Genomic DNA, 72,089 nt, shown 5'->3' with positions numbered 1-72,089 from the left:
ATCTAGTTTAGATTTTTTAAAATAAAATTATGTGTATATTATTATTAATTATTTTTTCATGCCTTTTTATTTTTTTATATTTTAGAAAATAAAATATTCATATAATTGTGTTGAAAATGAGCAGTGGTTTTGTCATGGTTGGTCCGACTACTTTTATATTTTATAAAATAAAATATTCACATAATTGTGTTGAAAATGATCAGCAGTTCTGTCATGCTTGATGCCACTAAGATTTATGAACCATTTTATAACACACAAATACACAGCTAAAACCAAAGCCAAATTATAAATAAATTTCAAATATGATAGGCATATGAATTATTAAGTTTGGTTAAAGCCCCGGACTTGACTCTGACTTTAAGAAATGGACGGCTCTCACAAGCAGACGTATTTATTTAAAGAGGGGCCTACTCAAATTCGACCACAGTTCACAAGCATGCTATTGTCCTACAAAGTCAGGATATAAGAAAACTCAAAAGTGAGATTGGGTTCCAATTTCCAGCGAACGCCCTTTTTGGTTCAGTGAAAAGAGACAGTATCACAATTTCAAAAATGAAATAATAAATTGTGTACTTAAAGTTGTTTTTATTGTTTAAATATAATAATATAATTTTAAGTGAAATGGTAATTATATTATTTAAAATATGTTTTTATTGTTTTTTTTTTAAATATAATAACATAATTTTAAGTGAAATGGTAATTATATTATTTAAAATATGTTTTTATTGTTTTTTTGTTTAAATATAATTTTAAGTGAAATTGTAATTATATTATTTAAAATATATTTTTAATGAATAAATCATTTTATAAAATGTGTATTTTTTAAATTATTATTAAATTAAATAAAAATAATAAATTTTACCGACCTACACAGACTTTTATTGTTCCAGCAGAATAAGAAAGAACCGAGAATTTAAAGGGAAATTTGCTTTGGACATCCATTTAATTGTGGCGTGCTGCATTTCAAATTAGCCGTTGGACAATGAGACATTTGTCATTTTCCTCCCATTTCATTAAAATCATTTCGTTAAATTATTGAGATATTTCATTACATTCATTTCGTTTGTCGTGAATTTATCCGTTTACTTCTTTCCAATTTTACGTGCACTTGAAGTATGCTTGTTTTTGAATTTCATGCGTCAATGAAGAAAGGGAGGTGAAGTTACGCCCGGTATTTTTCTTTGGGTTCAGTGCCGACTTCACGTAAAGAAAATCTCTCCCACATGAAATTCTATCGAGAGTGGTCGTTTGAATATATATTTTAGAATAGGCCCACATTTAATAGCTATAGTTATAGGTAGGGATAGAATTTGATGGTAAATTAATAATTATGGGGTGATTTGTATGTTAAATATAGTCAAAAATATTTTTATTAATTTTTTAAATAAAATATTAGAGTTGTTTTAGAATGGGCCCACATTTAATTGTTATAGGTAGGGATAGAATTTGATGGTAAATTAATCATTATGGGGTGATTTGTATGTTAAATATAGTCCAAAATACTTTTCCATTAATATTTTTGTTAATTTTTTTTAATAAAATATTAGAGTTGTTTTAGAATGGGCCCACATTTAATTGCTATAGGTAGGGATAGAATTTGATGGTAAATTAATCATTATGGGGTGATTTGTATGTTAAATATAGTCAAAAATATTTTTCCATTAATATTTTTGTTAATTTTTTAAAATAAAATATTAGAGTTGTTTTAGAATGGGCCCACATTTAATAACTATAGGTAGGGATAGAATTTGATGGTAAATTAGTCATTATGGGGTGATTTGTATGTTAAATATAGTCAAAAATACTTTCCCATTAATATTTTTGTTAAATTTTTTTAATAAAATATTAGAGTTGTAGAAATAGTGAAATTTAATAAGATATTAGAGTAGCAGAGAAATAGTGAAATTTAATAAGATATTAGAGTAGCAAAGAAATAGTGAATTTTGAAATTCTTATTTTCGTTATAAGATGTCTACTTACCACTCATTCTCTAAAGTGCTAACAACTTATAATTAGCAATTGCCCCTAAACGAGTAATAAGAACATCATAAAGTGCAATTTGTCTAGTTTAGTTAAAATGTATTGGAACACCCACAAGTTTAATGGAATTGTTGGCATGAATTTTGTGCAGTGCAATGATGCTTACTAAACGTTTTTATAGATTAGAACTCGATTGCAAGATACATAGGGAACTCCAATGAGATTTTAAGTTTGACAAACTAATATAGTAATGTGAACAATGTAGTAGAGTAATTTGAGGTTGCAATATCTAATGATAATTTAAACAAATATAACATTGTAACAATGTAATCTAGGTTGAACAATTGCATCAGTGTATAGTGCTTGTATATAGTTTACAATGTGTAGCCGTGGTTGACAATGGTTGAGTATAACTAACGATGTTTTCCAATGGTTGAACATGATTGACCATTTTCACTATGATTAACAACGAGAATGGTTGAGTACAACTAATTATGCTTGCCCATGGTTGACCATGTTTGACTATGATTAATAATGTTTAAACGTTAGAGAAAATTTGAAGTAAAAAATGAACCTCAAAATAAATATGTACAAACAAAATTCACTTTATGAGAACCAACCACATTTTAGGGGACACATCGTTGAGACGACATTACTTGAGTTAAAGGTACTTACTTGTCACATTCTCAACGACAGATAAAAACTCATAGTTAATTATGGTAGTGTTATAAATACTTTTAAACTGATAAAGTAAAATACTCATAATAAAATCCATTTTACATTTTTTGAATAAAGTAGTATTATTGTCATTTTCATATTTTTTTGAAAGAAACAACACATATCCTTACACAATCTTCATGTTTTTTTTAAAAGAAACAATACATATCATTTTCAAATGTTGAGTGGATAAGAACATTGAGCTATGTATAAGAAGAATATGAAAAACTTTAGGTCATTTTTCTATTGTTATAATTTTAAATGAGTACTATGAAAAACAAATGATGTATCATAGATTGAGTTAATTGTTTTTACAAGATTTAAATACGTGAAAGAGAGATTGTAAATGACTACAAAGGGTTTCAAATGGTTTTTTGGAGGCAGTTGACTATTGAGAGGAGGAGGTCGATCATTAGTGGCAATAAGGGGCTTTCAAGGGCTTTTTTCATGCAGTTGAAACTAGTAGTAGGGACATCTTGATTCCAGATTCATATCCGCTTTTGAATTCGGTCATATTCATATCTAGCTTCACTTCGCTCAAACTAGGAGGAGAAACAACTGCGAACGAGCACCTCGAGTTGTTTAGGACCCAGATTTGAGCCTTACGAACTGAATAAGCATCACCCGCTCATTATACCATTGAACTCTCTTCCGAAATATTCTCAGGTAAGTACAAAAATGTTTCCCAACTATTGCTCCAGATATCTAAGTAGCACATTCCAAAGAAATTAGTACATCCTTAAAGTATCTTTTGTCTACCCTAAAAATATCCAATTTAGTGGTGTGTTATACATCCTAAATATGAACAAGCAGATGATCAATCCTCGCAGAGGATACCTACTTTTTATTGTAGTTTTGTTAAATCTTGGATTTCCATTCATTCACAAAGTTAATCCTTTTATGGTGCTATAAGCATAGTTGATCCACAAGGAGAGGCACTAGGTTTTATGGTGTGTTGGTTAAGGATGTCTTTCACTTGCTACTTAATTTTCTAACTTTACAATAGTAATGTTCTATATAGATCAATTTTTAGCCATGAGACTTAGGCATGAGGTCAATCTCATGTTGAATTGTTCTTATTGGGGGAAACCCTTTGGCTCAAGGAAAACACTTTTATACTACACTGACAAATTATTGAACTGTTTCTTTTTCTATAATGTCACTTTCATTAGATAAATTTTGAGCTAAAAAATGGGCCTCAAAACAAAAATGTACAACAAAAATCAACCTTATAAGAACCAATAGGATTCAATATGATGATGTCAACCATAGGGATGATTCACCATTTTTGGAGTAAAAAGATAAAATAAAAATAAAAAACTACTTATTCAACTCGCATTTTCAACTTATCTCCCTATGATTTTACTCAAATTTCAAGAGGGAACACTCATTATATGCGCAATTTAATTTTGCATCCAAGGACTACCAATGTTGCATAGTTTTGATGGACCCTACTACACGAAAAATGTGATATACATGAAAAACGTGATTGCAATCACATTTTTCATGTATTTCACATTTTTCGTGCAGTAGGGTCCATCAAAAGTATGAAACATGGGTACTTCTTGGATTTAGAATTAAATTTTGCATCCAATGAGTTCTATCGCTCAAAATTTGAGTAAAATCATGGGGAGATAACTTGAAAATATGAGTTTAAAAAGTAGTTTTTTTCCCTTTTCCTCCAAAACTTAATGAGGTAATCTAATCTTATTTTATTATTTCCACTATTATTTATAATATCCTTTAGGACACCCATTTTAGACCTCAGAAATTTCTCTAATGATGTGTCTTCATTTCATGCATTGATTATATCTTAAGTTTGATAATCATCAAGACAAACTTTTTGCTAGCTTTGCTTATGCAACTGATTTCAAGGAGATTTTCTTCTAACTTCATCAGGTAAGCTTGCAATCATTTTTAGCCTATAATGCATGCCTTAAGAAAATTTCCTCTCTATTCCACCTATAAGTGCACCCAACAATTTTCTCATAACATCAAGGGGCACATTGATTGACCATTGATTAGTTGTATTAACAATGTTTGTGGTTTCATGTATATTTGTGTGTGTAAAATTCTAAGTGCTTCGACCAAGTCAGGCCCTACTTCATTAAAAAAATCAAGTTAGATGTGGACTTGAACAAGTCACTGTCAAGTAGACACCTCAGCCTGCCAGTGTGGCCTAGGCAAAAAATCAGTTTTTTTTTTATTTTTATTTTTTTATTTTTTTATTTTTTTTTAAATCTAACCTATAGAAACCTTAAAAATACCATCCTAAATACCTTCATTACCTTTCTTACCTCATTTCAATTCTTAAAAATTACAATTGAATTGTTGGGATTCTGGAGATAAAACTTCGCGTTAGTATGGTGTTGGACCTGATTTGGCAACTAATAGAAAAAATCAGAGGGGAATTCGTATATGATTATCTTTATTGGCCTAGAGAAGGGGTATCTTAACACACAATTTCTTCAATTCTACCATAAGTTCAACCTCTTTTGGTGTGTGTTAGCTAGGGTGGATCAACCTCTCAGTAAAATGAGTTGGATTGACTTGAGGAACACTCTCTTCGTTATCTTCTTCAAGCTCTTCAGGTGGAGAAGGTGGGTGTTATCTTCAAGACTAAGCAGGATAGGATGTCTCTCCACTATAGACCTGTTGTGCTTGCATGTTGTTTGTGTTTATATTGGTTTGAGCAGTCATTTGAGGTTTCTTAGGTGTAGGATGAGTGAGTTGTGGTTGAGGTTGGGGTGGAGGCATTAAATCAGGAGGTTGGTTGAGTTGAGGCCTCCACCCTTGTGATGGGTTGCCCCATTGAGAAGATTGGGGTGGATATGGCTGAAAAGGATGGTTGACAGATTGAGGAGGATATGGAGGAGCATAAGGCCAAGAAGGAGGTGTGGGCTAGGATGGATGAGTGGAAGAGTATCAAGGTTGCAAAGGTGCATTCTGATTTGGATTGTAATAAGAGTAGTGTGCACCTTGCATACCTTGTTGATATGGTCGAGGTCCTTGAGGTATTCTTTGATTGATGAAGCAAAGTTTCTCCGACTCACCTTTTTCCCCTTGGTATAAACTTTTAGTCCTGGAAAAGAAGGACATTTTTCTGTTGCATGATTTTCTTCATAGACTAGGTATACTTTTATGACATTCAATGGGAATTCATTCCTATGATGTCTTTTAGTGCATCTAGGGCAGAAAATAGCTAGTGACCTTTCTACTTCCTCTTGATTTCTTTTGATTTGCATGGTATCCATTTGCAACGAAAAGGTATGCAACATTTCACTCTTGAAATCGTCCAACATGTTCCCTATCTCATTTTTTATGGATGTTGCGGAGGGAGAGGAACTAACCAAGCCTTTACTAGCTCTACCCTTCTTCTTGGAAGCCCTAGAGTGATTCTTGAATACAAGTTATTGTTGCTAGATATGTTTCAAGCTCTCTTATAGATTCGTTGGTAAGTTGTATGTTAATGAAAATGCCTGTTACCGTCCCACAAATTCATTTGTCTTGACATTGTTTATGTATACACATGTGAGGATCATTGCGATTATATCTTTAAATGTGCAACATATGAATCATAGTCTTCAGTTCTCCCTTTAAACCTCATTTCCTCTTGTAACCCAAATAACGTAGAAATCCTTACTGCCTCGAGCTCTTTGTGTTCAACATTGAATTATTGAGGTCTTAAGCTCTGTGTGATGATTTTCTCTCCTCTAGTATTCTCTTTCGCCCACTGTAAAATATTATTAAGATGTAAGACCTGGAAGCTCTCGGCCTCCACTCCTTTGATGATTATTTTCGGGATCTGAATTTGTGAAGAAGTATTTGAAAACCATGTCTCATTCATTTGGATTAATGAACCAACCTATTTCCTATATACATATAAACCTATAGAACCATAGGTGATGTCTCCAACATATCCAAATCTTTTGAGACACACCATTTTAGATGTGCCTAGGCACTGGTCTTGAAGCAATCCAAGGCTTTCTCTAGGTGATACAACACCTTTAACTGGATTGGTTAGTCACATACTTGATATTATGAACATCACATCATGCAAGGAATCAAACTCATCAAAATGACACAATAAGCAATCACATCTTTGAACACCGATATACCCTGAAACCCAGTAGGGAGAAAACCAAAAAACGTTTGATTTTATTATTAAATGTTCATGAGGGTATTTGCCCCTCATCAATGGCTATAAAGGAGTCCATTCCTTGACCATTTTCATAAAATATTACAAAGAATATCATCTCAAAAACAACATAACTTGTTATAAGCTATTACAATCATTATGATATCATTTATCCACAAACCCTTGAGCATTGTGTCTTTAGGGCCTGGTTCTTGCCATTAATGGATTATCCTACAACTGGGATTCCTTCAATCTATATAGACCACTAACTTATTGTCTGCCATAATGGTAACTTAATCTATCTTTATATGTTGCAACATTTTTATGCAACTTAGACTATTGTTAGCAACCTTTGATATCATTATTAAATCAAGTATTAATCAAACCAATCTATAAATCTATACTAGTGGTGCTTCCCCATCTATTCATGTACATTCATGAAATGCAAAAAAAATATCACGACATGTTTCCGTTAACAACACTGCATATGAATTAGTTATAAGCGTATAGCTATTAATGCATTTCTATAAACAAATACCACATTAACTAATATTCCCCTTGCATAAGCACACATTCTTGAAAGACAAATCACTACAACTGTCCAAACATTTGTTTAAAGGAAACTAACGCATCAGTTATGATCTTCGTGCATGTGAATTACATCAACTTTATCAAAATAACTAGCCCTTCAAGTATTACTTTTGGTGCATGAAAATACGTAAAGAAAGCTAACACAATGAATGTTGTTCCTATGCATATACTTTCCAAAAGAATGCTTAATAGAATAGTGTTGGGTTGTGTTATATTCTTTCCACGAGTAACCCACGTAGTGAACCGGGGGGTTGGAGCCCCCCCTTCGTTGCGCTGATTGCGCAGCGGCGGGGTCATAGGGGGGTTTGAGGGGGGTGGGTAGCCCCCCTCTGCGGGGTCCGGGGCAACACCCTGAGAATTTTTTTTTTGGACCCTATATCAGGTTGGGCGAACCTACCTATGGTTTTTCGGTCCATGGTTTTGGACGCGATGGTTTTCAGTCCATGGTATTGGATGCTTCGGCATGTATAAATATGTATTGTAACATTGAAAGGAATATAATGAAAAATCAAGTTGGTAGTCCCGGTTTTAGGATCTAGGGGAAAATGTCTGTGTATATGTGTTTTATGTGTTATGCTCTCTCATTGTTTATTTTCTGTGTTTTAGAATTCGTATGCAGGTAATTTCTGTACAGGGTTAAAACCTACAAATAGAGCATGCAAAGACATGTTTCATTTTTGAGGAAATATAGCATAATAGGGCATGCAAAAATATATTTTCTTTTCCAAAAAACTAATGCAATAAAGCATACAAACACATGTCTTCTTTTCCAAAGACTATACCAACATTGCCCATATATATATATATATATATATATATATATATATATATATATTCCAAGAAAACCAACACATTACTATGGTTTTTGTGCATGTAATTCATCTTCTTTCCTAAAGAATCTTTTCCAATATAGGCTAACACAACATGCTAACATTTCCCACATACAAATGCATATTCTTTCCAACGCAAGATAATACAAATCTTGCATTCCTATACATGATCTTATTCCAAAAGAAACTAAAATAATAGTTATGATAGCATAAAAGTAATCAAATATTGTTTTTTCTCAAGAAAGATAGCTCAGTAGTTCTTCTATCCATGTGAAGACCATATCTCTATAACTCAATGACTAATCTTTGTGCATGCAAGAGCTTATCATAATAACCCTTCTTAAATGTACGCAACACATATTCCCTTCTCTAGAATTCTACCATCATTAGTTATTATTTTCATGTAAACAAATACATACTTATTTTTCAAAAAGAAGTTAATATAACTTTGTTTTTCTATCTTTCTACATGCAAGTTTCTAATGCTTCCCTTTTGAAGAAATTACCATAGATAACCATCTTTTAGGCATAAAACCCAAACAAAAATAACAAGGTTAACTTAACCTTTTATGCACCTAAATCAAGAAATTAACACAATTCATCTAGCCATGCAATCTTTGCAAGAGATTATTCTTTTCAAGAAAATTAACATGATAAGTTTCTTTATATACACACAAAAACATATTTTCTATATCAAAATGACTACTCTTTTGTGCATGCAACTTGTACTTTTTTTTAAACATAGTGACCCTTACTTCAATGCACATAATATTTTTAAGAAACAAGAATGCGTTCTTGTTCTTGTATGAACAAGGTTCATATGCATCTCTTAAGAAAAAAGTCTTTATTTTCATCAATTCATGTACAAAAATCCCATGCAAGTCTTTCTGCACTCAAATCCTTGCATTCTTCAAAAAAACAACATGGGTAATATATGCATATAGATTCATGAAACCCTTCCAAGAAAATTAATCTATCTTTTCCAAGAATATGATAATGTATGCAAAGGCATTTCACTTCGAAATCTAATACAATGATGCATGCAATTAATATTTTCTTTTCAAGAATTAACATAGAAATTTATTTCAAGAATTCTAGTATAATGGATATTATCATTGAGCACATATTGCTATTAAGAGTATATAGGAATCATGCTAATATCTCCAAGAAAATTAATAATCTAATTTTCTCTCATAATTTCTGGCAATCTTTTCTTTAATGATATAACTTATTTTCTTTCTCTTTTCACTAGAAAAGTTTACATACATTTTTTTCATGAAAAATATCATGATTTATTTTAATATTTTTGTGTGCAGGTTTCACTTGTGTTTTCTTTCCCAAAAAACAACATCCCTAATTTATCTTTTACCATGCAATTTTTCTTTCAGTATAGTAATATGATTTCTTTATCTTTTACCATGCAATTTTCATTCAAAAAGAAATATGGTTTCTTTTTATTTTACCATGGAAAGTTAACATGCATTCCTTATGAAAAGTAGCGTGTTTTTTTAAATCTTTTTATTTGCATGATTCATGTGCATTCTCTTTTCAAGAGAAACAATGTCGCTGCAATATATATATTTTTAATAAAAAAACATGGTTTCTTTATTTTTGATATGTAAAGTTGTCATGCATGTTTTTAGAAATTATTGCATAGAAACCATGCAGACCCTTCCAATGAAATAATTAATTCCTCTACACAAAAATCTCTGCAACATTCAAGAGTCTAGAGAAATAATTCAAATGAATAAAATAACCTATAATTCCTTGCACAAAACACATGCAATTTCTTTCCAAAGAAAGTCATGGTTACTTGTTTTTTGTGCACAATAACTATGAAGTCCCATGTGCATACCTCATATTCAGGAATAAATTTTGTTGGAGACACAACATTCCTCACCAAAGTTGTGATGATCAATGCCTTGAGACTTCACATGATGAAAACTCTAGTAGATGAGGATGAAAGTTGTTTTTCCAATTTAAGAATGAATTTAAAGAACCTTTCAAACTTTCTTTATCCCAATGAGTTATAGTTTTCTTTATTTGATTCAAATTAGTTGCCAACTAAATCATAACGGTTCTTGTTTTCAACCATTTTGTTAAACATGGTAAAAATGATCTTTTCCATTGTGAATGTCAACGTAAATGTAGTTTATAGGGATATTACATACTCCACCCTTGAAGTAAACATCGTCCTCGGTGTTTATCATTAAATTTTACTCATGATATAATGATATAAATGACCAAAAGAGAAAAAAATTCCTTTAAAATGAAGGATCTTATTTCTTGGCAATATCAATAAGCCAAAAAAACTAATGTTTATCAATAGTCATAAGCATTTACAACTGCAAAAATAAGCAAGTTCTACTTTCCATCACATATTCATTATTCAAATTCGTAAAATACAAAAAAAAAATCGCTATATAATCAACTTACCATTACTTACCAATTACTCTTGAAAGTCATGGTCACTTTTATGCAAGTTTTCTAAGAATGTTTTGATAACCCATCCACACTCCATGGCAAGCAACTTGTAATATATGACTAACAAATCCAAGATAATCATATTAGTCACAACATTTTAAATCAAATGAAATACTTTTAACTATCAATCAATTATGTAATGTCAGGTGATATTTCAATCGCAGTACTTCTACAAGTACTTATAGAGCACCAATGCTCTAATCATCAAAATGATAAATCACTGCACCATGTGCACACTGTCTTAGCTCCCACTAAATACATCCACACAATACTTCTAAAATTACTCAGAGAGAACCTAACTCTCTAATAATCGAAATGATCAATAAATGCACCAACTTCATACTATCCTAGCCCCTGCTAAGACATTGAAAAGATTTGTAATACAATAAAAGAACTTATACCTCCAGTAATTTCTTTCCAAGCACTAGGCTCCTTTTCTGTCAAGATGTACATAAAATATTTACACAATCATATAGAAAATTCATTTTAATACAACACATAACTGATTAGTTAACTTGTTCCTCTATGAGAACAACAATGGGAAAAAGAATGCTCCTCCCAACCAATGGGAACTAGTTTCCACAACCAGATCGAGCCATTTTAGCATCTAGACGTTTCTATGACTAAGACCATACTAGGTCCATTATGGAATTCCATTGGCCAATTAGCTCAGGAATTACAATGACCACACAGGGTCCAATATAAGATTCCTCTTGGCAGTGTCCTGCCTATTCCACCAACAACGTCTCGTCTATGAGGAATTTTGGCCCTCCTCCAACAGGCCCCAAAAATCAACAGATTTGCCTCAGGATTTTTCTGCTCTCACCATTTTTGCCAACTCTTGTCCCACACAGAGATCATTTATCTATAGGGAGAGGAAATCTAGCCAGGAACGTGCCATCAACCCCTTTGGGTAGGCAACCACCATCAACCTAAAGCCTCTTGGTCTTTCACAACTGTCCACAATTGTCTGACATGTGAGATTATCTCTTAACACTTTATCCGACAATAATTTACATATTGAACCATATGAAAATTATCAATAAAGAAAAATAATTTTTTTTGTACATCATACATTCATAGTTGACCCTCAGCATGTGTCTACAATATCTAGATTGACAGGAAACATAACTGATATACAGGTGGTGTACATTATGATTTTTCAAATAGCATAATAATGCATATCATAACATTATAATTTCTCATTTATGGTTGCAATTTGCATTGCAACATTTACCTTCACAGGTTCTCATATTTCCATTAAGCTACCCCTGCTTAATCCCATCAACAACATTACTCATAAATTGCATTGTTTAAACAAGTATTCACTTTCCCAATCATTTTAGTTTCATGCATACAATACTGTTATGCATAAATGTATATAAAAATATTCATTAATGTGTAAATTTAATAGTTAGGGTAACAATCTAAACATTTCCAATTTCCCACAGTGTACTGTTACCAATAGACCAACACATGAAGTAACCACCATAATCACTTTTTTACAACTTGCAACAAGATTTATTCAAATCCAATTCATGCATATAAGTTTTAATAGTTAGTCATGCAACACTAAATAATCAATGCTACCAACCATCTTAATGCAACGATGCCAAGACTAAATCAACAACTAGCTATTATAGTCAAGTCTCACTACTCGACTCATTGTTTATTTTTAACATATAAAGAGGTTCTTCGAAAGTCCTTTTAAAACAATCTATTGTCCTCTTCAAGGAAATTCCCCATATTTTACATTCATGCATTAAAAGTAGTGCATTGTAACTTTAGTCATGTTCATTAAATGTATCATTAATATTTTCATATTTGCAAAGGTTAGTAGTCAATTTTCACTTTCACTAGTGAGTACTCAGGATTGTTCATAGGTGAAATAGAGGTTTTATTGTCTTTTATGAACATCAAGATTCAAATGGCATGAGCATATTTTTGCAACAATCTTTATTACTTACTACTCTTCAATGAGGTTATAAACATGCATCATGCATCTAAGGTCAAAAGGAGTCTACTGCATATATCAATATGTAATTTTTTAGAATAATACCTCAGTTGTCGCCCACTAGTATCATACCTTGAATTCTTTTCTGCTTATCAATTCCCAAAAGGCGTCAGCGCTGTAACCTTCAACTTTGATACCACTTGTAACATCCCCGGTAACCTTGCATGAAAATGTATGGAGTTGGATTTTTTTTACACAATTTACCCACAAATAACTATCCAAATTACTATTCTAGATTCTTCATTAACCATTAGATATAATCTTCATCATTACATAGAGTAACTCTAGTAATGGAATAGTAAATTACATAACCATTAACAACCACTGTTGTAGCATATTAACATAAAATTTTGATGTAACCTTGTAAGGAATGATGTGATTAGTTAGTCACATACTTGATATTATGAACATCACATCGTGCAAGGAATCAACGCCATCAAAATGACATAATAAGCAATCATGTTAAGTCCCTATACTACTAGTGTAACCCCTTACTGTGATTAGTGAAACCCCCTTATTGTATTATTATGCCCATATAGTCCCCATGTTGTTATTATTATGCCCCATAGAAGCCCACTATTTTTATTGTTGTGCCCTACAATATTATTGTTATGTAGGCTCTGATTGTATTGGGACCCCTTAGACTCCTAAATATAGAAAGGAGGTCTTTAAATGTGTATCATCAAAGAATTGTTTATTTGTTTAATGTAAAGGAGGCTTCCCCCTCAAAGAGGCTGATTTTGAAGTCATTAATCTATCTTTTCTATCTTTTTGTGAGTTGGTTTCGTAACGTTTTGTATCAGAGCTTTGGATTCTAGGGTTTAGCTACCCCAAACAGGCCATCGTGGAATTTTTTCTATACTTTTTTTCTATGAAGTTTCAAAAGCTAAAACAAAAACCCATTTGAGAAGAAAACGTTCTGAACCTTGGGTCCAGATTTCAGATCTTTTCTCGCTATATTTGTAGAGATATGATTTGAGAAAGTTAGGGTTTTTACAAGATCCAAAATTCCATCTCAAATAGGTTATCATGGAATTTTTGCTATAATTGGTTTTCTATGAAGGTTTAGACACTAAAATTAAAACCCATTTGAGATGCAATAAGCTCAGGCCTGAATTTCAGATCTTGTGTCACTCTATTTTCGGCGATATGGTCCAAGGAATTTAGGGTTTTTGCCGACTCCCAAATTACATCCCAAATAGATGACCTTGGGAAAATCATCATAAATTTCTCTCTGAGGATCAGATTAAAATTTTGTAAAACGTTACAGAAAGGATAGATTGTAGCTTTTTATGTATCGATTTTCGGTCCTAAGATTGAAACAGTGACACGTGGAACTTCATACAAATTTGCTCTATTGAACCAGTCTGTAATCAGGTCATCGTGGGAGATTTGACATAACTCTCCCTTGGAGAATCCAATATTGATAAGACTTGCGGGGTTGGAAGAGGACTCTGAGGGCTACTGTGACATACAATTTTAAATTTTGGAGATCCGAAATTACAGAGATACAACAGATTCAATATCGAGCTCCTACAAAGTGAAAAAAAGTGTGTAGTTTTTTTAAAATTTTGCATAAGTTTGGTTTTAAAAATTAGTTTGAAGGAATTCAAAGGGCATAGTGAAGAATAATTATCATTAATTGATGTCCCGAAGAAATAAATGGAAACACCTAGTAAGTAACCTGAAAGCTCTAACATGACTCATGAAGAAGAGGAAGAAATGCAACATGATATATCAAAATTATGAGACCAAGTGCAACAAAATTCACTCTCACAAAAAGTAACAGAAGCTAAGATGGATGGTTTAAAGAAAGGTGTGGAAGCTAAGATGGATGGAGTGGAAGCTAATATGGATGGTTTAAAGCAAGGCCTGGAAGTGAAGATGGATGGTATATAAGAAAAAATTAAAGGCAACATGGAAGATTTGAAGGCAAATTTGACAAAGTTGCTACAAGAAATACTTACTAATGGTGAAATGATAGTAAAGGAAACTCATGATGAGAACAAAATAAATTTTAATCATGATTTCATAGACTCTAACATTGGGTTGAAGACCCACCATGTTCCAAAGATCAATATGAGGAAGTTTAATGGCAAGGATCCCGTAACATGGATATTATAGATGGAGCAATATTTCAATCTCCATAATGTGCAAAACACGCAAAAGGTACGCATTGCAACTTTATATTTGGAACCAAATCAGTTTGTATGGTATCGATGGATTTTATCTCGTAAACAAATTGTCACTTGGGAATTTTTACGGAACAAATGATACCACATTATGATCCTATAAAAAGAAACACTTTTTTTAGCCAATTGATAAATCTCAAACAAAAGGGTTTAATGATGGAGCACATTGAGGACTTCCAAAAATTGAATATAAAGGTAAAAGATATTCCAGAGGAGCATAGGATTGATGTGTTCATAGGGACTTTAAAGGATAACATCCAACATGAGGTTCGCTTATGGGAACCTGATTCATTGGAGAAGGTATTCAGGTTGGAAAGAAAAATGGAAATCAAAATTATGGCAACAAAGAAGCCTACCACTCACAACTATAAATATGGAAGTGTTGTTTCCCCTAGCCTTCCACAACCTACAAGGTTGACACCACAACAATTGGAAGAAAAAAGAGAAAAAATGCTTTGTTACAGTTGTCATATTAAATACACTAAAGGTCATAAGTGTGTTGAGAAGAAATTATTTTACATAGATTGTGAAGAGGAGGAAGAAAAGGAACAAGAAACGTCAAAAGAAGAGGATATACGCTAGGAACAAACCCTAGAGAAAGAAGAAATGAATCCAACCATATATTGTAATGCATTGGCCGGAATTACCACTCCTTAAACTATCAAGATAGAAGGACATATCAAGAAGAAAGAGGTAATAGTGTTGATTGATTCGGGAAGTACGCATAATTTTATTCATTGTAAGATATCCAAGGAATTGAATTGCTTCCTATATCCAGCACCAGAGTGTCAAGTGATAGTTTCAAGTGGAGGAACCATAAATTGCTCTGGAAAGTGCTATAATATCAAGCTATCCATGGGAGAATATGTATTGAATAGCCCAATGCTTTCCATTCCTATGGGTGGTGTTGATGTTGTACTAAGAGTCCAATGGATAAAATCCTTGGGGATAACAACTTTTACTTTTCAAGAACTTTTCATCAATTTTTTTTTGGAAGGAAAGGATTTTGAATTAAGGGGTATCATAGTGAAACGGAGAAAGATAATCATCTCTAGTAGAATGACAAAGATTCTAAGGAAATAACAACGAGACGTAATTACACAATTATGTTCGCTAGAGGTTCCCACATCGAAATCATCTATTTCTCTAGATCTCCAAAAAGTCTTGGACAATCATTCCAAGGTATTTGAGACTCCCAAAGACTTCCCACTTATTCGTGATCATGATCATTCTATTCATTTGATTCCAGGAAGTGTTCCTCCAAACATCAGGCCTTACAAATATCCTTATGCCCAAAAGAGTGAAATTGAATGTATGGTTGCAAAAATGCTAGAGATTGGTATAATTCAACCTAGTCAAAGTTATTTATCTACTCCAATAGTGTTGGTGCACAAGAAGGATGGATCATGGTGCATGTGTGCAGATTATAAGGAGCTCAACAAGCTCAATATTATAGATAAATTTCCCATTCCTATCATTGTTGAATTATTGGATGAATTGTATGGATCAATTTACTTCACCAAGTTGGATCTTCAGTTAGGATATCATCAAATCAGAATGAAGATTGAAGACATTCCGAAAACAACATCTAGAACACATGAGGGTCATTATGAATTTCTAGTCATGCCTTTTGGCCTTACTAATGCACCTTATACATTTCAAGGTTTGATGAATTCCATTTTCAAACACTTAGAAAATTTGCATTAGTATTTTTTGATGATATACTAATTTACAACAAGTCTTGGAAGGAACATGTTCAACATGTTGACAGGGTGCTCAAACTATTGGAAGAGAAGCAATTATATGCAAAAAGCTCCAAATGTTTCTTTTGAGTACAAGAGGTGGAATATTTTGGTACTTAGTTAGCTCATAGCTCATCTTATCATCCTCAATCTGATGGAAAAACAAATATAGTGAACAAATGTTTAGAGGGATATCTTCATTGCTTTGTATCTGATAAACAAACACAATGGCTCAAGTGGTTTCCTCTAGTTGAATGGTGGTATAACACTTCCTTCCATACTGTAGCAAAAATGACCCCATTTATGGAACTTTATGGATATCATCCACTGTCCATCACATCATCTTTAAAAGAAAATTCTAAGGTTCAAGTAGTAGAAGATCACATCGACCATCGACAACAAATTCTCAAACTCTTAAAGGATAACCTAACTTTGGCGCAAAATAAAATGAAATAACATTTATATCAACATCACAACGAAAGAAGCTTTGATGTAGGTGACTTGGTATTTCTACGACTACAACCATACAAACAAATATCCCTCAAGCTAGCTAAGAAGGATAATAAATTATCACCAAAGTATTATGGTCCGTACAAGGTGTTACAAAAGATTGGTACTATGTCATACAAATTGGAGCTTCCTGCATCTTCCCGAGTGCACCCAGTTTTCCATGTTTCATGCTTAAAGAAGGTCATAGGTGACAAGCTCCAAATTCAAACAATATTGCCAGAACTTGAAGAGGAAGGAAAAATCATATTGGAACTAGAAGTAGTCATAAAAACAAGAAATCGACATATACGAAATCGATCAATTTTAGAGTGTCTCATCAAGTGGAAGAACTTACCTGCTGAAGATTCCACATGGGAGGATGAGAATTTTATACGAAAGCATCCAGAACTACTCAAGCATTGAGGACAACACTTTTTTAAGGAGAGGGGCATGTTAGGTTCATATATTACTAGTGTAACCCCTTATTGTTATTGTTAGGATATTCCGACACATAGGAAATAGTTAAGTATAACTTGGTCTAGTATAGAGTTAGGTAAAGTGTGTTTTTTTACTATGTACATTTTGTAACTTACAATCCGACGGTCACGATATGTAGTGATCCGACGGTTCATTCTCTCCTCGGTATTACCGACACTTGATCCGTGGCTTAACACCCGATTGGTCCATGATCTCTATTTAAAGAGCATGGAGGGTCATTTGTAGGTTAACCGTTCATGAGAGAAGCTTATGTAAATTTTCATTCTTTTATTAATAAATTTCCTGAAGTGGCCGCGTTGGCTCAGGCCGTGGACTGTTTCCCTCTTTGAGGGTTTTAACCACGTCAAAAGTACTGGTGTATTGATCTGCGATATGTTTGTGAGCGGTGTCCTTTGGTGTTCTGTCTGAGGAACTTACCCTGTAAATTCCTACATGGTATCAGAGCTATTTGAGGGCCGCATCCATTGTTGATCCAAATCTGAAGCCGGTAGAACTGCATTCGACTACCGTTTCCTAGATCTAGTGTTTCTGACTGCTTTCGGGCCAAGAGGACTGCTCTGTTGTGTTGGGAGCATCTGTTCCAGTGAGGAACCCCTTTCGTTTCACGCGAAAAGGTTTCAGGTAGCCCTAGATACGTCATTTTTAAGATCTGGAGGTATATAATGTTTATTTGCAGTTTACAGTTATTTTCTCTCTGTTTATTTCGGTTTCGGTTTACCTAGCCTTTTTTTTATTACCGGATCTATACCTTTCATTTCTGCGTATGCTCTTTGCCTTGCGACTCTGTGCGATCTGGGCAAATCAGAAACAGAAAGGAAGGATTTTTCTCATGCGTATGCTCTTTTCCGCTGCGCCTTAATGTGATCTCGAAAAATCAGAAACATTGAGGAAAATATTTAGTTTTCAGCTAAAGCTAACTTCGAGCCGCAAGGTTCGTTTTTTTTTGTATGTCCGTGTTGGGTTTTGTTTTTTTGTTTTGTAGGGAAAAAGAGCTTTCTCAAAGCAAGCACGCAACCCAAAGCTTCAACCCCCCCTCTCTCTCTAATTTATGAGAGTAGAGGTCTTGAGTTCAAGTCTCTTTTTTGTGGGGGCGAAATTTTTCATTTCCGCACATTCCCACACTTCGTCGGCGATTTCATCAAATTTTCTTCAAAAAGCCATAACTTCTTCATCCGAAAGCCGTTTTCAAAACCATTTTTTTTAAAGAGCCTAATTTTTCGATATCTTTCCATTGAAACACTTAGTTTCAGCATCTATAGCTTTAGTTTATGTTAAAATGGAAAGTCCATGCCAAGTTATTCTTGACAGCACCAACTACTTCCAATGGTGGTCCTACATTGTGGATTTACTTAGAAGTAAAGGTCTCTATAGAATAGCCACAGGCCAAGAAACCAAATCGAAAGATGAAGATAAGGCAGCTAAATGGGAAAATAGGCAAGATCAAGCACGTGGGTTGATAGGGATGTCTATTTCTCCAGATCTTAGATTCCATATTGCAGAACTTGATGCTCCTGATGAAGCAATGAAACAGATTACTAAAGTCTTTGGAATTAAAAATGAAATTAGAGCCCATCAACTTGAAAATGAGTTGCTTACATTGGACCCCAATAATTTTTCTTGCATTGAAGATTTTTTGTCCAAGTTCAAGACCCTTAGACTTCTCTTGGAAGGTGTTAAGGTTAAGAAAGAAGATAGTAACCTTATATATTCCATTCTTACTAAGTTGGGACCAGCCTACTCTGTGTTTGTTTCCACCTTCCATTCTACAAGAGAAGCCTTCATTTCTCAAGGACAAGACTACAAGTCCCCTTCCTTTGATTCTTTTTGTGATTCTTTAATAAGAGAACAAGAAAAACTCTTACACCTTGGTCTTCTTAATCTTGGAAACTCTTCTAAGAAAGCGTTAGCCGCCCAGCAGCAACCAAATCCAAAGAATCCTAAGAAGTTGTATCCTAAAAAGAATGGTCCTAAACCAAACAAGGGTCCTAAGCAATTTTAGCCTCAAAATGAAAAATCATTTCAACAAAATGATAAGACAAATAAAAACAAAGGGAAGAAGACTGATAGACATTGCAACTTTTGTAATCGAGATGGCCACTTAGAATCCAAATGCTTTAAGAAGATGGAAGCCTTGGAAGCAGCAATGAAGAAGCATAACATCCACTTGGAGCACTCTTCAACTTCAACTTCATCTTCAGGAATGGCACTTTCTGCATGTGGTTGTCAAGCATCTCAGTCTGGCTATGCACTAAATGTATCTTCTTCTTCTCATTCTCATGAGTGGCTCATTGATTCTGGAGCTTCTTATCACATGGCCAAAAACAAAGCCATGTTTTCTTCTTTAAATGATTGTAAAACCAAAAATATATATGTTGGTGATGATAGATCTCTTAGTGTTGTAGGGACTAGAACTGTTCATATAGACAATGGTCAGTTTAATGATGTATTATGTGTTCCAACCTTATCCTGCAACCTTCTATCTGTATATCAGATAACCCATTTAGGTGAAGGTAAAATCATTGAATTTTCACCTCACGATGTTGTAATTAAGGACCTAAGAGATCCTAGACAGATTTTAGCTACTGGCATTGCTGATGATTCTACAAGGTTGTATAAGTTTCACAACTTTGGGTCATCAAATCTCCCCTCAGTATTTGTTGCTCATAATGATGAAGTGAGAAAACTTTGGCATGAGCGATGGTGTTTGTTTTGGATCATATTTGTAAATCCTTCAATCCTATCCCATGTTGTTCTTAAGGGGGGATGTTAGGATATTCCGACACATAGGAAATAGTTAAGTATAACTTGGTCTAGTATAGAGTTAGGTAAAGTGTGTTTCTTTACTATTTACATTTTGTAACTTACAATCTGATGGTCAAAATGTGTAGTGATCCGACGGTTGATTCTCTCCTCGGTATTACTGACACTTGATCCGTGGCTTAACACCCGATTGGTCCATGATCTCTATTTAAAGAGCATGGAGGGTCATTTGTAGGTTAACCGTTCATGAGAGAAGCTTATGTAGATTTTCATTCTTTTATTAATAAATTGCCTGAAGTGGCCGCGTTGGCTCAGGCCGTGGACTGTTTCCCTCTTTGAGGGTTTTAACCACGTCAAAAGCACTGGTGTATTGATCTGCGATCTGTTTGTGAGCGGTGTCCTTTGGTGTTCTGTCTGAGGAACTTACCCTGTAAATTCCTACAGTTATTAGTGCAACCCCCTTATTGTATTATTATGCCCATATAGTCCCCATGTTATTATTATGCCCCATAGAAGCCCACTATTGTTATTGTTGTGCCCCTACAATATTATTGTTATGTAGGCTCTGATTGTATTGGGACCCCTTAGACTCCTATATATAGAAAGGAGGTCTTGTCATTTTTATCATCCAAGAATTGTTTATTTGTGTAAGGTAAAGGAGGTTGATCCATCGAAGAGGCTAATTTTGAAGTCGTTAATCTATCTTTTCTATCTTTTTGTGAGCTGGTTTCATAAAAAATCACATCATTGAACATTTATATACCTTGGAAACCCCGTAGGGTGAAAACCAACAAACGTTTAATTTTATTATTAAACACTCGTGAGGGTATTCACCCATCACTCAATGGCAATAAGGGAGTCCATCCCTTGACCATTGTCATAAAATATTACAAAGGATATCATCTAAAAAATAACATAACTTGTTATAAGCTATTACAATCATCATGACATGATTTACCCACAAACCCTTCAGCATTGTGTCTTTAGGGCTTGGTTCTTGCCATCAATGGATTATCCTGCATCCAAATCTCCTTTAACTTTCATAGACCACTAACTTATTTCCTACCATAATGGTAACTTAATCTATCTTTGTATGTCATAGCCTTTTTCTGCAACTGGTACTATCAACAACCTTTGATATCATAATTGAATCAAGTATTAATCAAACGAATTAATAAATCTATACTAGTGGTGCTTCACCATCTATTCATGTACATTCATGAAATGCAAACAAAATATCATGACATGTTTCCTTTAACAACACTGCATATGCATTAGTTATAAGCGTATAATCATCAATTCATTTCTATAAAAAAATACCACATTAACTAATATTCCCCTTGCATAAGCACACATTCTTGAAAGACAAATTGCTAGAATTGTCTAGAGATTCCTTTAAAGGAAACTAACGCATTAGTTATGATCTTCGTGCAATGCATTTATATAAACAAATACCACATTAACTAATATTCCCCTCGAATAAGCACACATTATTGAAAGGCAAATCACTACAATTTTCCAGGAATCCTTTAAAGGAAGTTAACGCATCAGTTATGATGTTCATTCATGTGAATTACATAAACTTTATCAAAAGAACTAGCCCTTCAAGTATTACTTTTGGCGCATGCAAATACGTAAAGAACGCTAACACAATGAATGTTGTTCTTATGCATGGAAATGCATATGCTTTCCAAAAGAATGCTTAACACAACAGAGCATGCAAACACATGTTTCCTTTTCAAGGTAATCTAGTATAATACGATATGCATAAATATGTTTTCTTTTCCATAAAACTAATGTAATAAAGCATACAAATACACGTCTTCTTTTCCAAATATTATACCAACATTACCCATATATATATTCCAAGGAAACCAACACATTACTATGGTTTTTGTACATTATAACAGTGTAACAATGCAATTTTTCTTAATTTTATTTAAATCCTCATAATTGACATTTTTTTGACATGTTTTATATATATGTGTGTGTGTGTTTTTCTTTTTTTTTTTACTTATTGTTATTTTATTTTTTAATGTGATATATGTATATATATATATATATATATATATATATATATATATATATATATAAAACTTAGAAAAAGATTTTACTATAAGTATTGAGTTTTTATATAGTTTTTAAGTAAATTTAAACATGAAGTTTTGATATATAATGAATTTCTTTTAGTGTAAAATGTATATTATATTCTTTAGAGAAAATAATGTTTATAATTTTACTATAATCAGTCTAGATCCATTTTAACTCTAGATCCATCAAGCGATGACAGGGACCAAATCTCTTTTCACTCTAAAAGAGATGAGAGGGATCAAATCTCTTTTCACTCTAAAAGAGATTGCCCTTATAGGCACTTGGTAGATCCAAAGTTAAGATGGATGGATCTAGGATGATTATATATATACACATCACTAGAAAAACCATAGGTAAATTAAACTATGGTCAAAACGTGGAATTGATTATTTTATCACAAATTTATTTAATTATTACTTATTTTATTTTATTTTTGTTTCTAATTTTATGTAATTTGACCAAGTCAAAATGTTTATAGGACATTAAAATATCTCTTACATAGACCCAAAATAAAATTACAATATAAAAAATTGAATTGAATTGAATTATATATATATATATATATTTTTAAGAATATATTATTAAGTTATCATATTTTTAAAATATAATTTACTAATTTTAAATATTATTTCTAATATTAAATGATAAGGATTTATTATGTTATTTTTTAACAAACAAATTTAACATCTTATTACTATTATATATATATTATATATATATATATATATATATATATATATATATATATATATATATATATATATATATAACCATTATGAATTGGTAATTCTTTGGAGTAATCTTGGTGAAGTCTAAGATCAACTCTAGTAATATTAGTATAATTTGTTTTTATTATATAGGGGTCATAAGTGCATAGAGGTGGGGAGTGGGGCTTTTTTGCCCAAGGCTACAAATGTATTTTTGCTTTTCTTTGAGTTTGGGGCGCCCTTCCAAAAACCAATTATATTTTGGGACACAATAATCACATGAGGATCAAATGGAAAACAAGGAAATTAGTATGGAGAGGGGATCATTGTTTACCAATGATAAGGTAAGCTATCACCCTATCCCATGAATAAGCCTCTCTCTAGAAAAAGGTGTTTTGTAGGAAAATTAGAAAAAATCAATGACGATAAGGAGGTTAGTTGTTGTTTTTGGAGGTTTCCACGTGCTTCCCAGTGTAGTGAGGAAAAGGATATTGAGATGAGCTATGCATATTACATTGAAGTTCATGCTTGCATATGGAAATTTGAAGTTTTGCAAAGGATGGGATGAAAAGAATATTGGTGTAGAAATGAATCCATGCAGGTGGTAGTGCAAGGTTCCTCTTTGCAACCTAAACATGATGATCTTAGCTAACCTTTGGCAAAATCTAGATGATTTAGAGTCGTGGGAAGCCAAGCTCTGGGCACATGAGGTGACAATTAATTATAATGATATGGTGGGAATGAAATTATTTAGGAGAGAAAGGGAGAAATGGGTGGTCACATCCTCAGTTCCCCTTGTGGGAATGTACAAGTTTGATTCTTCTCTGTCACTCCTTCCTTAGCATGCATTGGTTAATGGCTTTATTATGGTTCTTGGTGATATGAAAATCAATATGAATTGTCATTTCCTCAGTTGGATGATGGGAGTTATTGTCTTGAGGTTGCAAAACTGGTCAACCTCGTACTAGCTTGGGTAGCAAAGGCTTTGGTGTTTCTCCATATTCTTTTTGTTCTTCCTATTCCCAAATCATGAGTTTTTAATTTTGAATTGCTGCTATGTAAGTACTTTTCTAAATTATGGCTCATACCTCTCTTGTTATACATCTTTGCTAGAGAAGCCACACTCTATGAATGTTTATTTAGGTCTCTTTTCCCCTGTCAACAATGAAGGATATCTCATATGGAAAAGCATTTTATCTTCAACTTAGTTTGTTTGTATGTGAAGTATTTAGAACCACTGAGTTTTCATTTGTTCTCTGGGTATTGGGTTCTCACTTTATAATTTTGGAAAGTCTCAATAGTTTACCATGATCACGTCAAGGTTGGTAGTTGGCCTCAAAGGATAGGAAAGTTGGCTTCGCTCTTCCAAGTTTATGCTAAGAGGCTATATCTAGGATTAGTTTTGGATTTCCTTCCCCTCCTTTTTGTCTTAGAAGTTGGAATATGTCTCAGAAGGATTCAAGGAAAGTCCTCCATCCATAGTGGGGTGAGGACATTGATCAATTTTGCAATAAGTGTTATTTCATATACAAATTCATCATAGACAGACAATCCACTTTGACTGTGGCTATGGAACTTCTTGTGGAGCATAGAGTTAAAATGGAAAGTATGGAAGATGAACTTGATCTCCTCCATCAGTAGCTCAATGATCTCTAATTTTTTGTTATCTAGCTTCATCTCAGCTAGTCGTCTTCAAGAGATTCAATAAATCCTGTCAATGATGACCTTCCAGACTTAATTGTATTTATGTATACTCTCAAGGACACTAATCTGGGCAAAGAGGAATACCTATCTCACACAAATAGTGCTTACATATTACAAATGTTTTAAGATTGTAGATGTTTCCTAAAGGATCTATGTAACTAGGAAAATTACTTTTGCAAATGTTGTTGTAAGAAAACTATGGTAAGCAAATAAACCTTACTTCTTTATGGTTCTTAGTAGCAATGGCTATCAATTCTGTACTCTTTGATATATAGCTATGTTCTTAAGCATAGACTTTTAATATATATATATATATATATATGTGTGTGTGTGTGTGTGTGTGTGTGTGTGTGGGTTAACAATGTTGATAATAGGGATTTTAAATTATCTCATTTCCAATTGATTTTGTTTCATGTATTTTGATTATTTTTTTCTAAAAGTTCGAAAATCTAAAATCACTTTAAATTGATTAAAATTTTAATACTAAAATTTCATAAACATAATTTTCCTCAAATAAATGAAATTCTTTATTTTAAGGTGAAATTTTATTAATTCAAAAACAATAGTATATAGTCTAAATTACAATTGGTCCATCTCTCACACGGGAAACCTGACCATAGCCAAAAAAATATTCTCCTCAAAGAGGGTATAGATAATTGAAAGCTCATTGATATAAAATTGACCCAGTTGTAACTAAAACATTGGCCTGTTTGACTACGTACATAAGATACATCATAACAAAATACAACTAACATAAACAAGAGAAACATCAAGCCATAGATTTTGAGTCTGATCTTACTGCCATAATGGGGTCAGATGGGCCTTCTAGAGGAAATCTGACATCTAGGGAAATGCCTAAGTGGCGCTCAAATTGTTCCATCCTCTAGTCCAGGGAGCATAGATGTGTGTGTAGGTGGTCCAGTAAATGTATGATATCTAGCTGAGACTCCCTGTGATACTCATTCATTCTCCCAAGAAAAAAAATCATCTGCCAGTACAAGTCCGCGATATGCATGTATTGGTTAGCTCTACCTCTCATGTATCCTATATCGAGAATCCATTTTGTCTAGTCTAACATTGCCTTAGAATAAAAAAGGGAGTCTTTGTGGGATGAGGCCTCTGCTTCCACCTCGACAATTTCCACTTGTACCTACTCTAGAATGAGCTCATGATAACATGAGGAAAAACCTATTATGCGTCGGTGCATCCTGGAATTACCATGCATGACTCACTCCTGGTAATAAATGGTCCCTCATCTAAACTGGTCATGTTGATGTTGCATGATTGTCCCACATGCAACTGATGTAGATTAGACACCGCCTTGCCCCTAGAAGAATAGGAAACTCCTTACATGTACTGTCTTCTCTCCATTCAACCAACCTCGAACCACTTTTGGTCACCACAACCAATCCCAACCAGTAGGCACAAGGGGGTGGCCACTTAGAGAAAAAAGGTCAACTTGTATTGGGATGGAAATGAGGTGTCCATTGGTTAATCCCCACCTCTTCCATGACAATACATCAATCCCCCACCACCTCATTTTGTTGACATGCTTCCTACACACATCCACCTCCTCACTGAGGCACCAGACATGGGAAAACCAGAACAAAGATGGAAATGGATTTGTCCCTTCTAGGTGGAGACTTAGACCCTCTCGGGCCCAATAGAAGGTGCAACGTTGAGCGAGCCATTCCCAATTTGCCTCCAAAATATCTAGCTCAACACAAAAATGATTCTACTTTGCAGTGGAAACAACTACCACCTAAATTTTCCAAATTAAGAAACAAAGGATACTACCATTCCAAAGACGCAACTACAAAATAACAACTCTAAAGCAAAAATTTATGAGAAAAGCCAAAATTTGTTGTGTGCTTATATAAAGTTGGAGCGATTGAATTTCGTGCTAGATCAAACTTTAGAGACTTGTCTAACGACCAGTTGTATAGTGGAAAGTTACCAAGATTTCCAATGCTCGCTACCACTTGTGTCACTCCCTAGAGAGACAAGCTAACCTCAGAGGTATTTGTCTTTGGTAATGTGTTTGATCCCGACTCACTTCGACTCTCTTTGTTCTGCGTGGTTTGCCAATTCCCCCCTCCATAAAAAATATAATCTTGTAGCTTTTATGCTACACTCGCTTGACTACGAGACCACCTCATTACACCATATTTTAGAAGCCATGAATTTGATATTTCTTCTCACGACCAACCTCTTGATGATGGAAACTAGGCATCTATTCTCTTAGAAATCACTCCAAGTACATTCCATGTGTTCTCCCTCATATTTGAAGCACACAAAATAATGTCCATCATGCACTTAGGTTTCTTGGCAAGCTTGTTTACCTCCTCCCAAGGATAATTCACTTGTGCCATGATTTATGGATTGACATCTTGAGCGTGTGCTATTAAGACTCCCTAGAGGTGGGATGCCATGCTCCCCAACCAATGCGCTAGGTGGGGTAGTTGCATCTTGCCACCCCTCCAACAACCCCCTACCCTTCTTCCAAACACGTCACCCTATTCGAGACAAATGAAATTCTAACTTTTAAATATAACTTTCAACTAAATTTAAAAATCAATTGAATGTAAAAATTGATAACTTGAGTATTATTTATTAACACTTTAGATAATAATATCATTTCTTTTAAGGTTTATTATCTTTCTCTTTTAAAGTTTCAGTTCCAGGTGTAGATGAAGCAGTCGTTGAAGAAGCACAAGTAGATCCCGTAGATCCTGTCCATGAAGCAACAGTTTAAGCACCACTGCGAGGTGGATGGCTTATATGGCTCACAAGTAAGACAGGTAAGAATTACATTTTCCAACAGCTAAATAAATTATTTGATATTATTTCTTTGCAAAATTAACATTATAAAAATTGTTAAATGTTTGATATAATTTCTTTGCAAGATAACATCATAAAAATTGTTGAACGAATAATAATTTCTAATTGAAAATTGGATCAACACAAGCAAATAAACTGACTCTCTACTTATTGATTACATTGAAATACATTCATAATCATTATTATTGGATCAATACAAGTAACTAAATTAGCTCTTTTCTTATTAAAAAAAATATGATATTATTTCTTTGCAAAATAAGATTATAAAAATTGTTGAATGAATAATAATTTCTAATTAAAAATTGAAATAATGCAAATAAATAAACAGACTGTCTACTTATTGATTGCATTGAAATACATTCATTGTTTACTTATTGATTGCATAGAAATACATTCATAATCATTATTATTGAATCAATACAAGTAACTAAATTAGCTCTTTTCTTATTAAAGAAAATTACATTGCCAATAAGTGTTAAAGATAAACAATGATTACATTGATAATCATTGTTAAGGATAAACACTCTACAAATGTGTAGTTTAAATGGTCCAACCTCCCCTTTTGAATTATTTTATATTCATTAAAAATAAGAGTTAGTTACAAAGATAGAAATGGAATGGATTTAATTCTATGTTATTATTTAAAGTAAATCAAATTTTACTGGACTTGTAGTTTATTAGGGTTATATATGTGAACATAAGTTAAGAGTACTTATATTTGAAGAAGTTATACATTGTAACTTGAAATTCATCATAATATAGCATTTTGCAATTTAGCAAATGATTATTATATTTGAAAATATTATTGTAAGAGTTGCACATTATTATATTATTCATGGGATGTATGTTGCTTTTTATTTGAGGTGTGGTATTATTCATTCATCCTCTTTTGAAAAGCAATAGATCCTTTGTTTTAGGAAATAATAGAGGAAACTAAACGTTTATTCTAGGCTATACTATTTAGTTTATTGTGGATAATATTTAGCTTGAACAACTTGACCCAAAGAAATGCTTTATTGATTAATAGATTTGAGTCATTGCATTGGTGTTTAGTGTTGGAGATCTAAATTAGTTAAGTTTGAAACCTTGGGCTCTTCATCAAACAATGGTAGTTAGCAAATTGCATTGGTGTTAAATATTCTAAACCTAAATAAGCTAATATTGAAACCTTGGGCTCTTCATCAAACAATGGTGAGTAACAATGTTTGAATAGATTACCATTGAAGAAAAAGTACATACCTAGGTAAACAGGTAGATCAAATTCGAAAACATTTTTACCTATTGCTTTAATGATGAAGGACTGACTTAGCCATCAACTAACCCCAAGCTCTCAAAATTAATGACCCCATTGTTTTTTTATAATATTTTTTAATAAGTTTTTCACCTCTTACCTTCCCTTAATTTAAATTATTTAATTTTACTAAGCTTTAATGTTTTAAGAGATACAAAATTACGAATGCTTTATGGATTACATGAAGGCTTGAATGAGGATATTAATAAATTGGCTTTTCACCTATGCTCTTGAATGTATTTTTTTTAGTATTTTACATAAAACAAAAGTGAGTTGTTTGGTTTCATTTTAATGAAAACATTTCTTATATTTGAATGAGAATTATGATCTAATAATTTCTTCATGAATCGGTTTCAATCTTACTTTAATTGTATATTCTTGCATCTCGCTTAAAATGATGATTTTTTATATTTATATGCTCAATTTTGTTCTTGGCTATGATTTTATGGCTTGATTTTGGGAAGAATTTGAAGTGGTTTAAAGTGTTTCAATGTCATGTAATGCGTATGTTTCCATTCTTTGTAATCATAGAATTGTCAAGGTGGAAGCATATTGTCATCTTTTAATTAAAGGTCATTCAACACAATAGATAAAATAATATGCAAAAAAGTCGGCAAGGTTGATCATGCATGATATAGGGCTAATGTGCATATGACAAGAAAGAGGATATATATATAGCATGGAAGCATATGGAATTGGTGTTATGTTGCCTCTAATGATGTAGATCATACATAGGTAGCTCATGAAAATGCACCAATTGATTAAGAGATTTATCACCTAAATATCTATGGTGATTGATGTGTCACAATTTTACCATATTTTTGCACCATCTTTCCCTTATTTATAAACATGTTTTTCTCACCAATAACCTTGTATCATTGCTTTTTAAGGTTCAAAAGTTGGATCTAAGATCAAGGTGTTTTCTCTATTGCATTCTTTAGTATCTCAATTCATTTTTTAATTAAATTTTATGAAAGTTCATATTTTTATTTATATTTGAATAAAGGATTAGCTTACATATTGTTACAAATCCATTTTCTATATAACTATTTACTATAGATATATTTGATTTCTAGAAACGATTTTCTACAAATCTACTTGTACGCAACCTATGGGTTGCAACCAATCTATGGGCTACATATCTGCATGTTATAGATCTATGGGTTGTAGATCCACTTTAATTAATATTCTAAATTTATTTTATTTTATATTATAATAATTAATTACGTCGTGGATGTAGGACCATCATTGACAACCATGTTAGATGTAGAATCTTGAAACTATTTATAAGTTTACTTATGTGTTGTTGTAACCACTTGAGAATATTTCAACATCAAGTGAATTTATATATAAGTAGCTCATGAAAATGCACCAATTGATTAATAGATTTAACACCTAAATATCTATGGTGATTGACGCGTCATAATTTTACCATTTTTTCCACCACCTTTCCCTTATTTATAAACATGTTTTTCTTACCAATAAACTTGTAGTATTTCTTTTTAAGGTTATAACGTTGGATCTAAGATCAAGGTCTTTTCTCTATTGTATTCTTTAATATCTCAATTCATTTTTAATTAAATATTATGAATGTGTGGATTTGTGTTTATATTTGAATAAAAGATTAACGTACATATTGGTACAAATCCATTTTCTATAGAACTATTTACTATAGATAAATTTGATTTCTACAAACAATTTTCTACAAATCTACTTGCAAGCAATCTATGGGTTGCAACCAATCTACAAGCTACATATTTGCATGCTACAAATCCATGGGTTGTAGATCCACTTTAATTAATAATATGATTTTATATTATAATAATTAATTATGTCGTGGACCTATGACCATCATCGACAACCATGTTAGATGTAGAATCTTGAAACTATTGATGAGTTATGTGTTGTTGTAACCACTTGAGAATATTTCAACGCCATGTGAATTTATATATACATAGCTCATAAAAATGCACCAATTTATTAATAGATTTAGCACATGAATATCTATGGTGATTGATGCGACACAATTTTACCATATTTTTCCACCATCTTTCCCTTATTTATAAACATGTTTTTCTTACCAATAACTTTGTATTATTTCCTTTTAAGGTTCAAACGTTGGATCTAAGATCAAGGTGTTTTCTCTATTGCATTCTTTAGTATCTCAATTCATTCTTTGACAAAATATTATGAATGTGTCGATTTGTATTTATATTTGAATAAAGGATTAGCTTACATATTGTTTCAAATCCATTTTCTATAGAACTATCTACTCTAGATATATGTGATTGCTACAAACAATTTTCTACAAATCTACTTGCATGCAATCTATGGGTTTCAACCAATCTATGGGCTACATATCCACATGCTATAGATCCATGGGTTGTAGATCAAATTTAATTAATAATATGAATTTATTTTATTTTATATTCTAATAATTAATTATGTCGTGGATTTAGGACCATCATCGACAAGCATGTGTTAGATGTAGAATCTTGAAACTATTTATGAGTTTACTTATGTGTTTTTGTAACCACTTTAGGACCATCATCGACAACCATGTTAAATGTAGAATCTTGAAACTATTTATGAGTTTACTTATGTGTTGTTGTAACCACTTGAGAATATTTCAACATCAAGTGAATTTATATAGAGGTGTTTTTTTATTTCTATTTCATGCAGGTTCATGTACAAAAGAGAGTAAAATATCTATTCTATGTAGAGAATGCTTAGTAGAAAATAATCCAAATTATCATGAAATGGCACAAAATTTCATGATATCTTCTTCTGATGTAAATAATATTTTAATAGTTTTGGGTATAATGTATGGTTTGATTCAATTTATGCTATTATAGTTTACAATTAATGCCATATTCTAGGACATGGAATTCACTCCAAGGAACATATTATTTTTTCAATTATGCATTTATCCATGTTTGTTTGAATTCCACAACTTAATCATTTTATTTTATTACCAATAATAATTAGTCTTTATAATATTTTGATCTATGAAAGTGTGTTTCAGTTCAAGCATGTTTGATTCTACAGGTATGAATTTCCAATTCGTTAAGAGCACGATAAACAATTAATAGTACATGAGAAACTTAGAGTATGCACATATAATGCATAACATCTTGCAAGAATTTGGATTTAGGGTTGAAAACTTATTGGATAATCTATTTGGTTATCATTATTGTTAAATAATGAGCTAATTAAACATACCATCATTTGGTGGTGGTGCCAAAGGCACAAATAAGTACTACTTGCAGTAGGATTTAGACAAGAGGTGGTATGGGGATGAGCAAAGAGGAGATGTTGATTACCCTCTCTATGGGATCTCATACATAGTGGTGTTCATTTACATAGATGCATGAGTTAATTTAGAAATACATAATATTTTGATGGTGTAGTAAGAGGCACCTAGAGTACTAACCTCCATTCAGGAAAATTGGTAAAAGAAAGAAAACACAGGGGAATTAGGATTCCACTCTAATAGGATACACAAGGAAGTCATTTTATTCAAATTCAAGAAGGTATATTATGTGTTGTGTTGATGAACCATGAAAACTGTAAGATTTCCTAAAGATTTACAAATGACAATTCGTAAGTTTGAGCATGAACATAAAAATGAGCTTACAATGATTTATTAATATCTTACAATTGGTGATTTGGGTCAATGATATTTTTGGTACAATACAATACTACCTACATTGGATAAAAACACCCATAAAAAATCTAAAATAACAAAATTATACTTTAATAAATACATTTCTCTTATTAGACATGCAACTAGTTGCTACAAATCACCTATAAATTTTGTTTTGAAGTTGTATTTCCTAGATATTTTATGTAGGTCATTTTACAAAATATAGGAATTAGGTATTTTATATTTTTAATCTAGCAAAGAATTACACTAGGAATTATAGACCCACAATAAAATATCATATACCTAGACCAAATTTTAAAAGGTCAATCCATGGAGTATCTTTTGATAACCCCTTCTATGAAAATGGCACATCACCAAGATATTTGAACAAAATATTATGTAATGTGAGTACCTCAATGAATCATGTGTGAATTTCAAATTCCTAAGAGCTTGGTATGGAAGAATTCAGTTTGACATAATTCAATATAAGCTATAATGAAGTCAAGATAAATGCTACAGACAATTGTATAGAAGGGAGAGAGTCGTTGATCCATCATCCTTACTCCTAAAAAATGTTCATAATCTTTATGGACCAAAACTCATAGTGCTTACCAACATGTAGTACTAGTCCTTGAGTGTGTGTGAAATTACGTTTATAAGCCATAAAAAATATCTTGTAATGCCAAAATAAAATATCTCTTATTTCTTTAATATGGTGTAATAACACTCTTCTTTTTCTCCGCCTCTCTTTTTTTTTTCATAAAATAACGTTATTTTTGTTAACAAGAGAGATTATTTTTAACACTATTCGGAGGTTTGAGAGATAGCAATGAGAAAAATATTTGGGTAGTTTTTGTTTTTTTTTTCATCTTTTCCATGTATTTTTGCCAATGGTTTTCTGGGCCATTAAATGTAATTCTAATTAAGGAATGAGTTTAGGTCAACAAATTAGGGTCTTGGATTGTATCATAAATAATGAAGTTGATTAATGATAAAAGTTAGATGTGTCACCAATTCAAAACCTTGTAATTGTCCATTCCTTTAGTCACACAAAAAAAATTAAATATTGTTTTAAACATTTTATTAATTTCTTAATTAAAAATTTCCAAAATCAATATTTAAATATTATATATAATTATAAATATTTACATTTTTCATATACAAAAATCTTATAATATGTTTAGATCTTTATCGTAAAAATTTAAAAATTATAAAATCAAAATAACTTTCATTATTTGAAATTATAAAATAAAAATAACTGAAAAAAATCACATTGATAAATTTAAATCGGCCTTCGTCACCCCTCAGGTCACAAATGTATCATTGTAATGTACGCAGAAACCCCGTGTGGAAAGAAAACTCTGAGAATGGATTCCAATTTCCAACGAACGTGCTTTTTCTTTGGGCCCAACAAAAGAGATAATATCAACTTTCACGAATAAAATGATAATGACGGTGTTCTTTGGGCCGCAGTATGAATGTATTCAGTTTAATTTAATTATAGATTTTGGACAGAATACACCAAATCAATTTTTTAACAGAATTCGTGTCTCTTCGATTATGAAATATTCCAAATCAACCATTAAAAGAATTTTGTAGGGAAAATTCTTTGATAGGTCATCCTGAACCACGAGTCACTTGTAATTTTTCTTCCTTCACATTTTAACATTCCGACGATGTTTTGTTTGTTTTTGATGTTCATGTGTGAACGGAGAATAAACCATATTTTAATAGTATACACTTTAATATTCCTTTGATGTTTTGTTTGCTTTGGATGTTCATGTGTTAATGGAGAATCAACGGTGACGTATGCCCTACATTTTAGTTGCATTCAAAAATTAAAACCAAAAGTGAGAAAACCTTTACCACATGCACTATATAGATTGTGTTCGTTTTATATGACTTCCTTGAAAGGGCTAATAATTTCCAATGAAAAATTGGATAATCACAAGTAAATCAACTCGAAAAGGAAAAGCCAGTCCCACATGCTAAGTGGGTGGTTTGATATTATTTCTTTGCAAGATAACATCATAAAGATTGTTGAATGACTAATAATTTATAATTGAAAATTGTATCAACGCAAGTAAATAAACCGACTTTCTACTTATGGATTGCATTGAAATACATTCATAATCGTTATGATTGGATCAATCAATACAAATAACTAAAGCAGCTCTTTTCTTATTAAAGAAAATTACATTGCCCATCAATGTTAAAGATAAACCATGATTACATTGATAATAATTGTTAAAGATAAACGCTCTAAAAATGTGTAGTTTAAATTGTTCAACCTCCCCTTTCATATTATTTTTTATTCATTAAAAATAAGAGTAGTTATAAAGTTAGAAATGGAATAGATTTAATTTTATGTATTATTTGAAGTAAATCAAATTTTACTGGACTTGTAGTTTATTAGGGTTATATATGTGAATATAAATTAAGGGTATTTATAGTTGAATAAGTTATAGATTGTAACTTGAAATTCATTATAATATAGTATCTTGTAATTTAGAAAATGATTATTATATTTGAAAATATTATTGTAAAATTTGCACATTATTATATTATTCATAAGATGTAGGTTGCTTTTTTTTAGGTGTGGTATTATTCATTCATCTCTTTTTGAAAAGTAATGGATCCCTTGTTTTAGGAAATAATAGAGGAAACTAAACAGTTTATTCTAGGCTCTACCATTTAGTTTATTGTGGATAATATTTAGCTCAAACAACTTGACACAAAGAAACGCTTTATTGGCTAATAGATTTGAGTCATTGCATTGGTGCTTAGTGTTCGATATCTAAATTAGTTAAGTTTGAAGCCTTGGGATCTTCATCAAACAATCGTAGTTAGAAAATTACATTGGTATTAAATGTTCTAAATCTAAATAAGCTAAGATTAAACCTTGGGCTCTTCATCAAACAATGGTAAGTAACAACGTTTAAATAGATTAACATTGAAAAAAATGTACATACCCAAATAAGCGGGTAGATCAAATTCGAAAGCATTTTTACCTATTGCTTTAATGATGAGGAATTGACTTAGCCATCAACTAACCCTAAGATCTCAAAATTAATGACCCCATTTTTTATAATATTTTTTAATAAGTTTTTCACCTCTTACCTTCCCTTAATTTAAATTATTTAATTTTACTAAACTTTAATGTTTTAAGAGATACAAAATTAAGAATGCTTTATGGATTACATGAAGGCTTGAATGAGGACATTAATAAATTAGCTTTTTACCTATGCTCTTGAATGTAGTTTTCTTAATATTTTACATAAAACAAAGTGAGTTGTTTGGTTTCATTTTAATGAAAACATGTTTTATATTTGAATGAAAATTATGATCTACTAATTTTTTCATGAATCGATTTCAATCTTACTTTAATTGTATATTCTTGCATCTCGCTTAAAATGATGATTTTTTATATTTATATGCTTAATTTTGTTTTTGCCTATGATTTTATGGATTTTTTTTGGGAAGAATTTGAAGTGTTTTAAAGTGTTTCTATGTCATGTAATGCATATGTTTCCATTCTTTGTAATCATAGAATTGTCAAGGTGGAAGCATATTGTCATCTTTTAATTAAAGGTCATTCAACACAATAGATAAAATAGTATGCAAAAAAGTCGGCAAGGTTGATCATTCATGATATAGGGGTAATGTGGATATGACAGGAAGGATGATATATATATAGCATGGAAGCATATGGAATTGGTGTTATGTAACCTCTAATGATGTAGATCATACATAGGTAGCTCATGAAAATGCACCAATTGATTAAGAGATTTAGCACCTAAATATCTATGGTGCTTGATGTGTCACAATTTTACCATATTTTTCCACCATATTTCCCTTATTTATAAACATGTTTTTCTCACCAATAACCTTGTATCATTTCTTTTTAAGGTTCAAAAGTTGGATCTAAGATCAAGGTGTTTTCTCTATTGCATTCTTTAGTATCTCAATTCATTTTTTAATTAAATTTTATGAAAGTGCATATTTGTATTTATATTTGAATAAAAGATTAGCTTACATATTGTTACAAATCCATTTTCTATAGAACTATTTACTAAATATATATTTGATTTCTAGAAACGGTTTTCTACAAATCTACTTGTACGCAATCTATGGGCTACATATCTGCATGTTATAGATCTAGGGGTTGTAGATCCACTTTAATTAATATTCTGAATTTATTTTTATTTTATATTATAATAATTAATTATGTCGTGGATCTAGGACCATCATAGACAACCATGTTAGATGTAGAATCTTGAAACTATTATAAGTTTACTTATGTGTTGTTGTAACCACTTGAGAATATTTCAACATCAAGTGAATTTATATATAATTAGCTCATGAAAATGCACCAATTGATTAATAGATTTAATACCTGAATATCTATGGTGATTGATGTGTCATAATTTTACTATTTTTTCCACCATCTTTCCCTTATTTATAAACATGTTTTGCTTACCAATAAACTTGTAGCATTTCTTTTTAAGGTTCAAAAGTTGGATCTAAGATCAAGGTCCTTTCTCTTTTGCATTCTTTAATATCTCAATTCATTTTCTAATTAAATATTATGAATGTGCGAATTTGTGTTTATATTTGAATAAAGGATTAACTTACATATTATTACAAATTCATTTTCTATAGAACTATTTACTATAGATAAATTTGATTGCTACAAACAATTTTCTACAAATATACTTGCAAGAAATCTATGGGTTGCAACCAATCTACACGCTACATATATGCATGCTACAGATCCATGGGTTGTAGATCCACTTTAATTAATAATATGATTTTATATTTATTTTATATTCTAATAATTAATTATGTCGTGGATCTATGACCATCATCGACAACCATGTTAGATGTAGAATCTTGAAACTATTTATGAGTTTACTTATGTGTTGTTGTAACCACTTGAGAATATTTCAACGCCATGTGAATTTATATATAGAAAGCTCATAAAAATTGACTAATTTATTAACAGATTTAGCACCTGAATATCTATGGTAATTGATGCGTCACAATCTTACCATATTTTTCCACCATCTTTCCCTTATTTATAAACATGTTTTTCTTACCAATAACCTTATATTATTTCCCTTTAAGGTTCAAAAGTTGGATCTAAGATCAAGGTGTTTTCTTTATTGCATTCCTTAGTATCTCAATTCATTTTTTGATAAAATATTATGAATGAGTCAATTTGTATTTATATTTGAATAAAGAATTAGCTTACATATTGTTACAAAACCATTTTCTATAGAACTATTTACTATAGAAAAATGTGATTGCTACAAACAATTTTCTACAAATCTACTTGCATGCAATCTATGGGTTTCAACCAATCTATGGGCTACATATCGACATGCTATAGATCCATGGGTTATAGATCCAATTTAATTAATAATCTGAATTTATTTTATTTTATATTCTAATAATTAATTATGTCGTGGATTTAGGACCATCATCGACAACCATGTTAGATGTAGAATCTTGAAACTATTTATGAGTTTACTCATGTGTTGTCGTAACCACTTTAGGACCATCATCGACAACCATGCTAGACGTAGAATCTTGAAACCATTTATGAGTTTACTTATGTGTTGTTGTAACCACTTGAGAATATTTCAACATCAAGTGAATTTACATAGAGGTGTTTTTTTATTTCGATTTCATGCAAGTTCATGTACAAAAGAGAGTAAAATATCTATTCTATGTAGAGAATGCTTAGCGGAAAATAATCCAAATTATCATGATATGGCACAAAATTTCATGAGATCTTATTCTAATGTAAATAATAATTTAACAGTTTTAAGTATAATGTATGGTTTGATTCAGTTTATGCTATTATAGTTTATAATTAATTCCATATTCTAGGACTTGGATTCACTCCAAGGAACATATTATTATTTTTTCAATTATGCGTTTATCCATGTTTGTTTGAATTCCACAACTTAATCATTTTATTTTATTACCAATAATAATTAGTTTTATATGATCTATGAAAGTGTGTTTTAGTTCAAGCATGTTTGATTCTACAGGTATGAATTTCCAATTCATTAAGAGCATGATAAAAAATTAATAGTACATGAGGAACCTAGAGTATGCACATATAATGCATAACATCTTGCAAGCATTTGGATTCAGGGTTGAAAACTTAGTGGATAATCTATTTGGTTATTATTATTGTTAAATAATGAGCTAATTAAACATACCATCATTTGGTGTTGGTGCCAAAGGCAAAAATAAGTACTACTTGCAGTAGGATTTAGACAAGAGGTGGTATGGGGATGAACAAAGAGGAGATGTTGATTACCCTCTCTATGGGATCTCATACATAGTGGTATTCATTTACATAGATGCATGAGTTAATTTAGAAATACATAATATTTTGATGGTGTAGTAAGAGGCACCCAGAGTACTAACCGCCTTTCGGGAAGATTGGTAAAAGAAAGAAAGCACAGGTGAATGAGGATTCCACTTTAATAGGATACACAAGAAAGTCATTTTATTCAATTCCAAGAAGGTATGTTATGTGTTGTGTTGATGAACCATGAAAATTGGAAGATTTCCTAAAGCTTTACACGTGACAATTCCTAGGTTTGAGCATGCACATAAAAATGAGCTTACAATGATTTATTAACATCTTACAATTGATTTGGGTCAATGATATTTTTGGTACAATACAATACTACCTACATTGTATAAGAACACCCATAAAAAATCTAAAATAACAAAATTATACTTTAATAAATACATTTATCTTATTAGACATGCAACTAGTTGCTACAAATCACCTATAATTTTTTTTTTTTTTTTTAAAGTTGTATTTCCTAGAGATTTTATGTAGGTCATTTTACAAAATATAGGAATTAGGTATTTTATATTTTTAATCTAGCAAAGAATTACACTAGGAATTGTAGACCCACAATAAAATATCACATACCTAGACCAAATTTTAGGAGGAATATTTTTTTTCTCAAGTTCAGGTATCAAGTCAAATTGACGAATTTAATAAAAACATAGCTAGGACAGTTGTATTTTGAGAGACTAAATAAATGAATTTTAAAGATGGATTATAAGGCATATATTCCTTGTTTTAATAAAAATTTCATTTTTTTTCTCAAGAAAGAGAAAAAGAAAAAAGCATATATTGCTTTTAATCTAGTTTTTGTCCATCTTGAATCACCATCTTATTATCATATGAAAAACTTGTGTCCAAACTAGTGAATTTCTATCCTAAAATTTGCACTATTAACACTCTACCTACTAGACTATTTATTAGCCTATTTGACATATCATTTTTATGTTTTTAAAGACTATTTTTAATGGGGATATGTACATGAATCAAATTTCCAAATTTCATAATCATGTTAATAAGATATCACTTGAGAAAAATGTGCCAAAATGAGTTACTATTGGTGACTCCAAGATGGAAATACAAAATAGCTCTTTTATGAAAGTGTTCCTTAGTCAATTTGACATATTAGTTTAAAATATTTTAAATTATGTATATATTAGAGATATACCTATGAATCTACATTAATATATATTTTGAAGAACTTCAATCAAGTATCAAATGAAAATGTTATTATTAAAACTTTGTCTGGTCACCACTCCTCAACATGTAAAAAGAAAAATGAAAATTATTTGATGTATCATTTTAAAATCTATTTTATAAGAACTATATAATTTTTTTTTGATACCTATTAGAAGAAGAAACTCCATACATCTCTCTTCTTCCATGATCTCATCATTGGTTGCAAAAAAATTATAGTATTTTATAGGTGCCAAAATGATCTAAAAGGTCAATCCATGGAGTATCTTTTGATAACCCCTTCTATGAAAATGGCACATCACCAAGATATTTGAACAAAATACTATGTAATGTGAGTCCCTCAATGAATCATGTGTGAATTTCAAATTCTTAAGAGCTTGGTATGGAAGATTTTAGGTTGACATAATTCAATATAAGCTATAATGAAGTCAAGAGAAATGCTACATACAATTGTATAGAAGGGAGAGAGTCATTTATCAATCATCCTTACTCCTAAAAAATGCTCATAATCTTTATGGACCAAAAATCGTAGTGCTTGTCAACATGTAGTACTAGTCCTTGTGTGTGTGTCAAATTACTTGTATAAGCCATAAAAAATATCTGGTAATGCCAAAATAAAATTTCTCTTATTTCTTTAATATGGTGTAATAACACTCTTCTTTCTCTCTCTCTCTTTTTAATAAAATAAAGTTATTTTTGTTAACAGGAGAGATTATTTTTAACACTATTTGGGGGTTTGAGAGATAACCAATGAGAAAAATATTTGGGTAATTTTTGTTTTTTTTTTTCATCTTTTCAATGTATTTTTGCTAATGGTTTTCTCGGCCATTAAATGTAACTCTAATTGAGGAATGAGTTTAGGTGAACAAATTAGGGTCGTGGATTGTATTGTAAATGATGAAGTTGATTAATGATACAAGTTAGATATGTCACCAATGAGACATAGAACACTTAGTGAACGGGTACACTCTTAAGGCAGTCTTTATATAATGGTCACCAATTCAAAACTTTGTAATTGTCCATTCCTTTAGTCACACACAAAAAAGAAATTCAATATATTGTTTTAAACATTTTATTAACTTCTTAATTAAAGCTTTCCAAAATCAATATTTAAATATTATATATAATTATAAATATTTACATTTTTCATATACAAAAATCTTATAATATATCTAAATCCATACCGTAAAGATTTAAAAATTATAAAATAAAAATGACTTCATTATTTGAAAACATTTTCAAAAAAAGCACATTGATAAATTTAAGTCACTTTAACACTTCATTATTATAAATATATAATTATAAAATAACACGACACTTTAACACTTTTTATCTTAAATTTTTCTAAGATGAAGCTACGTTAACTTATTGAAACATGGTATCTAGCCACTTCTATATACTTTGGGAGCATGGTTCTAAATCAAGCGAAGCCATCCATACTTATATATATCAATTACTTACACTAATAAAATTCCATGTTATCTTTTAATTTTATTAATTTATTTCGTAAAAATTTAACAGGGCAACATAATGTAATAATGTATTAAATTTAACATGACCTTTTTCAATTTTCCTTTTTCAACCGTCTCTTTTGTATAGCTCGTTTATGACGTGAGGTGGTAAATTGGTTGCGATAGTTATTTTTATTTGGAATTTCTTAAAAAAAAATTGTAGTAGGAATATTTAAATGTGTTTTTAATGATAGAAATAGATTTAGTATTTATCAAAATTCTCTATAATATTTAAAATTTAGAAATTTAATTTTTATAATTTAGATTTACAAAAATTCTTATTAAATTTTATTAAAAAACTCATCAAAAGTTTCCATAATTTTCTTTACAAAAATTCTTACCAAATTTTATCAAAATCTCACTAAAATTTCCATAATTTTCTTAACAAATTTGAATGAATGCTAATGAGACTACCACTTTTGGTTGCACATATTTTTCAACGTGGGAACGTACAGACTTGAAAGAAATTAAGGCATTTATTGCTACATAAATATGATAAGTATGGAACGATAAAATATCTCTATTATAACATCACAATCTCACGCAGTTCAACGTATACAATCTCACACAGCACATAAACATATTGAACCTCCCAACTCATAAAATATAACATCACATTGCACCCGTCATAGGTATGATATAGCATGTGACATCATTATTAATAGTCAATTACTTAATCTTATTCTTCTACGTTGCTACTTCCCACCATTATTATGATATAATATATGTATAATATCTTCTGAATACTTGTGCTCTGTTGTAGATAACCTAACTAAATGTTTGCTGACATCATACTTGGCCTTCCGTCCTGCAAGCATTTTCTTCTGACACATCCTTCAAAGCGGCACTAGCTGCTCTTTCTTTGGCCTCACAAAGAGCTTCAATTAGGTTTTCGAGCGCAGTGGTGGGATGGTCAGCCATCTTCATTAGATGTTCAGCTACATCTGCAGGTGTCATCTGAGCCGCCTCCATCACATCTTGGATGTCAGGAAAGAGCTCATGGTTTGCAATGGAGAGATAATTGCTGGTGAGAATCTTGAATGCTGCAAAAGTGTAGAATGAGAGCAGAATATTTTTGTCCATTCGACCAGACCGGAGAAGCGCCGGGTCGAGCCTGTCGATGTGGTTTGTGGTGAAGATGAACAATCTCTCGCTTCCGCAACATGACCACCAACCGTCTGTGAAGTTCAAAACTCCGGAAAGGGTCAATTTGTTGTTGTCGTTCGCTTCGCTCTCCTTGGGCTTCCCGGAATCAAACGACTTCTCTTTCTGTTGTTGCTTCTTCTTCTTGCGGTTTGAGAGATCGAGAGCACAGTCGATATCTTCTATTACGATGATGGATTTATTTGTGGTGGAGATGAGAAGTTTTTTGAGTTCTGTGTTGTTCTTCACTTGGGTCAGCTCCAGGTCGTAGATGTCGTACTCGAGAAAGTTAGCCATGGCGGCAATCAAACTGGATTTTCCCATTCCAGGGGGGCCATAGAGCAAATAACCCCGCTTCCACGCCCGCCCAACTTGTCTGTAATACTTCTCTCCCCTCATGAATCTCTTGAGTCTTCCATGATCTCCTACTTCACCTTTGGTTCCAGAGCCAAAGTTACGAAAGTCGAAGGATGATCGAACACAACGGGCGTCCACACCCTGTTCCGGAATTCATAGTCCTTGGAATCAGATTTATTCGTGTGAATATTCTGGTACCGGCTTCTAATCTCCAGTGTTTTCGCTTCTTCCATGACGTAAGGAAGATACTCATCGAATATATTTTTCTTGTGTTTCTTGTTGAATGTTAACTCGTAATCACATTTCTCCTCGGTGTTTGTGTCCCACGAGAATAAGACCGTCTGTTTCGAATCTCTACTGTGGAACACCCACCACACATTGATACCCTCATATGCATCTGCAATCTGCTCGTTTCTGTCCATGTTGAACGTAAATTCCTTGTTTTTCTTTGGCTTCTTCAGCTTTAATCTCTTTGCGGCCAAAGATGACCTTACGCTCAAGTAAGTCTGCACTGCCTCATAAACTTCGCTTACTTTCATCCCATCGTTCTCCTCTATCATAACTGAGATGTAAGGAGACATTATCCCTATGACCCTGTGTGTCCACTTTGAAAACAAATCATAAAATTCTGGGGGAACATATTCCCTGGCCATGGTCCATATGAATATCAAGGAAGCCATGATCGACCCCAAATTCGACCAGAGCTCCATTTTCAAGAAACCAGGAAAACCCGCAAAGAAATATTAAACTAAGAATACCTCGAGCCTCTTACTTAGATGAGCTCGGCCTGGCTATTTTATGGGCCTCCATTGGAATATGAAGGAGTGAAGAATTTACTTGGAAATGTCTTGTTGGATAGGAATTTCATTTTCATGTATTCTTTACTACTTACCAGGAAGGACCCTTGATGGGACGCCATGTTGTCGCTGGGCCCTACTGAACTCTATGGCCTATTTCACAACACAGATATTGTTGGGAATTTTCTGTTTAATTCCAAAACAAAAATAACTTGAATAGAACAGAGAAAATGCTTTGTTTTAACACAACGGAAACTAAATTTTTTTTCTGGGAAGAACAGAATGTTTCACACACACATAAAAGGATTTCTATTCATTAATAATACTATGGTTACAAGATTCTTCCTCTAACAGAGGGATTACAACCAGAAACTGCTTCTGATGCAGTTCCAAAACCTTCACTGTCTCTCCAAAAAAAAAAATACTCTGTCTCAGCATGAAAAATTAACACTGCTCTATGTGTAATTTTTCTTTTTCACTCCACACATACGCGCTGTAGCGTATTACATTTTATTACAAAACAAAACTCTGTTGTATATATTTACACTGTTGTGTAAAAATTCTTCACTTGTGCGCTGCTGCGTGCTTCCCTTACATTACATTTTCAACTAACTAAAAAAAATAACCTATATGTTTTTACTTGTGCCGTAAAAGAACTACTCCCGTGAATAATAAAAAACAATAAAATTAAAATCTTACCAACGTTTACCAACTTGAGTAAATTCCATTAATTACATTACTGAAAAACTGTCTGTCAATGTACATCAACTATTGACTTCCATCGAATGGCTTCAAACCTTGTTTTTAATCGAACAGTTGACAAACGATATCGCACGGCTCTACTTACCGATATTTATGCTTCGGGGAAAAAACTATTTTGGAAATCTGTTGTGGACACGCGTTAGATGGTGAATGTGATCGCTGCTGTTTGAGGAAAAACCACCACTCGGTGAAAGGCGGTGCGGGGAACCCATGGCGGTTTTTTGAAATGATAACGCGGCAGGGGAAATTAACATTTCAACACTCCCCTTTAATTTCAATTGTTGGGTTATCAGTCATACCCAGACATTTCCTCAAAAATTCAAAACTTTTCTGCCCCAATGGTTTGGTCAGAATGTCTGCAACCTGCTCCTAAGTTCTGCAATGTTGTAAAACAATTTCACCATTGTTTACCAATTCCCTAATGTAATGAAACTTTGTGTCAATATGTTTCGTTCTCTTATGAAACACAACATTATTGGATAATGCAATAGCTGAACTATTGTCACAAAAAATCACAGTTCCTTTTGCTTGTTCTTGGCCTAAGCTCCTTAACATCCTTCTCATCCAAATTGCTTGACACGCTATTGTTGTAGCTGCTATATATTCTGCCTCTGCTGTAGACAATGCTACAATAGGCTGTTTTTTAGAAGCCCATGAAATGGCTCCTGAACCCATGTGAGAAATATAACCGGATGTGCTTTTCCAATCATCTACACTTCCAGCCCAATCACTATCAGTGTATCCAATTAAATCTGAACATTTTGAAGTAGTATATAAAATGCCAAACCTTTTAGTAACTTTAACACCTTAGAATCCTTTTTGTTGCCTGCCTATGTGCTTCTTTTGGCCTCTCCATGAATCTGGAAATTAAACTAACATCATGCATTATATCTGGCCTAGTTGCAGCCAAATACATGAGGCTGCCAACTATGCTCTTGTACAAACTAGGATCAAAATCCTTGTTGTTGTCCTCTTTGTTGAGTTTTAATCCCATCACTGTGGGAGTGATTGCTACCTTGCTCTCCTGCATATTAAATCTTTCCAACACTTCATTAACATATTTCGCTTGTGAGATAAAAATCCCATTTCAATTTTGTTCTACTTATATTCCTAAGAAGTATCTTAGCAAACCCATGTTAGTCATTTCAAATTCTTCTTTCATGACTATTTTGAAATTTTCAATAAGATAATCATCATTACCTGTGAAAATAACTTCAACAACATATAACACAACAATTAGTAATTTGCCATCATTTTCTTTGATGTAAAGAGTGGGTTCTCCCTCACATTTTTCAAATCCGTTTTCCAGTAGATAGGAATCTATCCTACTGTACCACGCTCTTGGTGCTTGCTTCAACCCATAAAGAGCTTTCTTCAATCTGCACACTTTGTGCTCTTGGCCTTTCTTTTCATAGCCTAGAGGTTGTTCAATGTAAACCTCTTCCTTTAACACTCCATTTAGGAATGGTGACTTCACATCCATTTGGTAAACTTTCCACTTGTTTTGTGCTGCTATGGATAGCATTGCTCTCACCGTTTCCATTCTAGAAACCGGTGCAAAAGTTTCCTCATAGTCTCTCCCATACTGCTGCTTATATCCTTTGACAACAAGTCTTGCCTTGTGTTTTTCTATTTTGCCTTCAGCATTACTCTTGGTCTTGTAGATCCATTTAACTCCAATGACTTCTTTTCCTTTTGGTAGTTCAACTAAATCCCATGTATTGTTTCTTTCTATGGCATTGATTTCCTCATCCATAGCTTCTATCTATTTCCTATCCTTAATTGCTTCTTCGAAGTGAACAGGGTCATCAACATGACAATATAAAGCGAACAAAGAGTTCATACCTTCAATTGCTGCCTCTTGTTCATAAATGTCACTTAAATTTCTGAACTTCTTACCTCTTTCATTTGGTGTACAAGTGCTTGAAGAAGCACTTGAATTTCCTCCTTGTAGTGTGCTTGGAGAAGCACTTTCATTTCTCCTCAAGGGTTTCCCTTGCTGCCCTTGTGTTGGTGCTGCTGTTTGGGGATGTATTTCAGCCATCTCCTCATCATATTCATCATGAGACAAGAAGTCTTTAACATTCACTGTTTTCTCTATGCTTCCATCCCAAGCTTCCTCCTCAATGAACTGAACATCTCTACTCACAATAAGCTTCTTGGTGGATGGGTTATACAACCTGTAAGCTTTGGATTCCTCACTGTATCCAATGAAAATACATTTCTCCCCTTTGCTGTCCAACTTCTTCCTTAGTTGATTTGGAATGTGTGCATAAGCCACACATCCAAAAACTTTCATGTGGGTGACTCCTTGCTTTGTCCCACTCCATGCTTCTTCCGGCACTCTGTTCATGACTACTTTTGTAGGGCATCTATTCAAAATGTACGCTGCACAGTGTACAGCTTCAGCCCAATAATCATTTGGCAAATGCTTTGCCTTTAACATACTCCTCGCCATATCCATGATTGTCCTATTCTTCCTTTCGGCAACTCCATTTTGCTGTGGAGTGTACCTAGTGGTAAACTGCTTATGAATTCCATTTTCTCTACAAAAATGTAGAAATTCCTTGGAGATGTACTCACCTCCTCTATCAGTTCTTAGAACTTTGATATGCAGCCCACTTTGGTTTTCTACAAGTGCCTTGAAATTGCAAAATTTTTCAAACACTTCAATTTTGTTCTTCAGGGAATAAACCTAATTTTTTCTAGTAAAATCATCAATAAATGTTAGTATATAGTGGCTTCCTGCAAGTGATGGAGTTTTCATCGGTCCACATAAATCTGAGTGGATAATCTCTAAGGGTGATTTTTCCCTTATGCTTTTCCCAGATGGAAAACTTTCTCTATGTTGTTTCCCCAAGATACAACCTTCGCAAAGGTTGTCCGGTTTCTCTATCAATGGTAATCCTCTTACCATTAATTTTATATTCAACAAGTTAAGACCTCCAAAGTTGAGATGTCCAAATCTCAAGTGCCACAACCAATTTTCATCTTTTGGTTCGCTTTTGAATGCCTCTTGAGTCACGGCTGCTATTTCTTCTCCATTTTTCAAATCTGCTTTCATTCTGAGAGGGAACATACTGTTCCTTGTCATCTTCACTTCAACAATACATCGTTTGCTGGGTGCTCTATCCATGATGGTGCATAAATCATCCACAAAGAAAACATTGTACCCCTTTTGAACAAGCTGTCCAATACTTAAGAGGTTACATTTCATTCCAGGAACATAATAAACATCTGCTATGGTTTTCTTTTCACCTTTCTTTGTTAAGACTTTTACTTCTCCTTTTCCCATAACAGAAACTTTATTATCAGTTCCTAGTGTGACTTGTGACTTCACACTCTGATCTAACATAGAAAACATGGCTATGTTTCCTGTCATATGGTTACTGCAACCGGAGTCTAGAAACCATATATCTTCACTCTTTTCTTCAGCCATATTACAAGCTAAAAACAAATTATTTTGGCTGATATTTTCTCTAGTGAAATTTGCACTAGTTCTATTATTCATATCATGCTGCTTCTTCCTACATTCATTTGCATAATGCCCATATTTTTTACAATAGTGACATTGGACATTGGATTTATCATACCTTTGTCCTTGAGCATGATGTTGTCCACTTTGTTGGCTGCTGCCTTGGCCTTGGTTCTGATTTGGATTGCTGCCTCTTCCTTGAGCATTTGCTGGACTGTTTCTTCCACCTCTATTTTGGCTTCTGCCTCTTCCTCTCTTGTTTCCTCTGCCTTGACCTCTTCCTCTTCCAAAGAACATCTGGGCCTTAAAGGCATGTTCTAGAGATGAGTTTTCATTTTGACTCAATCTCTGCTCATGTGTTATCAGTGATGCATGTAGTTCATCAACTGAGAAGTTTGTGAGATCCTTTGTCTCTTCTATGGTGGTGACAATCACATTGAACCTTGAGGGTAGGATCCTCAATAGTTTCTCCACAATCCTCCTTTCTTCAAGAATCTCTCCATGAGACCTTATCTGTGTGACCAGACCAATCACATGTGTGAAGAATGAGTCAATATTATCTAACTCCTTCATGCAAAGATTCTCAAAATCTCTCCTCAGCAACTTTAGTTTTGTTGTCTTCACTTTCTCCATGCCTTGATAGGCTGTCTTGAGAGTTTGCCATGCTTCTTTGGATCTCTTGGCTGCTGCTATCCTTGGAAACACACTCTCATGCACTGCTTGATACAAAAAGTAGAGGGCTTTAGAATCCTTCTTCTTATTGCTCTTGAACAGATCTTTCTCTGCCTGAGTTAGATTATTGAACTCATTTTCATCTGCTGGTTCTTCAAAACCATCCTCAACAAATTCCCATAAGTCTTGGGAAGCAAGCAAAGCTCTCATAGTTATTGCCCAATAGTCATAGTTCTTTCCATTAAATTGTGGGAGCTGGGTATTACAGATACCCATGCTAGTGCTGGCTCCATCCATTCTTGCACTCTTAACTATGCTTCAAAATACTTGACTATGTATTCAAAATAACTGACTGTCTTCTGCAGTAACACAAAAAACTAACTTGAGAAATACCTTGGATTTTTTCTTGACTGAGTCTTCACTCTGTTGGAGAAGCTGCCGCAGCAAGAAATCCTTCCTTCAGCTTCTTTGACACCTTCAAAGAGCCTGGACAAGCTCTGATACCATGTTGAGATTTTTCTGTTTAATTCAAAAACAAAAATAATTTGAACAGAACAGAGAAAATGCGTTGTTTTAACACAACGGAAACTAAAATTGTTTTCTGGGAAGAACATAATGTTTCATACACACATAAAAGGATTTCTATTCATTAATAATACTGTGGTTACAATATTCTTCCTCTAACAGAGGGATTACAACCAGAAACTGCTTCTGATGCAGTTCCAAAACCTTCACTGTCTCTAAAAAAAAAAATACTTTGTCTCAGCATGAAAAATTAACACTGCTGTGTGTGTAATTTTTCTTTCTCACTCCACACATACACGCTGCAGCGTATTACATTTTATTAGAAAACAAAACTCTGCTGTATATATTTACACCACTGTGTAAAAATTCTTCACCTGTGCGCTGCTGCGTGCTTCCCTTACATTACTTTTTCAACTAACTAAAAAACATAACCTATATGTTTTTACTTGTGTCGTAAAAGAACTACTCCCGTGAATAATAAAAAACAATAAAATTAAAATCTTACCAACGTTTACCAACTTGAGTAAATTCCATTAATTACATTACTGAAAAACTGTCCGTCAATGTACATCAATCGTTGACTTCCATCGAACGACTTCAGACCTTGATTTTAATCGAACGGTTGACAAACGATATCGCACGGATCTACTTACCGATCTTTATGCTCCGGGGAAAAAGCTGTTTTGGAAATCTGTTGTGGACACGCGTCAGATGGTGAATGTGATCGCTTCCGTTTGAGAAAAAACCACCGCTCGGTGAAAGGCGGTGTGGGGAACCCATGGCGGTTTTCTGAAATGATAACGCGGCAGGGGAAATTAACATTTCAACAGATACAACGCTAATGCCAAAATCAAGTTATAAATAAATTCCAAAGCATGAAAACCTTTATCAACTCTTACATTTCATTGCTTGCAATTGCTATGTTAACTTACTCTCTCCTATACTTTTAAACGGACATGGATTTTTTAAAACAGAAGGACAATGTGAAGAGGTTTTCTGTTACACCAAAACTCACAGGTTTTGGTAAACGTTCCAAACCAGTAACTAGGATCTTCAGGGTGGAAATTACGGATTCCATGACGGTGCAGTGATTCTTTCAACACCCTCCTTAAATGCAACTCAAGAGACAGGCTCTAATACCATGAAGAGGTTTTCCGTTACGCTAAAACTTGCAGGTTTTGATAAATGTTCTAAACCAGTAACTAAGATCCCAGAGTCGAAATTAAAAATTCCATAAAAATGTGGTGATTCTTCCCACACAATTCAATTCAAAGTCTTCCTTGGACAAGGCACACTTCGTCTTTGATGTTACTATCAGCATGATGTTGACGCAGAAACGTCGAGCGGAAAGAGTTTCTTTAATCAGAAGACCAAACTTTGGAGGAGGCACACTTCGCCATCATTCATGTCACAGCCAGCGTGGAAAGACAACTATGTGAATGGATTCCAATTTTCAATGAAAGTGTGTTTTTTTTGTGCCGAAGAAAAGATATATAATATCAATTTTCATGAATACGATAAATCTTCCCTATTTAGAAAAACTGTGATGGTACTTCCAGGAATTTCCGCCGGCTATTGAATTTCATTTCACTGCAGTATCAATTAAATTAAATTTAATTAAATTATGAATTTAGGAAATGTTTTGGAATTAAATAAACCTAGTCATTTTCAAATCTTATTCTATTTTTTTCCACTCACAATCATAGTTAGAGCAGTTTTTTAGCATACATAGTCTTGCATGGAATTGAATCACATGACTTATAAAAACTAATCCTCCTAAAATTAAACCACATAACTTATCTAAACTAAACCTCCCCACCCAATCAATTAAACCACATCCTCCGAACTAAATTTTGAATCTTATTCTATCTATCTCATTACCTCAAATATCACCCAAATCAACCATCAAAATAAAAATAAATAACTGTATGAACAGGTTGGGATTGGCAAATCCTTTTGGAAGTCATTTAAATTTTTAATTATATTCAACTTATGCGACCAAATATTTTTGACAACGACTCACTTGTAATTTTCCTTCCTTTACGCTTTATTACACCGATCATGTATTTGTTTGTTTTTGATGTTCATTGGGAATAAATCGTGACACTCATCAGTCAAAACATGATCTATGTTTTACTTGTATTTAAAAAGCAAATTCAAAGAGAGAAAACCTCTACCACATGCATTATATGACTTCCTAGAAATGGTGGTAGTTTTATATGACTTCCTAGAAATGGTGGTAGTTTTATATGATTTCCTACGAAGGAAACAGAATAAAAACGGTTAATGAAAAATTGGATAAACACAAGTAAATAAATTAGAAGAGAAAATACCACATCCTACATGCACTCTATAGATACATAGAGTGGTCGTTTGATATGACCTTCGAGGAAGGGAACACCATAAGATTGTTGAATGGCTAATAATTTCTAACGGAAAATTGGATCAACACAAATAAATAAACTACCTCTTTACTTATTGAGTGCAATTAAATTGCATTGATAATCGTCGTGAAGGATAAAAGCTCTACACATGTGTAGCACCTCCCCTTTTTATGTGTTTTTTATTCATAGAACTTAAGAATTAGTTATAAAATTAGGAATTGAATAGATTTAATTTTATGTTACTTTATTCAATAAACTAAATTTCATTAGAATCATAGTTCACTAAGTTTACATTAGTGATTATAAGTTAGCATTATTTTTTTTTTTTTAACAATAAGAAAAAACACTGAATTTATATATAAAGTATACACTAATATATTTGTTTAAGAGAATTATAGTCATTACAATTAAGCATATAATCATATAGATCGATCTTCTGGTATGAGACATCTAATATATCACTATATAATATCAAACACATATACAGTAATGAAAAAAGGTAAACTGCATCCTATAAAAAAGTCTCATACTTCACAGTATAACAGTTGTCAGTGCTCCCATATAGTAATTCATCAATGCCAAAAAAACAAAAGACCATGCCAATACGCCATCAAGCAAAATAAAAGAGGCATATCATAGATATGTTATCCTGAGAGTGGTAAAATCCCTGGATCCAAAAAATTGTCACCCAGTTTTATCTCTATATGCATCCCATCCAGTGCATCCAGTGATCCCATCTTATACAACTTGTCTGCATTTTGGTTGTATTCCCTCCCAATGTGCTGGATCATGTAGTCACTAAGGGAGCCCCATATATTCCCAATCCGTTTGAGCCATCGATTTAGATGCAGTTGATTAATACTGATATTAACCTGAATATGATCAATGATAGCCATTGAGTCCCCAAATATATGGATAGAAGGGATGTCCAAATATGAAGTGAAAAAGAGGAGACCCCACAATGCAATAATTTCAGCTTTCATATTTGTACCTCGGCCAGCACCCCAGTGTACCTAGAATTCCCGTTCCTTTGATATTCTGATCCAAAAACCACATCCACAAATTTCCCTTTGTGCCGCTCCATCGAAAAATTCCGCTAGATACATATCCCCAAGTCTAGGCTTCTTAGAAATAGTATGCATGGGGACCTTGCTATTGTCCATTGAGAAATGATACCAACCAATGATGTGATCCGTAACTTGAGTTGCATGTTCCCTGAAATTTTCAAAGATAATCCTGTTGTGCCATCGTCATATTTCCCAAAAGAAAGTTAATGGAATAGTCTGCCATAATGTATTTTGTTTGCTCCACCAGCTTAAGCATTCTCGGATGTTTGAGAAATTTTTGAGTGGGAAATCAATATCATGTGCAATATAGCACCAGATCTTCATAGAAATCAAGCATGTGAGAAATATGTGTTCATTATTTTCCACCGCTTCCCTGCACAAGACACATACTCCTGGCCCTTTCCAGTTCCTCTTTTGTAGATTTTCCCATGTCAAGTTCTTGTTTTTCCAAACAAGCCATACAAATAATATGATCTTAATAAGGATTTTTGCTTTCCAGAATTTATAAAAGTCACATACCTCATTGTTGTGTGCCCCTTGCAAACAAAAGGTATTATATATGTCTGCCACAACCACACTACCAGCATTAATCTTTCCCCTCCAAGTGATCCGATCTCCACTAGCCTCCCATCTGATGCAAACCCGTTTCAATTCGGTTCTAATCCGTTCCCATTCCCCTACAAGCGGACCTTTCAAACCCATCTCATCCGACCTTTTCTAGATAGGATAGTGTCCATTCCATGTAGAGATGGCCCAGTTCCAATAGAAAATACCCCTATTGTGTATGCAATGTATGAGCTCATCTGTGAGAGTAAATTTGCTTCTAATACCCAAAATGTTGTTGTGGCCAATTAGAATCCAATGTCTAGAACCAAAATCCCAACATAAATTTTGTAGGAAATTGTGTCTGATCTTATTGAAATTGCACCATATGGCAGACCCCGAGGTAGTCCCTATGAGGTCGCGACGCATACAAACAGCGTAGTCCATGTCCTTTAAATATTTGTGTCTAATAATCTTGCCTCATATGTAGCCTCCATAGATACCCCTCCACGGTGCTTTTTGTAAAATCGCCCATCCAAATAGCCTCAAATCCAGTATGCCCCACCCTCCCATTCTTTTTGCAGTAATGATAGTGGTTATTTAGCCAGATGATATTTATGTTTGGATATACCACCCGACCAGATATATTGTGCCATGATGCTATTAAGTTTCTTGATTATGGAACTCGGGATACAATATAAATGAGACCAATACACACCCAACTGTGTAATTAAAGATTGTGAGAGAATAATACGTCGCCCTAGTGAAAAACATCTGTTCTCCCACCCTGAAATCTTTTTATAATACCGATCCACTAACCACATCCATTCATTAAGCCTATATTTGTTGGGTTTTATATGATATCCCAGGTATGCCAATATCTCAGCACCAATACCAAATAAGTTCTTGATGTAAGAAATATCCTCTAGCATGCAACTACCATATAAAATGATAGACTTCTGTAGGTTCATAAGGAGCCCCGTAGCATTTCTGAATCTGACAAAAATATGGGATAGAGCCATCCAAGTGATCCTATTTATCATGCCCATAATCAAAACATCATCCACAAGTTAGAGCAGTTATATTTGAAAAAGTTGTGTTTTGTAATTTGGAACTCAAGATAATATATCACATTGTAACTTAGAAAAGGATCATTGTATTTGGAAAGATTATTGGAAGAGTTGCAGGTATTACTCATGAGATGGACATAGGTTGTTTTTTTTAGATGTGAGGTGTGGAATTATTCATTCATTCACTTTTAAAATGTAATGGCCCCCCTTGCTTTAGGGAACAATAGAGGAATCTAAACTTTTTAATTTAGTGTGTGCCAATTAGTTTAACATGGTTATTATTTAGCTCGAACTCGATACAAAAAAAAAAAATATTGGCGAGTACATTTCATTCATTGTTTAATAATTTTATCAAATTACAATGGTGATAAAACTTTATTTGTGAGTACATTTGAGTTATTGATTAATGATTTCATCAAATTGCAATAGTGCTAAATGTTCCAGACCTAAATCAACTAGCATTTAAACCTTGTTTCTTCATTAAACAATGATGGATAGCAATACTTAAGTAGATCAACATTGAAGAGAAAGTACATACCCAAATATAATAGTAAATCAAATTGAAATTTCACCTATTGTTTTAATAACAAAGGACTTACTTTACCGTAAACTAAACCCAAGTCCTGACAATTGGTGACCGCAAATTTATTTTTTCATAAGCTTTGTTAATAACTTGTTCACCTCTTACCTTCCCTTGTTTTAAATTCTTTAATTTTAGCTCTTATGTTTCAAGAGGATATGGAATTATGAATGATTTTACGGTTTACATAAAGACTTGAATGGGGATATTAATAGATTGGATTTTCTCTTGCGCTTTTGAACATAGTTTCCTTAGTACTTAGTAAAGTGAGTTATTTGATTTCATTTTAATGAAATTTTTCTTGTAATTGAATGACAATTATGATCTAACCATTTTGCATGAATTAATTTCAATTTCACGTTAATTAAATATTCTTTCACCTTGTTTAGAATGATGATGGTTGATATTTTCATGCTCAAATTTGTTATAGGATATGATTTTAATGCTTGTATGTCGGAAACGTTTTATGTGGCTTCAAATATTTTACACCCGCGATTATAAATATCGGCGGGTTCACACTCCCGGTCCATCGGCGTTCCACTGCGCTCTCCATTCACCGATATCCGCTTGGCCCAATCTCCACTGTCGATTCCAATTTCTGATCCAACTGCTATCGACGTGTCGCTTAATCGCCCATCGGCGTATCGCAAGTCTATCCCCGCCATCCCTTGACCTATCTCTAATGCGATTTGCGATTAGATCTTGGTCGTTGATCTGGCGCACGATTCGACTGTTGTCGCTGGCCTGATCAACAAACTTGCACGACAAACCTCAACCGTTGATCTACTCGTACTAGATCCGATGACTGATAGGGATTTCGGGTGGACAAGTAGCACGAGGATTAACTGCCCGAAAAGTGGTTTCCTCTCTCCTCCTCGCTGCTACGTGTTGCTTGATGAGTGGCATCAGGTGCTCACCCTTCAATACCGTTTAAGGGTTTGAGGTCCCCCGAAATACCACTTTTACTGTTGCGAAACCATTTTCCCCACGAATTAACTCCATGCTCTTTCACCATTACTATCCGTCGATCTGATGGTTCCTGTTCCTTTCTATCTACGTTGTTGATCTTCTTCATATCGATGGATTTACGCTTAAACCCCAGTTTCTCTGCCATATTCTATCTTTACACAGAACACTAGTTGTCTCTCTGCTTATTTCTCATGCTTTGAAAGTACTCCCTGTCTTTGGTAGCCTGTCTGTGACAGTCTTCATGCAATCTCCCTGGGGGAGTCGACATCCAGTCATATCTTCTATTACTTTTTGAACAGAGTACTCCTTCATTCGCCAAACGATCTGCTAACTTGTTGGCTGTTTTGCGCACATGAACAAAATTGAGGGTTCTCAGGGCTCTCAGGTGGGATTGTATACGTTGATAGACCTGCAATAACCTCTAGTGTTTCGACACTCTTTCTGGTGCTGTGCCATTGCATATTTTCTTGACCAAATTAATTATCAATTCAGAGTTAGCTTCAATGATAGTATTATGTAAATTTGATTCAATCAAGATTTCTAGGCATTTCTCTAGGGCCATGAGTTCCGCCATATTATTAGTGGCCTTCCCCAAATGACTATGAAAGATGACTTTTATGTATCCCTGCTCATCTCTTATGACTCTGCCATAACCAGCCACCCCAGGGTTTCCTTTAGAGGCTCCATCTATATTGAATTTCAAAAAACCATGAGGAGGATGTTTCCAGAAGTCCTTATCTGCTGTTATATGACTTACAACCTTGCTTATGCCCCAGGGGAAAGGCACTTGTAGACCCAAATGTAACAATATTTATGCATCCTAGTCTTGAGGTGGGTTCTTGGGGGGTTTCTTTAGAAGGGTTCCTATAGTCTCTTTGAGCTATCTAATGATCTGAGCTATGATGCTCTGGGATGAGCCAATTCTGTTCTTGAAAATCCTATTGTTGCGTTCTTTCCATACATCCTATATTAGAAAGCCTGGAACCAGAGTCCAAGCTTTGTTGATTATTTCATTTTCAGAGAAGTTTTTCCTCCAATTCTTCAAAGTGCAAGTAATGCTGAAATTGTCCCCTATCTGTTTGTCTGAAGATTGAAGCCACCCAATTTCACAAGGTGGAGGTGAATGGGCAGAGTTTGAGTAGATGTTCCATTGTTTCTTCTTGTAATTCGCATAACTGGCATCTAGATGGACCAACTACACCTCTTTTCTGAAGGTTTTCCCAAGTTAGAATTTTTTTATGTTGCACCAACCACATGAACAGTTTGATTTTCATCTAGTGCTGGTTCTACCATAGGTCCTTCCATACCATATCATGGTTTGGAAATTCAAGCCCTAGGGCCATTTCCTTGACTCCTTTGAGGTTGAAGTTACCTTCGTTGTTTCTTCCCCATCTCAATTGGTCTGACGAAGTTGATATCAAAATCTTTCTCTATTCCAAGATCATTGCAAGAGCTTCTGCCTCGGCCTTCAAAGGGGTTTCTTCACTATATACCAGGTCCTTCCATATTCTCCATTTTCCCTTGTTCCTAGCCTAATCCTAGAAGTCATTTACCCTGAGTAAACCTTTGTTGTCAGTTTCATTCTTGAGATTGGCTAGTTCTTCTCTTAATAGGTTAGGTTCCTGTTGCTAGTTGTCCTCCCAAAACCAAACTAGGTTTCCATATCTGATCTCCCAGAAATTGTGTTTCTGAACAATGGCTCTATTCTCCCATGCTTTGTTCCAAATGTGGGAGCCTTTGATGAGCCCAGACATTCAAATGTGATCCCTTTCTTGCCAATTATTTGCATACTTCTGTTTCCAGACCTTGGCCCAAGGGGTTACTGATTCCTTTAGCCATCTCCACCATAGTTTTGCCCCCAAAACTTTGCTTAGGGTTTCAGGGTCATGAAGTCCCAAACCTCCATGTGTCTTAGGTTTATAGATCTTATCCCATGCTACCAAAGCCCATTTCTTTTTCTCTTCCCCTTTGCCCCAAAGAAAGTCTCTTTGGATATTTATGATGTGTTGCACAACTCCTTTAGGAGCATGAAGGGCTGAAAACATGAAGATGGGAACAATTTGTAGGACATCTTTTTTTAGCACCAGCCGCCTTGCTAAATTCAAAGACCTGCTTGTCCATTTCTATACTTTTCCTTGGAGTTTATTAGTGATTGGATCCCAAACTGCCTTGTTTAGAGGTTTGTCCATTAGAGGTTGTTACAGGGAAAAGTGTCTATATAGAACTGCTCTATCCCACTAAGGTGTGACAGCTGCCTTAGAAACAAACAGAGAAAAACTACTTTTGTATTTCCTTTACGAATTATAGATAGAGAGGAATAGAAAGACCAACCTCTGTCTTGCGCTAATCCTTCGATTCGATCCCTCTCTTCTTTGATAGTCCCCAACTACCTGCTCCCTTGCACGCCCAGCTTCACAAAGTACCTGTAAGATCACAGAAGCACAGCACTATACAAAGACATGGATCTATATTCATAAACAATCTAGGATTAGATGTAAATTGACCATACAAATGTAACAAGCATCAATGATACAAAAGCATGGAGGAAAACTCAAATAGCTTTTATTGATAAACAAGAAAAGATCCAGGAGGAGTTACAACCAGTTGTTCTGACCCAGCATCAACCTCCTAGCAAAGAAGCCCCTCTTCACCTCCAACAAAGCTTAGATCACCCAACAATCTGATGTTTGTCTCTAGAAACCAACAACAATTCCTTACAATATGCAAAATTCCAGCCTCTGGATCTCTGGGATGAGGGATCCATATATAGATATCTGTAAGGGGGATGAGTCAGCTTGTGGTTTTATTAGTGTCTTCTCTCTGACAGTTCTTGCTTCCACTTGGAGACTGAGGGCCTCTTACTCATCCTTGGTCGAATTCAGTGAGGCAAGTGTCACATGAGAAGATTCTGGAAGCTTCCATTGCCTCTCCACCTCGTGGAATGACACTGCCATTTGTCATTTCTCGCCCATCACACCCCATAGAAGGGACTCTTGAAATGAAACGCACCCTCACAGTGTATTTGGGTGAGATGCAACACACCTAGCCAGTGGAGCAGCTGCAATGATCCTGTTTTGACCAATTTTGAGTAGTTTCTCATGGAGAACTTCTGGGAGAAGCTGTAATCTGTTGACCTTGTTCCTCTAGGGGTTAGAACAACACTTTTAGGGACTTAGGAGCCCTTGGTTTATGGACATTTCATGCTTGGGGTTGTAGGGCACAAAAATGTCTATAACAGTTGCCCCCTAAAGTATGAGGCCGTTAACCTTTTGGTGTCGGGTGAAATGCTTTATTATGAGGATCCGAAGTTCTTTCAATGCTGGGAGGAGACCTGTAATAAGATACAATAAAATACATTATCTTCATAATATTTTCATGATCTAGCTGAGGCGGGCATTCCCATGCTCAGCTTTATAAATTCATTTTCATGTACATAGGACAGACAACCGTCTGGGTGTAGACTGATGACTCTGGTAGAGCCATCATCCTTTTGATAGGATGATTATCAGTGCTGCAATGATGTACATTTAATGTCTTTATTTCCCTGAATATATATCGCAGCCCGGATGGATGAAACTAGATCCGGGGTCTTCAATCTCGTCCGATCTTCACTCGAAGTACAAGTCGATCCATGTGAGAAATGTTCTGAAGTCGAACATGGAAAGACATCGCTTGATTACCAGTCAATGATGTAAACTGTTAACAAGCGCGAGGGGAATCACCGATAATGATAATGACCCTCAAGGTACTGTAGTACAATTCACGTGGTGTGAATAAAGGACTTGGTGTCGAACACCACACAAAATCTTTCGGTCGAAGGCCATTGATGTATACCTGTCGCCGGAAGTGAGAAACCTGCCATTGAGGCATGCAAGTTTCAAAGTACTGAATGGGGTGTTCCTAGATCAACTTCTTGGATAATGATCTGATGTCGACAAGAAGTGATCTGTCACAGGAGGGCCTTAATGAATCCCACATCAATGACACGGAAAGGAGCAAATGATTTTAATGGAGGTGAAAACGATCTGGTGATATAAGGTTTAGGGTGGCGGTCATGAAAGAATGGAGTATAATGTATGGTAGTGAGTGAGACACAGGTGAATTCTCTGAATGACTTCTCTTGAACATATCGGCGACACTGATGTGATGGATTTGTAGCATTAACCCCAAATGTGGATGGTATGGCGTGACCATGGTGATGTGACCGGTGAATGAAACAACCCAACCCGACTCGGACACAGAGTGGAAATGTCATGTTCTAGAGCGACTTGCTACCAACAAAGTTTCTTTGAGTTTTCTTCCCAATTTTTCCCCAGTCATTGCTGACCAGTACCTCTTTATTTTTTTCAAGCTTGAGGAGGATAACATATGCTTGTTCTATAATTTTCCCTTCGGGCAAACCCATCGCTATGTTTTAACGAGCCTAGCGATAGTGAAACTCGTTCTCGTCTAAAGACAAGTTTGTCGCTATTAATTTTTTAACGAGTTTAACGACAAAGATAACTCGGTCCTTTTCAATTTTAGAGAGTTTGAAAAGGAACGTAAAGGTAACTCCAAAATTCCTTTTTCGTCATCTAATCCCTTAAGTCCGAAAAAGTATAAAACAATACAGAAGGGATGGATTTTCGATACTTTTAACGAGCCGAACAAAACAAGCACTCGATCTTTTTGTGTAATAATCCCTCAGGTCCAAAAAGATTAAAATCTAGAGGAGGGATAGCACTTCCTGTCCCTTTAACAAGCTGGAGAGGCCAATGGCTCGGCAATATTTTCATATTTTACGAGTCAGTTGAAAAGAGCTTAAAGGAGACTCGTATTTTGAGGAACGAGTGATAAAACGGGTAGCAGCTGATTCCAGGTAAGGTTTGGAATTTTCCAATCACGGCAGTGTCACAAGGATGGCTAGTGAAATCACTCTTCACAGCTGTTCCTCAAAATGGGTAAACAATCAAATGGAGGTGAATGATCGGCCAATGCAAAAGTGGAGGTGACGGTGCAAACACGACCAAGGCTTTAATGGCTGAAGTACTACATTCACGATGGTTATTTACCGGGGGAATAGTTCATTTTTTAACGAGCTTAAACGCGGGTGGAAACATTTGCTCATGTATTATGTTTATTTTTTAACGAGCTTGAACTATGTGCTAAAATTGCTCGATTAGATGGTCCTATTTTGATTTTACCATAAATAGCTTTGTTCTTTCAAAGATCGTACTGTATTTTCAACTGCTTCATCAAACTAGTCAGAAATGAACAATATATGCTTGAAAACGAGTTAGAACACTAATATTTTACTTTGAACTACGTAAAAAGTAATGAAAAAGTGTTTTTACCTCTCATTTTACCATTTCATTTGAACTTTGGTTTGTTGGAGCTTTGGAGGTGCTTTTCCCCCTTGATTTTCATCAGCTGATTTTGGGAGATTCTGTGGACGATTCTCGGCGCCGTTTGGACTAGGTAGGAGCTAAACCTGAGCTCTTTCATTTCATGGTTTCCATTTTGCATTTTGAGCTTGATTCCTAGCTTTTCTAAGTCCCTGGGGTTTGAAGAACTCGTTCTGCCTTCAACGCACCCTCTGTGTATCGAAAGCTACGTTGAATGTTGGCCTGTCTAAAGGCTATCTGACATTCAATGCACCTAGAACACTGCTGCAGGTGCGTTGGGCACAAAAAGGGAATTTGATGCACAATTTTTGATGGAAATTTTGCCTGTTTCTTACCAAAATCAGGATCTAACTTTTCTCTTGTTTGTTTTTCAGAGATCTTTGGAGTAAGATGACCATTACATGGCGAGAACGTGAGCATGAAGAAGAGGACATGCTTGCCCTACATGATCCGGTTACAGTGAACGCACTGCGGAACTGTGGTTTGCTGAAGTTCTTCCGCATTTCTAGCATGAGACAACAGATCAACTTACTGCAGTATTTGCTTGATGCTTGGGATCCTACCAATCAGGTTTTCCAGATCAGGGACAAATCTATCCCCTTGACTGTAGTAGACATCTATTTCTTGACTGGCTTCTCGAGGCGGGGTGCCCCCATCTCTTTGTCAGGTTCGGCCCGAGGAGGCGACTCTGTGAGAGATTATGTTCGCCGGTACTGCAGAGAAGGATCTCAGCTGAGTAAAGACAACAAGATCATCATTCATGATGTCACTGAAAAGTCCCTCAGGGCTATTCTGTTTACTTTTGGTAGGATGGCCAGTGGTGCGGCTCTTCATGTAGCCAACCGATCTTACATGCAGCATGCCTTGGAATGCCTCCAATCGAAGGTGTTCAACTGGTGCGACGCAGTACTTCTTGTGATGAAAGAATAGTTGACCAAGATAAAGAGTGGGAGGTTGAAGAACTTTGGGTATGGTTCTATTTTGACCGCCTTTGCCTTGGAGAAGATACCACTGATGCAGCCGCAGTATATTGCACTCGATTTACCTTCTCCTACTGAACCACGTATGCAGAGATGGGTTGACCATATGTCTAGGCATGCTGGCCAGTCTCAGATTTCTTTTTCTGATACCTTCTTCAGGTGGTTTGATCGTCAGGAGATGGTTTATTCAGAGTATCCATACGCTGGCATGGACTTCCGGGGTGATCCAGATTTAGTACTGCCGGATGGCGAGCAGTGGGGCGCCATTGGTAAAATCTTTGACCATATCCCTGTTTATCGTTTTTTGTTTATAATGTCCTTGTGCTTTATTCTATCAAGACTTTAATCAAACTCATGTGTACATGCAGATGTTGGTCCTGTTCGTCCAGTAGTTCGCCTGAGAGTACCAGCTGCTGCTCCAGCAGGAGAGGCCGTCGGAAGGGCTATTCTTCGTGACCTCGATGTGGCCGAGACTCTCACAACATTACAGGAGCAGGTTGAGGGCCTCACTCTTGGTATTCTAGATGTGAGGACTGACGAGCTACCTTTGCGGTTACAGCGGCATACTACTGGTGTGCCAAGACGATGGACTCGTCTCTTACGCATGATCGCACAGGCTGTGACTTGCTATCACGAGCATCATTAGACTAGGGTGCCCCCTAGCATTTTGAGTTTTTGGGTCATTTGACCGATTTTGTCTTGGTTATAGAACATTATGTGTAAACCATAAACAATTATAAATATTTTTGATTTTCGGAGTTTTATTTTGGTTAAGTTACATGATCCACATGCAAACATTGATGGTGTGTTTCTTTTTATAAATGTTGCAAATGTCTATCTAACACATAATTTGCTAATGAGTTAGTTAATGTGTTTAAGTTTCTGGAAATATGTTGATATCGAATAAAATCAAATTGTCTTTCCAAAATCTTAACCCTTAGGAACATGCGATAAATAGCTGGGTTTTGGACGGAATATATACCATTGAGTTGTAGTATTACGAGCTGTGAGTCTAGCCTGACAATTAGTCGGCGTATACCATGTGTGATGGCATCAGAGAGAAGTTCTATCAACGCGCTATATTCAACGATGTTATTTGTTGATCGACCAATACATACCCCTCTGAAACTTACTAACTCGCCGCTTGGATCAAAAATAGCCCAGGCTACAGAGGATAGGTTCCGCGAACTACGACTCGCTCCATCGGCATATCCAACACATGACTCCAATAGGTTTGACATCTGCAATAAATGTAAAAAGTGGATTACTTGACCAAAATAAACACTTTAGCGAAAACAAAAACATAACAAAAGCATACAGGTTACCATTACGCATAGTAACGCTTGAGGTACAACCCATTACAAGGTTGTGCCAGTGGGATTCCGTCATAATACATTAACTCGTAGGCCCCTTTTGCTAACACTCGTTTAACAATATAGGGGCCCATCCATAAAGACTTAAATTTACCTGCTCCCAATTTATGAGATTCTTGGTCGTAAAGCAAGACCAAGTCACCTTCTGAGAAGACACGGGGTTTGACATTTTTGTCGAACTGAGCCTTGACTCGTTTCTTATGGGCTTTGTTAGCCAAAGCGACATCACGACGGGTTTCATCCAATTGGATTAATTCCAAGAAACGAGCTTCTTCTTCTGAAGTTCCGGGGAGGAGATCAATTGCGAGTTTGAGAGACGAGATTTCACACTGGATTGGTAAGACTGCTTCCAGGCCATATACTAGTTGGAAAGGTGTAAACCCGGTTGCATTCCTTACTGATGTTCGGTAAGCCCACAAAGCTGAGTATAGGATTAGGTGCCATTTTCTCTTGTGGACTCCAATCATCCTTTGCAGCATGCGCTTTAGGATCTTGTTGATTGCTTCAACTTGTCCGTTGGCTTGCGGATAATATGGAGTGGAGCTGTCATGAGACAACCCTAGTTTGGAAGCTAATTCGACCATCATGTGATTGCGAAAATGCGATCCATGATCTGTGACTATAGCCTGTGGTACGCCAAATCTGGCGACTACATGATTGACGAAAAAGAGGGCAGCTGTTTCACCAGTATTATCTAATGTAGGCATCGCCTCGGCCCATTTGGTAAAATAGTCAACTGCGACTATGATATACCCATGCCCCCGGTCGAGGTGGGGTTACATGTCATGAAATCGATGCCCCATTTGGCGAATGGCCCAATAGCGACTATTGGCTGCAGAAGTGCGGGTGGTCTTCTGGTTTTGCTATCGAAAATTTGACAAGCATGGCAACTTCTGACTGCGGTTATGCAATCTTTGAGCATTGTTGGCCAGAAGTATCCTGCTCGTAAGATTTTTTGTTCTGTAGCATATCCAGACTGATGCCCCCCACAAGTGCCTGAATGACAATCATTCAGGACTTTTTCGGCCTCCTCATGGGTGAGGCACCTTCTCAGAACTGTATCGATACCACGACGGTAAAGCGTATCACCGACGATCATGTAGTCTTTTGCTTGGTATCGAATACATTTTTGTTCGGAGTGTGAGGTGTTTGGCCTGTACTTTTGGGTTTGGAGATAAATGATTATATCTCCATACCACTCATTGCTTGCAGATATCAGAAACAAATTTTCGTCCACGATTGTTTCTTCGGATGTGTCATCATTGGATGAAGATGGGAGATCGCATAATAATTCTGCGAATACTAGAGCTTTCTTCGACTTGGATTTTAAAAATTCCAGATCAAACTCTTGTAGGATTTCTATCCATTTTGAATATTTTCCCCCTAGAAACTGTCGCGACAATATATAAGTCATGGGGTTGCAATCTGACAAAATGGTAGTTTTCCGAAAGAGGACATAGTGTCGAAATCTCTGTATTGCTTGAACAGCTGCGAGTGCTAGCTTTTCAACGTAAGAATATTTGATTTCTGTATCATTTAAGTTTTTACTTAAATAATATATAGGATGTTCAATTCCATCGACTTCTTGAACTAAAACCATTCAATGGTTGTATCCGCTGCAGCCAGATACAGGTTAAAATCTTTTTGATAATCAGGAGCGTACATTAATGATGCTTTCATTAGGGATTCTTTTAAAGCATCAAAGGAAGCTTGCGCGACCTGACCCTAGACAAAGGGCACTTCTTTTTTCAAAAGACGTGTATAACCTTTAGCAAGTTCGGCGTAATTTGGAATGAACCTCCTCAGAAAGTTTGCTTTCCCTTGGAGTTTCTGAATCTGAAGCAAACTCGAAGGTGGAGGAAAATTTATGATTGCCTGGACCTTACAGGGGTCGAGACAAATTCCCTCCTTTGAGACTACAAAGCCAAGAAAATGACCAGAACTGACGCAAAATACACATTTGTGTGGATTGAGTCGTATCTTGTAGTGTCGGCAACGTAGAAATATCGCTCTTAAATGTTGCGGGTGATCAGTCCGTTTTCGCGAATGAGCTGAAAGGTTGTCGAGGTATGGTTGCACGATGTTTTCGATGTCGTGGAAGGCATAATTCATTGCCCTATGAAACGTCGCCCCTGCGTTCTTCAAACCAAAGGGTAATTTTCGATATGCGAATGTGCCCCACGGACAAATAAATGCAGTCTTTGATTGGTCCTGTGGGTGGATATTTATTTGATTATACCCAGAGAATCCATCCATGAATGAAAAGATTTCGCATCTGGCACATTCATCAATTATTTGGTCAATGAAGGGTGTAGGGAAGTTTTCTTTTGGACAAGCTTGATTTACATCCCTATAATCGACGCACACTCTAATTGTTCCTTGTTTTTTCATAACAGGGACAATATTCGATACCCAATCGGTTAGAGGAACCAGGTAGATGAAACCAGCATGGAGAAGTTTTTCAACTTCTGCCTTAATGGCAGCGGCTTTCTTGGGGTGCACCTGCCTTAGCCGTTGTCGTACTGGTTTGACATCTGGATACATCTTAATTTCGTGTTCAACAATACTCGAGTCAATGCCTGGCATTTCACTGTATGACCAAGCAAAGACATCTCTGAATTCGTGAAAAAGAGCGTTATATATTTCCAGTTCTGAAGGAGAACAACATTTGCCAACATAAATATTCTCTACAACATCTGTTTTGGTCGAGATATTTATGGCGATTGTTTCTTCAATGTTGGACAAGTTTCGCTCGAAATCCACCTCATTTACAGTATTTGATAGGAATTCAAAAACTGAAGGATGATAAAGGTCATCTTGATTATCTTCTCCGCAATCCGGAAGAAGGGAACGATGGTGGGAATCATTCCATGGTGCCCCTTCAATTACCATTGATTGGACAATTCCTTCGTCGGTGACATGCACTCGCGACCAAGGATCTGAAGGGGTACCATATTCTCTAGACCTATCTATCCAAACGCTTGATGAGCGCTGATTTGGGTTTGCCTCCCATGCTAGGAACATTGATTGCTACAATATTTCCGTTGGGCTTGGGGGAAAAACCACTGCATGATCCATGTCGATATCGTTTTCTGAGATCTTTTTAGAAGATATCATGTTGCAGGTTCCTATCGACGCTACTTTCGCCAGATTGATTGGAGGTAGAAGGGTGAAAGTTCCCATTAGTATAGGATCTTTTAGTAGGCCTACTCCGATATTTTGAAGCGAATGGGGGCTTCCATGGATCATAGGAATGCTTCCTGTAACTTGAGAACCATTGGGGAGGAAGTTCTGTTGATCGACGATTGTAATCCCTCCTTGAAAGGGAAATGCAATCTTCCTAAAATAGGTCGACACAACAGCTGCCATGGCATATATCCATGGTCTTCCTAGTAGGATGTTGTAATCAAGATTCCCATCGATGACTTCAACATCTATTTCTACCGTTTTCCCTCCTAGTTCAACTTTCAAGTTACTTAGGATACCATATGGGGTATATGTCCTTCCGTCGAATGCTTTTAATGTCGTCGAAGATCGTGACAAGGTTGGAGATCCTAAAGTTTTCCAGCAACTCATCGACATAATGCATGTAGATGCCCCCTCATCAATAATTGTTCGATGAACAATTTTGTTGAGGGCTTTCACTTGAACAAGGAAAGCTAGTTGAGCTGGTAATTGAGGATCATATCCTTTATGATCGAAGGATACAAGATTGGAATCCTTTGGGTCTATCCCAACAATGTCTGATAATAAAGCCTGCCTTTGGGATGGGAAATTCCGTAGTACTTCAAGAGTCGACATAGCGGATGGCGATTGGGCCAAATCTTCCACTATATTATAATGTTGTGCCGCTCTAGTGCGGGGATTAAACGTCGACTTGTGTACTACTCCCTTTGGCGGTTTTATTGTCAATTCAGGGATGATGGGTGGCGTAACTTCTGTCGAAGTTGTTGTCGAACTACTAGGTTTATCTTTATCCTTGTTGTTCGACAGCTGTGGATTCCCATAATCTTTGTTCCTTGTCGATATCAAAGCATCATTTTGCTGTTTTGAAACTGAAAACATTAGCACTTGAGACGGGGAAGCATTTCCACTTTCAACCAAATTTGTTCCTAGATTTGGAAACGGATCAGTTAACACTGCGGAGGTTTTCGAATTCTTGAAGAATTTCTTAAGCTCAGCCCTGTGTGGAGAATTTGCGGTCCAATGATCCTCATCGCATATAAAGCATGGATTTTTTGGTTTCCTATCTCCAGGAGGGTTTGAAGAAGATTTTTCAGGTGATGATTCCTCCTGTTTCTTCTTCTTCCCTTTGCCTTTTTTCTTGCTCCCTGGTTGTTTGGTTTCTTTGCCTTTATCTATCGATACGACATTTACTTCCGAAGTAAGAAGTTCATCTTTTGCATTTTGACCTGAAATATTACGGGCCTTTTTGGATGTAGCCTTTTTTGATTTCATGTCTGTTGTGCCAATCACGCCATCGCCGGCATGAGAGTCATTGTTCGATTTAGGAGGAGGAGGAATTGAGAATTCCGGTCTAGGGGTGTCAGGTATTTTATCATAGAGCGTGTCGGACTGAGTGTAAATCAAAACCAGATATTGCGCACGAGCGATAACTTGCTCTTCTGTTACAACTCCCTTTGCCACATCTTCCGTGATGGAAGGTAGTAATGACTTGATAAACCATTCAGTTAAGAGCTGATCGGGGACATACGTTTTTACCATTCTACGACGACGTCGCCATTGATGTATATGATCAGATATGTGAGTGGCCGTCGTCTGTTTGAAATTGGTAAGAAGTTCTGTTCCCGTTTCGTACCTTATTGGTAACTGAAAATGGGTTAAAAAGGTTGTGGCTAAGGTACTGAAGTTGTCGAACGAAGCTCTAGGAAATTCGATGTACCATTTTGCCGCCGGACCAGTTAACGTCCTCTGAAAGAGGCGAAGTCTTATCGAATCATCATTTAGGGTGTTTGATGAACACCATAGATGAAAGGTCATTACGTGATTCGATGGATCTTCACTCGGATTTCCATTAAATTTAGGAATATCTGATGGAAGTTAATACGGAATCACTGGCCACCAAGGGGCGTAAGTAATTGGATCGTTGGTTAACCGGTTTAAATCAGGTAACTCCAAAGTTGCCACAAAGGGTAACTGCTGATTCAGGTTAGGCGAAGCATACCCAGGATAAGATGGGATTGCCTGAACAGTTGGTCTTTGCATACCGGCATAATGCATTTGATGCTGGTATGCTTGGTAAGGTTGGTGGACATGACCATTGTAAAATGGTTGATTTTGACCGTTTTAAATGTACGGCTGTCCACTGTTAGCAAAGATTTGTTGCTCAAAACCTTGGTATATTTGTTGGAATTTTGGTTGTTGGTATTGCACCAGCCATGGTTGTGAAGCCATGTGCTGTTGTCCGATACTAACAGTTTGACCAAGATGAGGGGTAATTGTACCCGTTTGAACCTGTGTCGTTCCACTGGTCGGTGATTGTGGTTGAGTCACAGGGTCAACGGGCTGTTGCATTACAACCTGAGATACCTGAGGTTGGCATACAACAGGCAGCGCTTGAACTTGTGACACCGTCACAATAGCTGGCATAGTTGGAATATTTGACGTAGGTAAGCATTGTTGCATCGAGTATACAACTCTTGGTTGTTGAGGTAGTATAGGTACCCAACCGCTTGAGGTAATTCCAGTAAAACCTAAATGTTGTTGTGAACTCCCGTATGGATATCCTCCCGGAGGGGATAATGAAAGGGTATACTGTCCCCCATACGGTGGTAATCCAGAACTCAAGGGAATTGTTTGCCCTTGGGGGCCGGACTGCCCAAATTGACCTCCAAATGGATCAATTTGTTGAGACTCAACATAAGAGTTTCTGGATATTATTCCGGATGAACAAACAGGAACAGACCATACTGTCGACATAGCCCCTGAGTGGACTCCTTCTAGCGGTTGAGAGCTAGTCAGGACAGATGGTATACCGGCGAACATTGTCAGAGTGATAGCAGGGAGTTCTGCCGTCGCTGTGTTAGACGACACAGTCCTAGATGTTGATGGTTGTTCTGACATTTGTAGTCTATCCAAAATATTACCTAGCGATTCTACAGGAGCTTCTACTGGTGGTAGACTAACTTCTGACGAAGAAGGATATAGAGTGATCCCAACTCCAAATTGCGTTGGAGTACTTGTTTGAGGATCTTCTACAATTTCTTCTATGGCAATCAGACCAGGTGGAAGGGGAAGACCGTCAGGTCCGTAGAATATTTCTGGTGCCGAAGAAGGTGTGAAATCAGCAGCGACAGATGTTTGAAGATCAAGACTCTCCGAACTGGTTGTAGATGGAACTGGTTCGGTAACACAAGTGTTTACTCTCAGACTAGGATCAGTATCACTGTCCTTCTGTGGCTACTGAACTTCTTCTGTAGAGGCAGGGATTCCAGAAATGTTTGGAGTAACTGGAGTCTCTGATGTCGTTGAAACACTTGTTCTAACTTTAATAGGAGATTTGGAACCGGTTAAACGAGTTCGCTTTGTATGTACTAGCTTCGATTCCAGAGACAAAGACGGTTGACTCGTAAGCCTCCGCGAACGACGGGGTTTCAATTGACTTTCTTCCACGATTGCGGATTACTCGATCAACTAAAATAAAGGGGAAGTATGTTTCCGAATTAAATGAATTTTAGACGCTTTGACACAACTTGTTTTTTCAGTTTTTAAGAGTCGAGAAAAAACAAAAGATGACTCTAGTCTCCTTCGATTTTTAATGAGCCTGAAGTGACAAGTGCTTAGATGGACCTTTTCCATTAAGGAGTCTGAAAAGGAACGAAAGGGACTACTCTGGAAGTCTAGGTAGAGGGAGTACCAAACCAATCGCAAAACTGCAGAATACTTTTTACGGTACGACAGTCAATCTTCCCGAATGCTGTGTTCAGTGCATTGCGATCGATAGGGCGGCAGACACGACTTCCTATGGATAAAGGATTTAAGCCTATAGGGGTCTCCCAAAATATACTCGACGGTACGTGGGAGCACAAGTCTGTACTGGCACTTATCGTCTCAAAGTGGAGGAATCACCCAACCATCAGTGAGAACAACAGTTACCAGGCTTTACGACGTCGGAATACGTCTCTAGCCTAGACCTCTAAATGTTGTGCGTTAAGTTCCAAAGCGTTGTTAGATTCGTTGAATTTATTTTAAGTTGATCTTGCTTATGAAGTTTGCCTTTCAGGTTCACCACAAGATGTAGATGTAATTGTTACACTAAAATTTGTCACCATGACTATTTGTAGTCAGTATGGCTCCATCAATAACCATACTGTCCTCCTTGGCAAGTCTTATACCTCTGCTCCTCATGTCAAACTCCAAAAAAGAGAGAAAGCCTTTAAAAAATCAATATAACTCTGGTTCCGCACTTTCTCTTACTCTTACCTGCGGGCCCGCACCTCAAGTACATAATATCTGTGTACTTGTACGCTCTGTCTGTAAAGGGGTGGGTGCGTACCCCTGTAAAAGTCAAAAGGCGCAAGTTTTACTTCAAAAAACTTACTTGCGATCGATTCTAGAGCATTCTAGAAGATGGTTCGACGTGGATTGGGCGCCTCCAGATGGTTCATGCATCCCAATGAAAGAGGAACTTATCCCATGAAGAGGGGAGCTATCCCTTTGAAAGAGGGACTTATCCCATTGATGGTGGACCTGTTTAACTTCCTCCAAAGCATTATAAATACAGGCATTGGGCCAGAGGCAAGCTAGGTTGAAAGCTGAACATTCCTAAGGGTAGATGCTGCTGAAATTAGGACTCCCTTATAGAGCTTGAGAGGAAAGATAGTGCTTGATTGTTTTGTTTGTCACTAGAAACGCCTTAGTTTCTAGGGAGGTCAGTTTTGTCCGCAAAATTGACTCTTTCCGCATGACAAAATGGCGACCATACTGGGGAATCCATGGATTTTATTGATTTCTCTTTTGATTGATACTTTGATTTGAGAAACGTTGATTTCTTTCTAGTTTTTGACTGATTGACTCTGAATTTGGGTAGAATAGCTTAGGATTGAGTTAGTTTTTTATTTTTCTTGTTTTTGAGAGAAGTATGCACCCTCTGAGTTAAGCACAGTGCGTACCTGTACGCACTTCTACTTTCTACACAGAGCGGGGCCGCACCTGTGCAAACGGGCTGCCTGCGTACCCTGTCAAAA

The 72,089-nt window shown here is 35.0% G+C and overlaps 1 pseudogene; it reads right to left on the bottom strand.

The window, feature by feature from the left end:
• Nucleotides 1-42,590: 42,590 nt before the first annotated feature.
• On the bottom strand, nucleotides 42,591-44,018 carry LOC149218512 (AAA-ATPase At3g28510 pseudogene; annotated as a pseudogene).
• Nucleotides 44,019-72,089: the final 28,071 nt, after the last annotated feature.

The sequence above is a fragment of the Pinus tabuliformis genome, chromosome Q (assembly GCF_031772625.1).
Source record: "Pinus tabuliformis cultivar Carrire ecotype Pingquan chromosome Q, CPIR1, whole genome shotgun sequence".
Lineage (NCBI taxonomy): Eukaryota > Viridiplantae > Streptophyta > Pinopsida > Pinales > Pinaceae > Pinus > Pinus tabuliformis.
The sequence above is the reverse complement of the archived record's forward strand: the minus strand, read 5'-3'. Positions and strand labels throughout refer to the sequence as shown.